Source organism: Protopterus annectens, chromosome 4.part0 (assembly GCF_019279795.1).
Source record: "Protopterus annectens isolate FY-2018-M chromosome 4.part0, PAN1.0, whole genome shotgun sequence".
NCBI lineage: Eukaryota > Metazoa > Chordata > Ceratodontiformes > Protopteridae > Protopterus > Protopterus annectens.
The window spans coordinates 713,635,999-713,708,087 of record NC_056733.1 but is presented as its reverse complement, the minus strand read 5'-3'; the positions used below and the strand labels follow the sequence as shown (position 1 = coordinate 713,708,087).

Genomic DNA, 72,089 nt, shown 5'->3' with positions numbered 1-72,089 from the left:
AACAGGGACAGTCTTCAGTGAACTCATATCAGGAATGTCTGGCTTCATCTCAGGAACAGGGATATTTACCAGAAAATCCCCTGGAAGTGGAACGCTGGATAACTCAGTCTGAGATAAAGAGTCTTGCTTACAGGCTAAATGCTGTGGTACAGGTTTGGATGCTGGCATCAAATGTTTCTGATTACACCTAAACTCTGCTCCTTTTGATTCCACAGCATACGATAGCAGCTCTGGGTAAACCCCTTTCATGATTCCAATCGGATCATAACCTTTGCATGTTTGCATTCTCACTGTCTCTTCCTCAAGTAATGGATTGAGTGGTTTGCTGGACTTATCATAATAAGACTTTTGGCAATGGTGCTTCTTTAACAGATGGGCTTTCACTGGTCTGTTATTCTTAGCAAGTGGAACCGATGAACTACTGCTGACTGGTAATGTAGTTCTGGTTTGTCTAGATAGAAGTCTCTGGGCAGGTGAACCAAGATGTTTATCATGAGGAACATTTCTGAGATTCAAGAGATTCAGGACAACATCACTATTATCTCATTTTGACTTCTCTAATAACTATTTCTCACTCTGAACTGCATGTTCTGCCAAACCATTTGACTGCAGGTACTCAGGATTGGTCTATATTATATGCTTGAAGGTTTAAAACTTCTACTCTCATATGATCAACACCATATGAGTGAAGATGTTCTTCATTCCACATTGCTGCAGTCCTAACCATTGGGGTAGTCCGCTGTCCCAGTCGGCCCGAATACCAAAGTATATGGCTGACGTCGGTCAAGGCGCATTAGTCTGACGTCAGGACGTCAGGGTACTAATGCGCATGACCGACGTCATATCCTCAGTCTTTTTTGCCGCATGGTCCGATGCAGAAGCAGTTTTGCGAGTGCAGGTTGGAGTTCTGAAATTTTCTGAAGTCAGAGTTTCAGACCGAATCAAAGTTGGCTAAGTACCCCGTTGGGGAATATTTTGTTTTTTTCTTGCCTCAGTATTTTACCGGATGTCAGAAAAAGTGAATAACTGTATTTCTTGTGGGAAACAGATACCTCATAGGGATTACCATACCTTGTGTATACCTTGTTTAGGGCCTGAGCACGACGTTGTTGGATGCCGCTCTTGTGCTAGATTTAACAAACGCACTATTAAGAGAAGGTTAGACTGTGCCAGGTTAGTTTTTGGGAAGCGTTGTAATTATAAAATGCCGTCGGATGCTCCGGCCGCTTCCAAAAGCGCAAGGACAAAGCAGCAAAGCCGAGTGGAAGAACCGACAGTCCCGGACGCCGGTTCTTTAGAAAACTCAGTGGAGCCGGAGGTTTTGCCAGGAGTTTCTTTGGAGTCTCAGGGAGAGACTTTACTGTTACAGGATGTGTCCTCTCAGGAGGTAGGCCAGGCTGAAGGGGCTTCTCAGGTGGCTGTTCTTCCCTCTCTTCCTAAGGTGGTTAGAGCCTCCCCTTCGGTTTCTAAGGCTTCTTTGAGGGGCAGGCCAGGTTTAACTTCAGTGGGGGTTTCTCCTAGCTCTTCAGGATCTTTGCCTAAGAAACATATGCTTAAAATGGCAGAGGATTTGATTACTATGATTAGAGGTTCTATGCCCCCTCCTGATAAGAGGCCTAGGGTGGAACCTGAGTTTGAGAGTTTTGAGCAGTGTTCGGAGGCTTCTGAGTCTTGACTGAAGACTTGCAGGAGTTTCCTCCTTATTCTGATTCTGATGTGGATGATTCTACTCCTTCAGCTTCTCCTCCTGAGGATTTTTCAATTTCAGAGACTCTGCATTCCATGAGGGAGCATTTTAAATGGGAAGGTCAAGATTTCTCTAATTCCAGGAAGAGGCTTAGGGAATTCTTGTTTTTACCCCAGCATAGGCCTTTAGCTATACCTCCTGTTCTGAATGTGGTGGAAGATGTTTTGCAGAGGCTTCCTGAACCCTGATTCTTTGCCTCCTGCCCCAGTTAAACCGGATAGGTACTATAGGGTGCCTGAAGCTCATAAGTATCTTCTTAAGAGTCCTAGGGCAGACCCGAAACTGTCTCTCAGGGGCCTAAAGGTGTTAAGGCTTCTGTTGTTAAAAATCCTGTTCCTCCTGATAAAGAGGCAAGGGCTTTGGATAGATGGGGAAAGAAAGTGTATACTTCTTCCACTTTAGCCATGAGGGCATTGAATTGCCAGTTTCACATGTTAAAATATCAAAATTATCTCCTTTCACAATTGCAGTCTAAGGTGGATGCTCTGGCGGAAGGTATTGAGTGTAAAGAGTTGCAGGATTTAGTTCATGTGTCTGAACAGGTGGGTAAGCATTCCTTGCAATGTGGTTTTGATGCTGTGCAGGCCTCCTCGAGGGTGGCTGCCACTGGTTCTGTTCTTCGCAGAGCACGCCTGGTTGAGGGATCAGAATTTAGCTGAGCATGTTAAGACAAGGATTTTGGATGCTCCTTTACAGTCTGATGTGTTGTTTGGTTCGCCTGTGGAAGCAGTTTTAAAGAAAATGGAGGACAAGGCTAAGTCTATGCAAACTGTTAAAGATTTTTTGCAGGTGCAGCCTCCGAAGTTTAGTAGAAATTGGCCTACTAAGGGATGGACATATCCTGCTTATGATTCCCAGTCTAGGGGTAGGTCTAGACGTGGTAGGGGCAGAGCTCAAGGTTCTTTTAGGCCTAGGACAAGGAGTTCACCTGCTCAGACTTCTGGTGAGGGCAGGGGTCAGTCCTTTCGTACACAGACCCAATGACCTACCTTTTCAGCTGCCAGTGCATTCTCGTCTGGCAGCACCTTTGGGAGGAAGGCTGGCTCTTTTCAAAGAAAATTGGAATTTAATTACCCAAGACAGATGGGTTTTGGATATCATTCACCACGGTTACAGGTTTTATTTCCATACCTTGCCTCCTTTCAAAGGCATGCCAAGACATTCCTCCTCTACAAAGAAAAGAGGCTCACAAGCAAATTTCTCTGTTACTCCAAATAGGGGCCATTCAGCCAGTTCCTGTGCCAGAAAGGGGCCTAGGATTTTATTCTCGCCTGTTCCTAGTACCAAAGAAGGGGAACACGTGGAGACCAATTTTGGATTTATCTATCCTCAACACTTATCTGGACATTCCCAAGTTCAAAATGTTGACGTTACAACAGCTTTTACCTCTGCTGGGCAAAGATCACTGGATGGTAACTTTAGATCTCAAGGAAGCTTACCTTCATGTGCCTATCAGACTAAGTTGCAGGACGTATTTGCGTTTTCGAGCTGGAAATTCCCATTATCAGTTCTCTGCATTGCCCTTTGGCTTATCTACTGCGCCCAGAGTATTCACAAAGGTTCTGGCTCCAGTGATAGCTTACTTCAGGCTACAAGGAATTCAAATCTATCCTTACTTGGACGACTGCCTGATTCTGGCTCAAGAAAAGGAAGACCTTTTACAGCATTTGGAATATGTGATAGCAGTGCTAAGATGCCTAGGGTATTCTGTGAACGAAATAAAGTCCAGTCTAGTACCCTCTCAAGACATGTGCTTTCTGGGTGTGAGACTGAATACAGCAGCCAGATGGCCTTTTTAACCCCGGACAAACAAAAGAATCTTTCCATTTACTTCCATCAACTATCTCTTCAGTCCGGGCTGACTGCAAGGACAGTCCTTCAAGCCTTAGGGTTCATGGCATCTTGTATTCTGGTGCTTCCCAATGCCAAACTGCATATGAGGAAGCTGCTATGGTATCTCAAAATGTATGGACACAGCACTGCCAGGATTTGGACACTGTCATTCAAATAATACCTTGCATTCAACAGGAATTTTTGTGGTGGGCTCAGGAATGTCACCTAAACAAGGGACTCTCTGTGACCCGGCCAGAGGCGAGTCAGATTCTAACGACAGATGCCTCAGACATTGCTTGGGAGCTCATCTAAATGGAAAGTGGATACAAGACAAGTGGCCTGCCAGACTACAGCATCTACATATCAACATGAAGGAGATGTTAGCAGTCCAGTTTGCATTAATGGCTTTCAAGGAGTTACTTCTGCCAGGGCAGGTGTTGATTCTAACAGACAACACAACTGTCATGTGGTACATCAACAAACAAGGGGGAACACATTCTTACCCGTTGTGCAGGCAAGCAATGATTTTATGGGAGACTGCGCTCAGCTTGCAACTAACTCTTCAGGCAAGGTTTCTGCGGAGCACAGAACTCCTTAGCAGATGTGTTAAGCAGACAAATCATGGATCCCCACAGTGGAAACTGGATCTTCATGTATTTCAGAAATTGACAGTGTCATGGGGAACTCCAGACATAGATCTGTTCGCTTCTCCACTAAACCACCAGCTGCCAAAGTTTTGCACAAAGAGGTTTCATCACACAGCTTGGAAAGTGGATGCTCTTTCTTTCAGTTGGAAAAATCTTCATGTGTATGCCTTTCCACCTCTGCCTCTTCTCCCAAAGGTGCTCCTAAAGGTCAGACAAGACAAGCCAAGGATGATTTTAATAGCTCCAGATTGGCCTCGGCAACACTGGTACCCATTACTGAGGAGTCTGGTAAGGAAGCCTCCATGGCCTTTACCTTTGATTCCACACCTGTTGTCTCAGAGAGACGGTCACCTGCTCAATGTCAAGCTTCACTCTCTTCATCTAACAGCCTGGCATATTCTGTTTTGAAACACAGCAGGTCTCAACTTCCTCAACAAGTTTTAAATGTGATTATGGAAGCCAGAAGACCTAGTACAAGGAAAGTGTATGCAGAAAAATGGAAGAGATTTTTATTTTGGAGTGCAGCAAAGAATTTGGAGATTTCTGAGCCTAATTTGAGTGTGGCTCTTCAATATCTTACTGAGTTATTGGACAAAGGTTTGTCTTTCTCTTCCATTAAGATTCATGCTGCAGCAATTTCAGCTCACTATGATTGTGACCCACCATTGTTTTCGCATCCTTTGTTCAAGCAATTTCTTAGAGGGGCAAAGAATATAAGACCCCCACGTAGAGCTCCTACTCCTGCTTGGGATCTCAATTTTGTGTTGGAGAAACTTACTCTACAACCTTTTGAGCCTGCGGCTACTGCTGAATTGAAATACTTGTCATGGAAGACTGCTTTTTTGTTGGCCATTACTTCTGCAAGAAGGGTTTCTGAATTGCAGGCCCTTATGGCGGTAGAGCCTTTTTTTGATCTTCCATAAGGATAGGGTATCATTACGTACTAATCCTTCTTTTATGCCTAAGGTGGTTTCTAGTGTGGCTTTAAACCAAACTATTCATTTGCCTACTTTCTATGCAGATCCCCAAAATAAGGGGAAAAGATTTTGCACACTTTAGATGTACACAGGCAGTTGCGTTATTATTTAAGCAGGACTAAGGATTTTAGGCAGTCTCAGCAGTTGTTTGTTTCTTTTGCTTTGAGTTCTCAGGGCAAGCCTGTGTCAAAACAAACTATTTCTAAGTGGATTGGGTTTTGCATTGCATTTTGTTATTCCCATCATGGCAAGGAGATTCCAGCTGGGATTAGGCCTCATTCCACTAGGGCTACTGCCACTTCAACAGCATTTCTAAGGGGTGGCAACTAAGGATATTTTGGAGGCAGCTACTTGGAGTTCAGTGCATACTTTCTCTAAGCATTACCACCTTCCTCTCTACTCTAAATCTAGGGCTGGTTTTGCCACAGCTATTTTGCAAGGCATGTTGGCAGCTCCTGCTTCCTTATGATTTGCCAGCCTCCCTTACCTCTGCTTTGGGATTCTACCCAATGGTTAGGACTGCAGCAATGTGGAATGAAGAACATAGTACAGTTTTGTACCTACCATAAATGTAGATGTTCGAGGATCCACATTGCTGCAGTCCAATTTTCCCTCCCTCCTTCCCCTCTGTGTTTAGGGGTGGTTGTGTGGGTGAGGTTATACTCTTGTAATTTTGTATATATTGTACATATTTTTGATGCAGGAGTGTTTGGTGTTTTTGGTTTTGGCCTTGTCTTTTTAGGGTCTTCTGACATCTGGGGCAAGAAAAGACTGAGGATATGACGTCGGTCATGCGCATTAGTACCCTGACGTCCTGACGTCAGACTAATGCGCCTTGACTGACGTCAGCCATATACTTTGGTATTCGGGCCGACTGGGACAGCGGACTACCCCAATGGTTAGGACTGCAGCAATGTGGATCCTCGAACATCTACATTTATGGTAGGTACAAAACTGTACTTTTTAAAACTTTGAACAAATAATAAAAAATTAAAAAAAAAACTTACTTGAATGCTCCGAGTAGGGGGGGCAAGCACGCCCTGCACCCCACACCCCCCCGCTACTTAAATATACCAACTCTGAGATCGCACTACATTGAAGTAAAGGGAAATATTCCCTATGGCAATCTCCGTTGAAACTTGTGAGCTTTCAAAAGTTTGCTCATATGGTGTCGACCATATGAGACTCGAACTTTTGAATGTTCGCGATTTCTAATGAAACCCCTCAGGACTACTTGTGACAAAGTACCACTCTTCTGCAAATCCTTCGAATTGCTGGCTAGTAAACTGTGTACCATTGTCAGAAATAACTTTGTGCAGACTACCATGGATTGCAAAATGACACTTCATCTTAGTAATAACAGTTCTGGATGCCAGATTAAGAAGTAGGTCAATCTTAAACCAATTAGAATAAGAGTGTACTAAAACCAAGTAATTCTGACCATTCCATTCAAAGATGTTAGTGGCTACTGTTGACAAAGGTAGTTCAGGAATCTGGTTTAGCTGAAGTGGTTCCTTCTGTTGATGTGGCTTTGTACTATTACATATAAGATGAATGTACTCTCTCAATGTTTTGTGACATAGAAGACCAAAATACTAGTCATCTCACCCTTCTTTTGGTAGAATCAGTTCCTGGGTGTCCACGATGCAAGATAGAAATATACTCTTGTTACAAAGAATTTGGAACAATTACTTTTGGACCTTTCATGGTTAGCGTTGCCATCTCACAGCAAGAGGTTCTCTGGTTTGATTCTCGACTGGGGTGCCATCTGTGCTGAGTCTGCATATCCTCCCTGTGGTCATGTGGGTTTCCTCCGGGTGCTCCAGTTTCCTCCCACATCCCAAAGACATGCAGTAGGTGGACTGAACACTCTAAATTGGCCCTAGGTGTGTGTGTGTGTGTGTGTGTGTGTGTGTGTGTGTGTGTGTGTGTGTGTGTGTGTGTGTGTGTGTGTGTGTGTGTGTGTGCCTTCTTTGGAAGGTTGGGTGCTGGGCTGGGAACTCGACACTGTAAAACTCCACTGCCAGTCATGAACAGACAGATTATCCACTTTGGCGACCCCTAACTGGGAAAATCTGAAAGAAGAAGAAGAAGACTTTTGGACCTTTCATGACAATACTGTTGTCAAACAAAATCTCATCTCTGTAAGGAATATATGGTTGCACTTCTTGAGGTAAACTAGATTGCTTTGACGGCCATCCTCGATTGATAAAGTGGTCGAGCTTCTTTAGAACAGGATCAGAGGCTGTGTGATTTTTAAGCTCATCAAGATGTGAAACATTTCTCACTTTCATGACTTCAAAATCAAGTTTCTCATTCTCACGCTGTCCAGTGGTATTTATGGGTGATCTGGATAATGTATCAGCAAGATAAAGAAGTTTGCCTTTTGTGTAGACGAGATTGAAATTATACTTCTGCAATCTCAACATCATACATTGCAATCTGGTTGGAGCTGTGTGCATAGGCTTTCTCAAAATAGTGACTAGAGGTTGGTGATTAGTTTCGATCTGAATAGGTCGACCATAAATATAATCATGGAACTTTGAACATGCAAACACAATTGCCAAGAGCACATTCTCTGTCTGATTATACTGCATTTTGGTTTGGGTTAGCGTTCTGGACACATAGGCAACAGGTTGACCCTCTTGAACAATGACTGCACCAAGACCAAATTTTGAAGCATCACAAGAAAGAGTAACTGGGTGGTAAACATCATAGTATCTTAGAGTTGGTGGACTAGCAATTCTCTGCTTCAGGACATCAAATAATCCCTGGTGCTGTTCCATCTATGGCCAGAATACATCTTTACATGTCAGCTCTCAAAGTGGTGTTGCAAGTTGGCTCAAATCTGGAATGAACATGCCTAGATAGTTAACCATGCCAAGAAAACATTGAAGGGCTTCAACATCATCTGGAGCTGGCATCTCAAGAATAGCTGCTTGCTTTGAAGGGTCTGGTCATAAGCTTGAATTGGTAAAGAAATGGCCAACATAAGTAACTTCTCGTAAGCATTCAGCTTCAGATTCACTTGATGTGCTTTTTTCAGAACTTTCTTGGGGTTTCTGTCATACTCGGCTTCACCATTACCTACTATAAGATCATGGCATAATGGTTAAGGTGTTTACCTTGGAGACGCAAGGTGCAGGGTTTGATTCTCACATAGGGTAATTGGATAGGCTTAAAATGGCCCAAAAGGGCAGTTAGCCTAGAACTAATCTAATCTAATCTATCTACTATAATAGCACAGGGATATCCAGAAAAAAATTTGTTCCACTGCACGCTGAAAGACTTCACTGGCAGAATTTATCCCAAATGGCATTCTCAAAAATCTGTACCTGACAAAAGGAGTACTGAGCATAATTAGAAATGAGGATTTCTTGTCAAATAAAATTTGTCAAAATTAACTCTTTGCATATAAGACAGAAAAAACAGTGGCATTTGGCATAAGATCTGCAATTTCTTCGACTGTACGCATTGGATGATGAGGTCTTTTCAGTGATTTGTTGAAATCTCATGGATCAATACATATTCTGATATCATCCAAGCTTTTCTTATGAGCTACCACCATGGAAGATTCCCATTTAGTTGGTTCTTCAACTGGACAAATCATACCTTGTTGCACCATTTTGTCTAGCTCAGCTTTGACTCTGTTCTGCATAGCAAATGGAACTTTCTGGGCTGGCCTGACAACTGGGTTGACATCTGGGTCTAACTTCATGGAGTACACAACTGGAGGCTGCCTAGTTTGTCTTCGAAAAGATCAGCATAGATAGACAAAATATACTGGGCAAAATTAGAACAGTGGTCTTTCAAACTAACATGATGGACTTCTTTATTAAATGAAACAGTCCCGTTTTCAAACTATCTCTGAGCCCTAATAATGACTGTATGTGCCTTTTGACCACATAAAATAAGTTGCAGCTTCTCCCAGCAGAGCAACATAAAAGTACTACTAGCCTTCCTTTTGAATCTCTTCACCACCATAAACAACAAGCTTCACACACTTTGCCAAATCAAGCTTCTCAGAAGCATGTACTCTAGCAAATGTTTCTGCACACATAACATTGCACGTTGAACCTGTGTCAACTTTGAGTTCTATGGGTCTTCCATTTTTCTGAACAGTACAAAATACTTCATTCTTTCCCCATAAATCTACAGCATTAACTGTTTCATGAAGCATAGACACACCATCAACATAAATAGTAGGGTCACAGCTTTCTAATTGATCAACTTGCTTCTTGGAATGTTACCTTTTAATAAAATAATGCGTCACTTTTGATCTAAAAAAACTTTTGAAATGATTCTACTTATTGCATTTGTGACATTGCTGACCAAAAGCTAAATATTTTTTTCTTTTTAGGCTTATGATTTCCACCACAATTATGCCAGTTAGCAATAAAACTGAGTGGGGGCCCATTCTTTGAGTTTGCTGACTCACTCTTATGCTTCACCGAGACTGTGCATACTCTGGAATTTGTTAGAAAGCTACAGGGTTTCCCCAGTAACTGTTGCAGGATTTACAGTTGCTGCCATGTGCTTAGGTCTGTTTCTTTTAACTACAAGCTGCATACTATCAACATTGGGCTTAGAAGTTACTGGAAGCATGGGCACTTAACCCTAACTTATTAAACAATAAAGAGATTCTACATGAAGATGAAGGTACCCTCAACCAAGCCTTGACCTCTGTCGAACACAACCAATTACCCTTTGACATTTATTGGGCCTCTATTAAATCCAGTATCAGAGGTGCTTTCATCAGTAAAGCATCTTAGTATAAAAAAGGTACTTCTCCCTAGAATCATCTTTCAAAAATAAAATTAATAAGCTTGAGACCCAGTTTCAATCAACTTTCAATCCTATATCTGAAAAACAATTAATCCATCTACAGAAAAAGTTTGGACCTGAACAATAAAAGCTTATCTTTCCATGAAATAAGGACTCTAACAAACTACTTGGAGTGGTCCCACCTGCCCTCAAAATTCCTTGCTAGATTAGTCAACTAAAACAAACTCTTGCCAAGTATGACATAAATAACCTACCAAGATAAGAGCTACCACAAAAAACAAAGTATAATTGACATTTTTGAACAAATATATAGAGGTTCATACAGTTTGCCTGACCTTCATTCAAATAAATCATATATAGAAACTTTCTTTGAGCCAAGTAGCTGTCCCTAAACTTAGCCCTGAACAACAAACCACCCTATCATCTTTCATTACCCAACAAGAAATTGTCATGGCTATCAACAAGCTTAAGCCCAAATAAAGCCCCAGGCCCAGATGGCTTTACCGCAGAATTCTACAAAGCTTTTAGTCAAAAAATATCTATTTTCCTTCTCCACCTATTTACCTACATTACTCATAATGGAATAAAAGATTTACACTTAAATGCCTCCAAAATTATTTTTATCCCCAACTCCAACTCGGATCTTAAAAACCCTGGGAATTATAGGCCCATTGCTCTTATTAACCTTGACATGAAGATCTACGTTTCTATCCTAGCTAACAGAATTAAACCTATTTTCTCTACCATTACCCCCACTGAACAATCAGGGTTCACTCAGAATAGACAAACCTTTAACCACACTCTTCTCCTTGATGCCCTCTTACCCCTTTTTACCACTAGTAATAACCCTATATATATTCTAGATATCGATGCCTCTGAAGCCTTTGACAGATTGAATGTAGAATTCATCCTGTATACTCTCCCTAGGTCCAAATTTCCTCCAGCTTTCATATAATTCATTAAAACTCTATACTCCAATGCCCACACTATCTTATAAATAAACAACAAATTTTCTTCTCAAACTGACATTAAATATAGAGCTAGACAATGGTATCTAATGTTGCCCCACCTATTTAACCTCTATATTGAACCTCTTTTTCTGTTAATCACCCCAAAATCCTTTCATCATATTCCCACCCTCTTCAATACATTAAAAAATTCCATTCTTAGCCTTTGCTGAAGACCTTAACCTCCATTACTCCCAATTCTGACCTTCCAAAAATACTAGACTCAATAGATAAATACTTGAAATTCTTCAGGTATAAACCAAAGTTAGAGAAATCAACCATTTTTCTTCTGAACCCTTTATGCCGACTACCTAGTTGCTCTCCCCAATCAAAATTAATGATTCTCTATAGTATCTCTGTATTTCCTTTCACCAAGACCCAACCAAAGCTATTTAAATAATATCTTCAAACTACAATCTAACATCCAACAAGATTTGAACAGATTGGCAAAATTACACATCCCACTTCTCGCTAAAGCTGCTATAATCAAAATGAACATTCTCCCTCATCTTCTTTATGTTTCAACACATCTAACATAATTCACAACAATTTTTTTAAAACTCTCCACACATCTTTCTCCAAATTCCTATGGTCCCCCAAATCAATATGAATTAGCTATAATAGACTAACTCTACCAAAAGACAAGTGTGGTTTAAGTCTACCTGACTTCAGACTTTATTACGATATTATCAATGGTAACAAGATAGTAACAATATCTGATCATACTCCCAATTCATCTACCTGGTCTCCTACATGGATAAAATTATACTATAACTATATCAAAATATTCAGCTTTAACCCCAAAGCTCTCCCCTTTCTGAATACAGAAAACTTTAAAAACTTCAAATTACTATCAACCATTAAGCATAAAATAACTATACTTCAGAAGATTTTCAAACCTCTAAAACTGTCAGTTGCTTTTAATACCCTGCAGCCATTCCACCTCAACCCCAACCTTAGACTAAACAACAAAATTATCAACCTGGATAAATACCCCCTTATCAGAGAGTTAACTATAGCAGATCTCTTTCCTCTCAGAAATAGCTCATTATCCGAAATAAGACTACACATGTCTCTACCCAAAGGTTATACAATCATCTTGAGACAAATCCTTGAACTCTGTCATAATACCTTGGAAGATGCCACTCTAAATCTAAATGATATTAAAGCCTGCAAATCCATATGGAACCTCCTCTTACTTTAAGAAGAAAATGATTTCTAATTCATACAAACTTATTCTTTCTATCCAAACCCAAAATGATCAAATGTTTTCAAACTACTCGAAAGACCAAGATCCCTCCATTACCTCTAACCAAATCTCCCAAGCTATTCAACTCTCCTTGAAACTTAATCCCCTTAAAAAACTTAACTATACACAACTTATTATCTTAAACAATGCATAACTCACCCCGCCATACTTTTTAAAATATATCCCTCCTCATCTCCCCTCTGTCCCCATTGTACCAATTACAATGCAGACTTGCTCCATATTTTTTGGAGCTGCAAATGCTCTTATAGACTCTGGTGCTCCCTTAGGGTACAATTTGAAAAAAGGGATATGTAAAAATGCCTTTGTCCTGGAAATTTGCAATATTACATATCCCCTCTACAGGATTATCCAAACTTCAGACTCATATTTTAATAACACTCTTTTCCCTTGTCAAACGTTATATCACCCTTAACTGGAAGGATACATCTCTACTCACATGAGATGGATTTAAACAACTTGCTGCCAAACACTTACTTGCCCACAAATATCTGAAATACACCCATAGACTTAGTACACACTATACTGAATATTGGGATACTTTATTTGATATCCTTCTAGCTTAATCAATGTTAACTTATCTATTTTGTTGGACATAAGGAGGATCTGTAAATAGTTATTTGTTGTATATAAGTCTATATTACTTTCATTGTTTTGGTTGTGCATTGTCTGTTACCATTTTGTATTGCACTATTAAAAATTGTTCATAAAATCATTTAAAAAAATATGTAAGACATAACTGCAGTTTGTCTTTGGACCCAACCAAATTGCCTTTTTTGGGAGAAATAGGTGGTGAATTGCGTTTAATAAATAATTACAAGAAATTAGAATTATAATACGTTTCTTTACTTCAGAAAAATGTATATTAATTCACATTCCTAATTCTGTCAAAAACTTAAGTTAACAGTATAAAAAAAAGTTACTGGAAGCATGTGTCTCATTTGTAAGAATATTTGTGTGCTTTTCTGTAAGCTCAAATATCTGACAAATCTCAACGGCCTTATTCAAAGTTAAATTACTATCACAAAGCAAAATCTTTCTCACAGTATCATATTTAATACCACACACAAGAATGTATTTTATCAACTCATCCCTTAAGTCAACAGATATGTACATTTTAGCCTTGTTTCTCAAATCAGTCATATATGCTGCAAACGTTTTACCAGTGCTTTGATCCCTTGTGTAAAATAAATGCCTTCCCATTGTGATATTAGTTTGGGGATTACACATTTCTCTAAATTTACATTTTAAGCACTCTAGGTCTTCCCTTGATTAAGGCAGTACACTATATGACAGTTTTCCCCCTCTTCTGCAAATACAGCAGGTGCATACACAAATGAACACTCTCTTTCTGTGGCTCCTGACCCAGCTAAATTAAGCAGAATAAATGCCTTTGTATAGTCATCTTTATCAGACAATGCAGTTTACATGAAAATATCAAACTCCTTATCAAACACTCTCCAGTTCTCTGCAATATTCTTGTCAAACACAAGTGGAGCTGTTTTTTTGAAATCCATCTGCCATGCCAACAAATTATGCCCAAACACACTGTAATAATATGGCCCTTGTAATTATATATGAACAGGCTGCTATGTCTGCCTGTAATAACATTCAAATGCACAATAAATGTTGAAATACTATACTTTGTAAAATATGCTCTGAAATGGCTGTATTTTTGAAATAACTGTACTTTAATTCTGCACAAACATGCAAACACTTCAAACTTCAAACAACTTGAATAGCTTTGATTAATGTGAAAAAGTAGTGCTTAGTGAAAAAATGTGGTTGTTTCCCTTATTTTATATATTTTATGTGATCCAGACTTCATTTCAAACATTTCCCATAGTTATTTAGAATATTTCTATTAATATGTCACCTAGAGCATTCTGAATGCCTTGTTTCTTATTTTGCAAATAAGAAATTACTTGAGCACATTTTAACACCTGAAATTTGTTTCTGACCTGTTTTGTGAGTTATACATGCAGTAGGGATGAATCACTCCTGTATATTCCTCCAGTCTTAACCGAGTACCTCTTGGTCTCATATCTGAAGAATCTGCATCCCATTCTGGCACCATGTTGCTTGTCTCTCTCTAGTATAGATGATGAAAAGGCACACATCAGGATGGGCAGCAGCATTGCAAAATATAAACAAACTGATTAACTGACAGACTACACAGACATACATGCTTGCATCTCAACAGTTTGCTACAAAATGGCAGCCAGGCTCATACATGCTCAGTATTTATACACTTGGGCAGTGGCGGCTGGTGACTTCAAATCAATGGTGGGCTGCAGGAGACAGCTGAATGGATGGGGCCAATGGGAAGGGGTGTGACTAACGAGAAAGTGGTGGAGCTATGCTCAAAACCACAAAAAACGGACTTTAATTAAATATGCTGCACTGGGTGCCAAACCGTCATTATGATAGTCCAATCAAGACAAAATGAAGTGTAGAAGAAAAGAAATAAAATTTCAATGCATTGACTACATGACAGCTTACTTAGTATCTAAATGGAAACAAAAAGGTTGTGAGGCATGAAAAAATAAATTGCTTTTTAAATACATTACTGGAATGCCAGTCAACATCAAGTATAAAAAAGCAAGCAGCCCTATACTCAAACTACTTCTCATTGCACTGCAGTTCTAATTATAATTTATATTCAGATTTATAAAAGTACTAAGTAACATGTTGAAAGTAGCAATCTCTGTGATATCCCCACTTGTAAAAATGTTTCTTACCCAGAAAAGACCTGCTGCCTGAGCCTGACAACAACTATCTACTTGTTTCATGGGGCCAACATGATCAAAATAAAAAAAATGAACAGCAAACAAGAAACAAGCTCAAGACAAATTGCTTAAAGCATTACTGCACATGTTATAGACCACACATGATAGATTGGCATTCTGTTTAGTTTATGGGTAAATCCTGTAAGGATGACTGCAAGTCTCCAACAAATGTAATGAGCTTCTGAAAATACTGTAATCCTGTCCTTTATTACAAATACTATCATATGCATTTCAATACCTAAGGCTTATACGCTATCTAGTTATGTAAATATTCTCTGCATGGCAACAACAAAAAGACTTTCCATGTTGATAATTCTTTAACAGTATGCTCATTAAAGCTTATTTGCATTTTACAGTCTCAGACAAGCTTACCAGAAAACCACAAATATTATAACAGACTTCGATGTTATAATATAGACCGCACTACATGGAGGAGTGGGGTGCAACAAGTATGTCACACTTTGAAATGTCTCTGGCTGACAGTGATGGCCCTGACACATTTGCCATACCTCTCAGTCTCAGAGCAAGAAATCTGGACAAAGCCATAAACAGAAGTGGGACAAAGGCACAGAAATAAGGACAATTTTTAAATCCTGGTCTTATAAACTTAGAAAGATAATAGAATAGTAGGTCTTAGATTAGTATGAACTTTCTGAAGGGTATGAAATCTGAAACTCAAATGTCTGTCATTATTTTCTAACTTCAACCTTTAATGGTTTTCTGCCAGTTTGCCAGAAAAAACACAATTTTATGAAAAATGGACCAAAAATGTGATGTAAAAATATAAAATAGCCACACAATACAGCTGGGAACCTGTCAAAGAAGTGGCACTTTTTTTAATAATAGTACCGTTAACTTGAGCAGCTGACAAAATAAGAGAATCTACATGCATTTCTGAAATTAAAAGTAATCTATAACTCTGATCATTACAATTATTTATTAATTGTAAACTCTCCACATTTTCTTCCAAATTTGCCATTTTGTGGAGGGATTACTAGGGGGAAAGCAACATTTTGAGCCAAAATTGGGGACAGCTGAGACGTTTGGACATACGAACATAAATATGCCATACAGAGAGGTGATGACAAAAATGCCATGAGTAAGCATTATAAGGTAACAAACTGTAAAAGGGAGTATAAATATTTAGTATTAGAGGCCCTCCCTAATGATACCAAAGATATGAATATTGAAGAAGAGGTAGGGTGGCTTGAGTACTCGTGGCAAGTTAGACTTAATGCCTGCTTCCCACCAGGACTAAATGACAGAGAGGAATTTGTCATGTATTTGAAAAGAAAAAGGTTAAAACATTAATAACAGGTCCTTATTTAGTTTAAAGTTTATTATTCTGTAGCATTTTTAGAAGATTTTAGATTGTGTTGGGGATACCATATTTGTTGTTTTTTAAAAGTCCAAAAATGTATTTAACAAATTGAATGTGATTTTTAAAAAACAAAGTGCACAGTGCAATACCAATCATGTGATTAAGAACATCATGTGATGTGGATGATTTTAAAAATGGAGTATTGTGGATGCAAACCTCAGTCTGAAGAAATCTTTGTAATGTTAAGACGAAAGTGATAACTGCAGGTTATTTTATTGCTTGGTTAATGTGTGGCAGCCCAAGAAAACACTGCAATTTTTATTTTAATTTTTATCAGTTTATTTGTGGATAGTTGCTTTTCGTGGATTTGGTGAAGTTTGAATATACCTAATTCTACAAAACAATTTATTTGAGTGTACCTCTCAACCTCTTAATGCAGGAAATCTGGACAAGGCCAAATATATTGGGGGAACATACAGACAGTACTAAAAATTGCTCTTCTATAAACTTACACAGTTGACAGAGTAACAGGTCTTGCTTTAGCATGCATTTTTCGGAAGAGTATGAAGTCTGAAACTCAATGTCTGTCATTATTTAGTGACTTCATTCCTAAATGATTTGCCAGAAAACCACAAATATTATGAGGAACAAACCAAATATAAGAAGCAAAAATCTATTCATTCTGCAAAAATCTGGGCAGTTAAGTGGTATAGTTCAAGCGGGGCTGTCTGAGTTTGCCGCCCTTCCCCCCTCACAAAATCATGTTGAATGGGGCCTCCCCCGCTGCTATTCCAATGTCCCATTACTTGGCTATTTCACCCCATTTACCATAAACACTGTAATGTGCATACTGCTTTACTTCTACGATGGTTTGGATTTCATTTAAATGTTTTATTTTACATTTTACAGCACAAATACTAATAGACATCTGCTAAACAAAGCAATTCAGTCTCACAATGAAAATAGACTTAGCATTAAAACTTCTCTGCCATTGAAACTCACATTCATTGAAACACCATTGAAACCCACATTCAGAGAAAATACATCTGGCCAGTGGCAGATAAAGATTAACTTTGGGCTGTTTTCAAATCATAGCCCCCTTGCACAGGAAACACACATGTTCTTTGATGCACCTTCCTGATTGTATTAAATTATATTCCTTGTATAATACAGTACAGTTGTTAGAGGGCATTTTAAATTTATTGTTTTGAACATTTTTCCAGTAAACAATGAAACAAAATGCATGCAACAATAATGGCAAAACTGCCCAATTCAGAACATTTTCATCATAAAAGTCTACTCAAACTTCTACAATCCATCAGTATCAGTAAATATGCACAATCTCTGCAGAAGTAAAAGTCATCTAAATAATTCCATATTAAGGAGATCTGTAACTAATGAAGAGATTGTTGCTAGGAAACAACTTTATATTTCATTGTTTCATCTACAAATAAAGAGTATGTTGCCCTTGAGGAATAAATTGCCTATGTTACATTAAAAAATGATAAGGTAGTAATATTGCAATAGGGAATGGATGGTAAACTGATAACAGGTTCATCGTTACTAGGTATCTCTTCCAAAGAGGACATTCTCAGGACTGCAGCATCCACTCCCTTTAAAAGTACAACACAGTACTGTATCGCAATGCATCTATATACTGTGGGAGCAGAACCCACAGCCTTCTGTATCAAAAGCAATTATACAACCTGTTGTGCTATTAACAATGCAAGCAGACAGCTTAAGCAGCACTAAAAGTCTCCTCAAGCTGTCAGCTCCTTGTAAAATCCACTCGACACCCAACTGTATTTCTCAACTTTGAAGCACAAGAAATCTGGAAAAAGCCAACATTTATTGGGGTGACAAAAGGCCAAAAACTAGGGACACATTTTAAACATTGCTTGTATAATCTTGGAAAGTTGCTAGAATAAAATGCTGTGTTATCACCATGCATGTCACTGCCAAGCCGTGAACTCAGGACCCTGTGCACTACAGTCAGAGCAACATACCACTATGCCAGATCAGCTGTTTTTTGAAAGACAGGTAGACTGAAACATAAATTTCTATCATTTAATGAATTCAGTTCTCACCATAGCTCTCAACCTCTTAGCACAAAAAGCCTGGACAAAGCCAATAATGGGGGAATACAGCCCCAAAGTTAGGGACACATTTCAAATATTGATCTTATAAACAGCAAATTGCTAGAATAAAAGGTTTTGTGTTACCATGTACTTTCTGAAGAATATGAAGTCTCAAATTCAAAAGTCTGCCATTATTTAGTGAATTCAAAATCCAGGAAACCACAGATTTTATGAGGAACAGAACACAACAAAACAAAAATTTCACAAGAGGTGGTAGGTAGGGAATTCAAGATCTTGCTACCTGCTCCCAAAGACCAGGGTTGGAGTCTAGCCACCAGAGATATTTCCTGAGTTATTTCTAGCCACCAGCTATAATTTAACTGGGGCATTTTACAAACACACACACACGCACACACAAGCACACACACACACACACACACACACACACACACACACACACATATATACACACACCCCACTGGACTGCTTGAAATCCTGTCAAAAGTCATCCATCAGCATTAGAAAGCCTGCGAGAGCTGACCATCATCACTAGAAAGCCCGCAAGAGGAGCAAGCCCCTACCCAGCCTGCAGACGTTGCAGTCCAATCCATTTCCAGTCTGCATAGACTTCTGGGATCTTTGCTGTTGCGGGCTGTCTTCCTAATCCGGACTGTCTCACCAGCAGTCCGGATTCTGTGCGCATGCTCCGGACTGGTTCAGTAGCAGTCCAGACTCAGGAAATGCTGCAAGTGCACATGCACAAGTTCTGGGGCTTACATTTGTTGTTTTATTTATTTTTTCTTTTGTTTTTCTTTTTTTCTTTCTTTTGTACTGCTGGGGGGCTGCAGTCCTGCAGCCCAATAGCATGAGCCACCCCATGCACTTGGGCAAGCTCATAGAAAGCTTCTAAAGATGTACACACATATTGATCTACACAAACATTAAAAACAAAATCTTTAATAAACTGTGTAATTCAAAAGTTCAAAGCAAATCAAAGATAAGCGATGAAACAAGCACTGAATAGCTGAAAACTAATATTAAAAATGGCAAGGTAGAATCAGTGAAACTCATAGCCAAGGTCAATCTACATTTTTTTTAATAAAATACACACAGGTAAGAGATTTCATCTTGTTACTTACAAGACTTCATCAGGCAATTACATTAATAACATAACAATTTAAATACTAAAAGCATAATCAAATAGGAAACCACAATGCCCAATAAGCATTAAGTTTTTTTACCCAGCCCTCCAAGCAAACCAATAAAAAAACAGATATCGGACACACAGGTCACATTCAAGACAAAGTCAACTGATTCAAAATGAGTAAAACTTTTGAAAATATCTTCAATAAAAACTTCAAATCATTCAATGTTTCATCCATTCAAAGCCTTCAATCTTAAAACACTGGTAGTGGAGCAATACTCATTTAAACCAGGATAGTCAGTTTATCCCTTTCCTGTCTTTAAAGAATGGCTTGGTAAGACGACAAGTTTTGGTCCCACTCAGGACTTACCTGGTAACTCCTTTCATGGTCTATTGGATGAAATGGATTATAAACTGTTCAAGTTAAAAAAAATTACAGTTTGAGAACTCCTATTTAACTGAATTATTAAAACTAGATGGGTGCCAAAAGGGCTTAGGGTCTGGAAGTACCCGACTGGGTTAGTACCGGACTCAGCCCTTCATAATGATCTGGTGGTTATGTTTAACTGGCACAATTGTAAATATATGGAGATGCTCATTAAACACAATAAGACACTAATTGATAAACGTATTGAAGAGGCCAGTGTGTTGGATCTTGTAAGTAACATTTTAATGTTGACTGATAGTGTGCATGAACCGGCTTCCTTAATGAAGTAAACATGCATACCAGAAGAACAAAAATCAAATTAATGATTTATTTATAGAGGGAAGAATTTCTATTGAAGAATTAAATTATTTGAATGTAACCTCCCCTCTTATTCCCACTTTATTTGGTATCCCGAAATAGATAGTAAAGGGTCTATTATGCAAGCATGTGGAACGTTTTTGGACTATAAACTGAAACATAATTAAAAATGTGAAACACGGGTCTACAAGGATTCATGAGCCTTTCAAAAAAAGTTAATGAAATTGAATTTGTCAGTAGTGATTTGTTAATTACTATTGACATCAGAGATGTCATGACCATGAAAGGAGTTACCAGGTAAGTCCTGAGTGGGACCAAAACTTGTCGTCTTACCAAGCCATTCTTTAAAGACAGGATCTGTATACTGTGATCCCACATGATGTCAGTCTAACATGGTTCAGAGAATTTCTGGAATGCAAAAAGATTTGACACTGTCCTTATTAGTGTTTTGGAAGAGCTACTTGAGGTAGTCCTTTTAAACAACTTTATCTTGTTTGATGGAAAATACTATCAACAAACAATAAAGGTTGCTATGGGGGCTAATTGTGGATCCATCTATGGGAACATTGTCATAGCATGGTGGGAAAAATCTTTTGTCCTGGGGTGCCCCTTTATACAATCTATACGGTACTAAATTAGGTACCTTGATGATTTATTTTTGGTGTGGACCTCCTCTGATGACCAATTCCATGACTTTCTGGATTTTGCTAACAATAGTACAGATTTTTTTTTTAAATGTACTTATCAAATGAATGACACTATGATCTCTTATTTGGATGTTCTGCTCAAAAAGGATTTGACCAATGGTTGCTGCTTCTCTAAAATCTATCAGAAACCCATCTACTCAAACTCTTTTCTATATTTTATAGTGCTCATTCTCTGACACAAAAAGTCTGTAGTCAAAGAACAGTTTATTAGAGCTGCAAGGATGGTCACTTGTGAACATGACCTTTTGGAAGAATGTATTAAATTGGAGTCAATGTTTTTAAGAAGGGGATACCCAAGTAATATGGTAGGCGAGTTGAAAAATGAGGTTATCATAAAAAGAGAAAGGAAAGTGTATGTTTCATTATTGACTAAGGACTTTTTGGAGAGTCATTCAGTGCTGGTCAATCCTCATGTTGATGACCCAGGATCATATTCGTGCTCCTTCATCACCAATTACAACCAGGACTGTACTGTTGTAAGGTGGGTATTAAACAAAAACTGGTTGTTGCTCACGAAGAGAGTAGAGGTTTACAACTTTTTTCCCCAGAAAAAAAAAACATTGTTTTGTAAGGAAAGGAATCTTAAGAACATTTTGGAATCTGGTTCTGACATTAAGGTGGGGAGAAATGTTTACAACCAGATGAATAAATGTGGATCATGTAAGTTCTGTAAGTGGATACACACAAGGAGCCACTTCAGTATAAGGGACAAGGTTTAAAGGGAAATTTAATTGTTGAAGCAAGGGTATTATGTATGCTGCTTTGTGTTAACACTGTGTGTGCTTCTACATAGGAAAGACAGAACAGATGTTAAAAGATAGACTGTATGAACACTTTTATGAAATCCATAGAAAAAACTCACCAATCCTTTGGCAAGACATTCAAATGATTTCCATGAGCATTATTTTAAATTTGTTATCATGAAGCAAGCCACCCAAAACTCTAGAGGAGGACCTTGGCATCTTTTGCTCAAGAAAAGGGAGTTATATTGGTAATTAATTTTAAAAAGTGCACTATTGGCCAGGTTTAAATGAAACTACATCCACCTAAAGTCTTTTAAAATTGAAAGCCTTATGTAGGTAGGCTTTTATATGGTACTATTTTCTACCTGTTTTAGGGGGTATTGTTAGGTCATGTGACCAATTGAAGTGGGATACTTAAACCATAGATTTCAGTCATACTGATATCTGAGGAAGTCTTGATATAGTTCCAGGAATAAAGTGCTTATATTTGATTTGCATTGAGCTTTTTAGATACTCGGTTTATTAAATACTTCATTTTTAATGTTTGGATTACTTTATTGATCAGCTGAAGCTTGCTGTTCCCTGCAGGCATGCAGTGTTTCTTTATATTTACCAGTTTGCTGGTTTGCCTTCACCTTGGTTAGGTTCTGGCTTGATCTTACCACTCCTCACTTCATGTCCCAGGTAGGAGACCTTTGCCATACCCACCTGACACTTAGTGGGCTTAATTATCAACCCTGCCCTTTGCCATCTGCCAAGGACCTCCCTGACATGCTGAAAATGCTCTTGCTATGAATGGCTGTATATAGCAATATCCTCCAGGTAAGCAGGGGCATAATCTCCTGCACCGGCTAGGATATGATCTGTCAGCCTCTGTAAGGTCACTGGGGCATTTTTCATCTCAAAAGGCATCTTTATGAACTCGTATAATCCAAAAGGTGTCACAAACGCTGACCTCTCTTTAGTGGTGGGAGTGAAGGGCACCTTCCAATAGCCCTTGGTCAGATCAGAAGTGGCCATACCTCTCAACCTCTTAGAGAAAAAAATCTGGACAAGGCCTAAAATGATGGAGAGACAAATAGAGACAGCTTTTAAATATTGCCCTTACAAACTTAGAAAGTTGATAGAATAATAGATTTTGCATTAGAATTAATTTTCTGAAGGATGTGGAGTCTTAAACTCAAATGTTTTTCATTATTTAATGACTTCAGTCCTCAGCTATCTGCAGAAAGGGACGGATTTTGGGGGAACACACCAAAAATATGAGGCAAAAATTTGGACATTCTGTGAAAACCTGTACAGTTGAGAGGTAGTGGTCTGATACTTAGCCCTACCCAGCTGCTCTAAGGCTTCACCTGTACTAGGCACAGGATAAGCATCTCACTCTGTGTAACTATTTAGTTTCCTGTAGTCCACACAGAACATGGTGCTGCCATCTATCTTTGTTACCAGCACCAATGGGGAGGCCCAGGGACTGCTGGACCCCTGTATTACCCTGAGTTAATACATTTCCTGTATCTCCTTCCTCAGAGTCTGTTTGACTCTCTCATGTACCATGTAAGGAGCCTGCTTGATAGGCCTTTGGGGTCCTATATCGATATGGTGCTGTACCAGGTGGGTGCCTCCAGGTTTCCCAGTGAACATGTCCCCAAACTCCTGTAACAACTGCTCAGAATTCTTGAACCTTGATATGGGATAGCTGCTTGGACAATGCTACCCCTTCCACTGAGGTGTCAGTCCGAGCCTTACTGAAGAGATTTGTCAAAAGATTCCCCTCAGACATCTCCTGTCATCCACTGCAAATACTCAGAACCAGGGCCTCCCTATCATGGTAAGGTTTCATTATGTTTACATGGTACAATCTGTACCCCTGCCTCCTGCCTAGCAGTTCTACCATGTAATTAACATCACTGACCTTCCTTGCCATCTTATAGGGTCCCTCCCAAGTTGCTTGCAGCTTGTTGTGTCTGACAGGAATGACACCATTACCTTGCTGCCCTACAGCATACTCTCTAGCTTGAGCATTTCTGTCATACCAGACCTTTTTCTGCTGTTGGGGTCCTGCCAGCTTCTCTTGGGCCAAGCCTAAGAGCTCCCTGAGCCTTGTCCCAAAGTTTAGGACATTTGCCACAACAGACTCCTTCTGAGATTCACACACACCCTCCCATCCATCACAAATCAAATCTAAAGGCCCCCTCACCCTATGCCCATACAGCAACTCAAAGGTTGAAAAACCTGTGGATTCCTGGGGTACCTCTCTGTAAGCAAACAGCAGAAGGGGCAAATATTGGTCCCACTTTCTCTTAAACTGGTCTGCAAATGCCAGTAACATGGTATTTAGTGTGGAGTTTAACCTCTTCATAAGACCATTAGTCTGGATATGGTAGGGGGTGGCCTTTAATTGCTTCATCCTGCAGTGCTTCCACAGACAAGCTAGCAGGTCTGACATGAAATTGGCACCTGTGTCAGTAAGTATTTCTCTTGGGAAAATTACCCAGCTGAAAATATCTAACAAAGCATTTGCCACCTTCTCTGCCTCAGTGGTGGGCAGAACCACTGCCTCATAGTATCTAGTAACATAATCTACTAACACCAGGAATCGTTTTCTTCCCTGTGGAACTTGGGGTACTCAGAGGCCCAAAATATCCATAGCTAACCTCTGAAATGGCTTCTCAGTCACAGGCAAAGGCATCAAAGGAGCTTTGACCTTGTCTCTTGCCTTGCCTACTTTTTGGCACTACTCACAGGTCCTGCAGTACCGTGTTACATCCCTTACAATCCCAGGCCAATAAAAATTCTACATAATATGTCTCTTGGTATGCTTTATGGCCATATGACATGCAAAAGGAATGTCATGGGCTATGGCTAGAAGTGGCAGATAGTAGGCTTCAGGCACTACCAACTGCTGTATTACCTCACCCTCTAACCCTCCCTCAGGGGTCCACTGTCTGTACAGTAACCCTTTGTTCCAGTATACCAATTCCCCCTTTACTTGAGAATCATATGCCTCTCAACTACCACCATCAAGTCTTGTAGTGTAAGGTCTGAGAACTGAGCCTGTCTCAGCTCTACTTTTCTGACTCTTCCCATCTCCCTTTCAAGAGGTAGTCTGGTATCCTCTGACAGCGGTGCTTCACTGTCAGCCTGGGTACTATCACTCACCTCTGCCCTTGCAGCCACTCTATCCAAGGGAACATTAGTACCCACCAGAAGCTTTGTCTCACTTTTAGGCTCAATGCTACAAGGTAGCTCCCTCCCTGAAATAGCCACACCATACACCCTGGTTTCAGGTGTGGTGTCTCTTTGTGTCTCCCCCAGGCTACCAGACCCAGATGCCTGTCTCCAAGCCTAAGTGCATGTAACTGCATGCACACAAAGTACTGCATTATCAAAATCAATCCCTATCAAAACATATGTAGGGATATCCTTAAACACACTTAATTGCTTGCTTACTTTTCCACCCTCATGGAGAAGGTGAACCCTGGCCGAAGGCATTTGGAATAGCATCCCTCCTCAAGCTCTGACTGGAGTGAACTGCCCAAGTAAGTACTGCTCCTCTTTAACCACTGCAGGCTTCAAAATGGGTATGTTAGAGGCTGTGCCTCTCTTAGCAGTGGCCTGTTTTCCATACACTAAGATAGGATATAACCTCTTGTGATAGTTTGGTACCCCTGTTGTCTCCAGACAATTTACCACTGACATACTGTTATTCCCACTTGCTTGCCCCCCACCTTTTGTTCCCCACCTTGCCTCAGTGGACATAAATATGATACCTGGCCCCACTGGTTACATTTAAAACATTTAACCCTTGATCCTGGAAGTGTACCTGAACTACTGGCTTCCCCTGTTACTCATGGATTCTGTTTGGATGGTTTAGTCTGCTTACCATGGTTTCCCTTATACCAATGTGCAGCAATGGGTATTGCCTTCCTGTGCAGTAATACCCTGCTTCCTAAGTAGAGATCGCCATTTTTCCCCAGCTGATCTTCAGAGTTAAATTCTCGGTCTGCCAACCAGATTCTCACATCCTCAGGCAAAGTGCTAAGTGCTTGTTCCCTCACCAAAAGGTCGGCCAGGCCTTTGAAAGTGGTAACCTAACACCCACTCATCCACTTATGAAAATAAGTGCTTATTTCAGCAATATAATCACACACTTTCATCTGCCTTAAGTCTTTGCTCACAAAACTTTTTTTCTGTAAGCTCCGGGTATTAACTAAAAGCATTTAAGGAAACAACATCGGACTTTATCATAATTTAAACAATCAATATCAGACAATTTAGAAACAGCAGTTACAGCTTTACCATGGAGTAAGGGGGTGAGGAAACATACCCAGAGCCCTTGGTCAGCTTTATACTGTTTACATACTCTTTCAAATATATGAATAAAACTATTAAAATTATCACTCTCTGTAAACTATGGAAGAAATTTACTGACCTTTATTTCTTCTGGGGTTTGGTTATTCCCTTCCCCATGACCTCCATGACCCTGGCGAAGAGTTAGCATCTCCCTCTCATGTTAACATTGCTTCTCATTTTTTTTTCCATGTCTGAATGCATCAGTCTCTCTGCTGATTCCAATTCCATCTATTTCTCCTTTTCTTCAGCCTCCAAATGCCGCAGTCTCACTGTTGATTCTAATTCCAAAGGTCTGACCTCCAGTTCAAGTCTCTTTAATTCCAGACAGATTTTTTAAGTCCTCTAAAGAAAAGGTGAACTGTCCTTTTTCTGTGGGCTGCAAATTCCCATTAACAGACTGGTTATCTTCCTGGTTGCTGGTCTGAGTTGTGACTAAGGCTAAAATCATTTCCTCTTTAGTCAGGTTGGCATGCACCAGTCCTTAGGCTTCATACACCTTGGCTAACTAGTTAATCCTTTGTTGATATCTTTGCCTGCTTTCCCTGACTAAACTAAGCTAACAAAAATGTTAAATAGAATTGTTGTGAAATGAAACTCTGAATGGTTATCTTGTGCCTGCTTGACAGTACAACCACCTTTAGTAACAACTGCTTACAGGCTACAGAAGTTCAATTAATATTCACACCACTGCTCACCAATATGTGACATCCCCACTCTGGGCCAGTAATCAAGGAGCCTAAATCCTCACCACTGACACTGGAGAGAGATGTTTGTTTGGAACAAAAATGGATGCACTCAGTATTTCCAGATGCAGCTCTCTGCATCAAGCCCAATTTCCCTTAAGAGCACACAGGGAACACAATCAGCCTGGGGTCTGAGTTTCTCTCTCTGTCTTTCTCCAGATCTCCTTTAAGGCTCCCCACTAGCACAGCTGTAGGATTAAGTTCTCAGCTGAGTGTCCAAGCCAAGTCCTCTAGCACCCTGTCTGTGAAACTTGTGCTTTGTGTCCCTGCTCCAGGTAGCTAACACACTCACACACACACACACACACACACACACACACACACACACACACACACACACACACACACACACACATGCGTGCATGCACGCGCACACACACACACACACACACACACACACACACACACACACACACTCTTTAAGATTAAATTTTCACACACACTCACCTGTGAAAGGTTGGCACAGATTACCTGCTTTACCAACTTTGCCTAGACTATAAGGTAGATTCACTTCCACAAGTAAGTTACAATAAGGCTCTTAGAGGTTATCCAATTATACTGAGTGAAAGTCATCATCATCTTCTTTCGGCTGTTCCCGTTAGGGGTCGCCACAGCAGATCACCTGTTTCCATTTCTTCCTGTCCTCTGCATCTTGCTCTCACACCAACCACCTGCATGTCCTCTCTTACCACATCCATAAACCTCTTAGGCCTTCCTCTTTTCCTGTTACCTGGTAGCTTCATCCTTAGCATCTTTTTCCCAATATACTCAGCATCCCTCCTCAGCACATGTCCAAATCAACGTAATCGTGCCTCTCTGGCTTTGTCTCCAAACCTTCCAACCTGGGCTGACCCTCTAATATACTTATTCCTAATCCTGTCCACCCTCGCCACACCCAGTGCAAATCTTAACATCTTTAATTCTGCCACATCCAGCTCAAACTCCTGCCTTTTTGTCAATGACACTGTCTCCAACCCATATAACATAGCTGGTCTCACTACCCTCTTGTAGACCTTCCCTTTCACTCTTACAGGTACTCGTCTGTCACAAATCACTTCTGACACTCTTCTTCACCCACTCCATCCTGCCTGTACTCTCTTCTTCACCTCTTTTCCACACTCACCGTTACTCTGAACTATTGACCCCAAGTATTTAAACTCATCCACCTTCGCCACCTCTACTCCTTGCATCCTCACCATTCCTCTATCCTCCCTCTCATTCACACACATAAATTCTGTCTTAGTCCTGCTGACCTTCATTCCTCTTCTCTCTACAGCATATCTCCATCTCTCCAGGGTCTCCTCCACCTGTTCCCTACTCTCACTACAGATCACAATGTCATCTGCAAACATCATAGTCCACGGGGATTCCTGTCTGATCTCGTCTGTCAACCTGTCCATCACCATTGCAAACAAGAAAGGGCTCAGAGCTGATCCTTGATGTAACCCCACCTTCACCTTAAATGCATCCGTCACTCCCACCGCAGACCTCACCGCTGTTACACTACCCTCGTACATATCCTGTACCACTCTTACATACTTTTCTGATACTCCTGACTTCCTCATACAATACCACAACTCCTCTCTAGGCACCCTGTCATATGCTTTCTCTAAGTCTACAAAAACGCAATGCAACTCCTTCTGACATTCTCTATACTTCTCCATCAACACTCTCAGAGCAAAGATCGCATCTGTAGTGCTCTTTCCTGGCATGAAACCATACTGCTGATCACTAATCATCACGTCCCTTCTTAATCTTGCTTCAACTACTCTTTCCCCTAGAAAAAAAGAGACGGAGACAGCTTTGGAATCCAGAACAGGCCTTTACTTGGTGCAAACACAAGCGCTTTCACAATTAAGCTTCTTCAGGTGTATACAAGCACTAAAAATACCACACCTTTATACTCATTTTACATCACCCAATTGATAGTCATGTGACTGGTCCCATCTATCATAATATATTTTATTTCATTCATAATAACTAAAACATATATAAAAAATATATATAAATATATAATATATATATATAAATAAAAAACATCAAAAAATATACATATATTGTGTTATTAAAATATTATAAAACAAATATACTGTGTTGTGGACAGCAGGAGATGAATATATTACCTACGAAGTGGTCTCATCTTTAATTTAGGTTTCAGTGGGATATACTCATTCAGGCCATGCCCTTCAGTGGCTCTAAGCTTTGTGATCCAGATTGCTTACAGATTCTCTATCTTATTGCGTATATCCCCTCGTCTCATGCTCTCATATAACAAAGCTATAACTCTGAATTTGAAAATGTGAGTGCTATCAAATTCCATCACATGTTTGGCTAATACATTGTTCTTATTCCCTTTCCTGATGTTATAGGTATGTTCCCTGATCCGATCTTTAAGATGTCTGTCTGTCTTCCCCACATAAAATTTTCTGCAGATCCTACAGTCTGCCAAGTAAACCACATGTTGACTGGTGCAGTTGGCTCCTGTATTAAAATAAAAGTCCTGCTTCAAATCAGGATGATAGAAACAAGGACTTTCATCTATATACGTGCACCAACTACAACTACCACATGGTCTGGTGCTCCCATTACTAATATCTGTGTGTCTCTCTTTGGGGTAGCATAACCTCCTCTTTAGGGATCTGTCATTCCTGTAACTAAATTTAGGGACATTATCAACCAAACTGGCTATATCTTTGTCTGTTAGTAAAATCTGCCAGTTCTTCTTCACTATGTCAGTGTACCTATCTATATCAGTGGAATATTTCAAGGATAGTCTGGTTTTACTATTGTCGAGGGCTGTCTGTCTCTTGCCTATAGATCTAGTTCTACGTGAAAAATATGGTTTGGCTTGATCATCTCTCATGGCCATAACCCGAGGTATATGTGTCTGTATATGTGTCGGCCATGTCTTCCACCTCTTCTCCTCCTTCAGCCAGCAGTAGCCCAATTTCCGCCAGCACCCTGTAGGCTAACAGTACTGGTGGCAGTAGTTGTTAACCCAGGCCTCGACCGATCCGGTATAAAAAGTTTTCTTGGTGACTGCATGAAATGTTTTGGTGAAGTTTTACGCCGGATGCCCTTCCTGACGCAACCCTCCCCATTTATCCAGGCTTGGGACTGGCACAAAGAAATGCACTGGCTTGTGCATCCCCAGTGGCTGGGTTATACTGAGTGAAAGTAATATTACTAAAAATGGTAATGTTGACCAAACAGCCAGGCTTTTAGGAGTGGGCACAGTTATCACCAAATAAATATATGAAAATACTCTCAAAGCTTAAATATTTTCTAAAAGGACCAGCCACAATGAAAAAGTTTAAATATATTTAATAATAAATAACTGAAAACTGGTAAAAACACCACACAGTCTGATATAAAGTTAAAACGAAGGAATCAAGTCAAAGATCTACTCCAAAATATATTTATTGAGCACCTTCATTTTGAATAGAAACTTCTTCAGAGTAACTATTAAAACTTTTCACAATAAATTGTCCATATTAAAAACTCCATCGTCTTAAAGGTGTATATACATTATAAAATTTAAGTCACATAAATTAAACATAAAAGACACATCTGTGCAACTGTACATCATGTTGAATAATGAAACCCTCTCATTACTATCTGTATGACATGCAAAATGTTAGTAACATGAACAATAATGTGAAAAATAATTATTGTTGTTACGTAACAAATTCCACTTTTAATCTTAAAAATAGAGCTAAACGAGATGGCACTATTAAGTCCTGGACAATTAGCAGCATTAGCCCGAAGTTGCCATCTTAATTCTTTCAATTCTAAATAATCATTAAGTGGTCCCCCTCTTTCTCCTAGGGACACGATCAATAATTATGAATCTAAAACTATGTCCTTCATGTAGTACAATATGTACTGCTAAAACATTCTTAGTTTCTTTTTTTGAAATATCACAATGATGCTGGTATATCCGACTTCTAAGAGTATTAATAGTTTTCCCTATGTAGAAACTTGTACAGCCTGTACATAGGGCTAGGTATACCACAACTTTGCTACTACAAGTAAATTTTATATGTAAAACACGTTTCCCATAATTACGAATGTAAATCTGATTAGTTTCTACTATATATTTACATTGTAAACAATATCCGCATTTTGTCATCCCACCTTTTTGTCCTGTGGGTCTAACCCTTTCTAACATGGTTTTAAAGCTAACATCCTTCTTATATACAATTCTTGGAGATGTCCCTACAAGGTTAAGAAATTCTTGATCTATACCAAAAACACACCAGTTATGATTAATAATGTCTCTAATATCAAAAACTGCTTATTATAAGTAAGTACTGCAGATTTTTTAAATTCAGACCCCTCAGCCTGGTTGTTACTGGTTTGTACAAAATAATGCATCCTTAGAAGGGGGACAAAAATGGCCATTATTTATTTTATTTATAACTTCCTGCAATATTTCAGATACAAATATTTTTGGGTAGCCTCTCTTGAATAATTTATCTTTTAAAATCTCTATTTGCTTCAAAGAACTCATCTGAGTCCGAAATCATTCTGGCTAACAGTACCCCCTGCCCCTTGACAAGAGACTTCTTTTGGTGGAGGGGGTGCCAACTGTTGAAATGTAGAAGTGTATTCAAATATGTGGATTTTCTATATATTGTTAATTTAAAATGACCATTGTCTCTATCTTTACCTATAGTAATATCCAAATAGTTAACTACATCCTCACTTTTTGTAACGGTAAATTCCAGAAAGTGAGTGCTTTCTTTCATATATAGAAAAAAAACTCTCCAATTCTTCTTTGTTCCTTTTTCCAAAAAAAAATAATATCAACGAGGTAACGGCCATAATATGACCAAAAATCAGCATATGGACCATATATAATATATTCAATTTCCCAATATGCAAGTACAATATTGGCAAATATGGGGGCACATGCTGCCCCCATAGCTACCCCCCTACATTGGTTGAATATTTGCTGTTCAAATGTCATGATATTACTGCCTAACACCAATGTCATTAAGGTTATAATGGTAAGTATACGATCGTGTCCTATATGTGTATGTTGACAAAGATATGAATAGAAACATTCAATACCTAATTCATGTGGTATTACAGAGAATAAACCTCTGACATCGATGGTTACAAAGATTAAATCATTTCGGTATATTTCATTGGAAATTTTACTCAGAAAATCCCAAAAATCCTTAAGTATTCATGGATGTTCCCTCAAAACATCTTTCAGTTGTAAATCTATAAACGTAGCTATTGGAAAAGTCTTGGATGCTCTGACATCAACTATAGGTCTTAATGGAGGATCACTAAGATTTTTATGTATCTTAGCAGCTCCAAATATGGTTGGTATTCTTGGATTTTTGACACTTAAAAAATGATACTCACTAATATTGATCTGATCATCCAACATTAGTTGTTCTAATAATATGTCCACCTTTCTGTAAGTTATATTCTTCTCATTCAAACTTACCTCACAATAGGTGTCTGTATATAGTAAAGTGAACATGTTGTTGTTATAATCATTTAAATTCATAACCACCAGGCCTCCGCCTTTACGTGGTTTCATAATTCTCAGTTCACTGTTATTACAAATGTCATATAATAAATTTGTTTCTTCTCCAGTCATATTCATCACAGTATTCATTCTGTTGTTTGTTTTCCATAGCTTAGTTCTAACATCATTCTCGCACATTTTTTCAAATATTTGTACTACAGGATGATGTGTAGGATTAAAAACACTTGTCTTGTAACAGATATTGGCATTTGGTATTTGTGTATTTTTTCCTTTAAAGAAAAAATCCAAGTTGAGTTTTCTAGTATATAACTTAAGATTTATCAACACTTCATCTAATAATGCATCTCCAGTTGGAAAAAAATGACAGTCCTTTTTTGAATAAGTCAGCAACATGAAAATCCAAGCAAACATTACTGTAGATATAAATTTTAAAATCATTGCAACTGTTACATATAATCGTATAAGGAACAGTAGGTACATTTAATTCCTCCTGTTGTATGTTCCCCCCTCCCTCTCCCTTTCCCCCTCATTGCTGTTGAATTTCTGTAGTTGTTGTAATATTCCTCCCCTCTCTTGATCCTCAGTATCTCAGAACTCCTCAGAAGGGGTATTCTAAAGGGTCAGGGGTATTACCCAGTTCACCATTATCGTGATAATTGTTATTGTCCACATGCATTTCATGATAGTACCCATGTTCTACACATTGTTGTTCTAAACAGGGTAGAGGATAGGCTTTACCTAGTTTATATTCACATTGGTCCCTCATTAATTTTTTATTTTTCCTCGATTTTAAATCTATTAAAACATTGTCAATATGTTCGAAAATACAAAAATATTCATGCTGTTTATGCTCCAATAGCAAGTCCAAGTGCATATTCTGATCTAAAATCTTAATTTTATCTAAAAGTTCTCTCATTTTCCTGTTATCTCACATTAAACATTGCAGAAGTACATGCCTATTAAACATTTCAACCAGTTCTGTATGTAATCTAGAGTCTCTTACCAATCCTGATTGAAACTTCCACATTCTAAGTCCCTTGCGTATGCATTCACATTTAATGCATTCCCTTAAATACTTGTTCTCTAGTTATAGCTTACGGTAATCCAATGTAAGTTCTTCAAATTGTTTTAGTTGTTCATTCAATGAACCAAAACCCCTGTTAGGGGTGTTCGTTGTTGAAGAACGCCATTCCTTCTTCCCTTCCAGCCATTGTGAAAACATATTGCTTCCATTGTAAGAGGTTCCACCCCTCGTAACTGCTGAATATGAAACAGTATGCAAACGATGAGTATCCAGTTGGCTGGAAACTGATGAGTGTTGCCTTTGGGCAGGAGTAATACCACTAGACTCTCCTTCTTCTTGTACCAAGGAACCCCCTGCCCTAATTAGGCCCACCCTGTTAGAATCTGTCTTTAAACCGGATTGCTGGGTTAGTTGTTCCACTAGGATAGTTAAATTCCCGACTGTATGATTAAGATCATTAAATGACATAGTTAAAGTCTGTAAAGTGGGTAGATCAGCATCCTCAGCCCCTTCCACACTAAACAACCGAAAACTGGTAAAAACACCACACAGACTGATATAAAGTTAAAAAGAAGGAACCAAGTCAAAAATCCACTCCAGAATATATTTATTGAGCGCTTTTGTTTCGAATCGAAACTTCTTCAGAAGAACTATTAAAATCCAGCACATCTATTTATATACTCTTCACAATAAATTGTCCATATTAAAAACTCTACCTTCTTAAAGGTGTATATACATTATAAAACTTAAGTCACATAAACTAAATATAAAAGGCACATCTATGCAACTGTACATCATACTAACACATGTTGAGTAATCAAACACTCTCATTACTATCTGTATGATATTAGTAATATAGTAATGACAGTGTTTCATTATTCAACATGTATTGTATGATGTACAGTTGCATAGATGTGTCTTTTATATTTAGTTTATGTGACTTAAATTTTATAATGTATATACATCTTTAAGAAGGTGGAGTTTTTAATATGGACAATTTATTGTGAAGGGTATATAAATAGATGTGCTGGGTTTTAATAGTTTTTCTGAAGAAGTTTATATCCAAAATGAAAGCGCTCAATTAATATATTCTGGAGTGGATCTTTGACTTGGTTCCTCCGTTTTAACTTTATATTTAATAATAAATAATAAAAGAACAAGAAAATAAACACCAGCTTTTCAGTCACAGCAAATATCAAAATAACACACATGAATAAATTCACACAGATACAGAAAAACAAGTACTTAAATAATCTCACCATATATTCCTGACTATTCTCTGGTCCATTTACTAGAGCAAGGCAAGATGAAGTAGATGAGGATCTTTCTATTTTACTAAGCCGAGACGATTCATCACTGTGACAAAGCAGAAATTCCCCGAGGCTCCAAGAGCAGAATAAGTTTTTTTCTTACATTTATTTCATTGAATTGCACTTCTTAACACTTATAGCTGTGCTATACAGCTAACGTACTACATTTTGCACTGTTATAAAGCTTTTTTTACTGTTTCACTGCATTTTTGCATTGTTTTATACTGTTTTAACTGTATTTTCATTGCTAAATAGTGTTTCATTACTGTAATTGCATTTTTATTTAATTACTTAACTGTAAACTGCTTTTTCATATTGAGAGTTGTATTTTCTGTTTGTGGGTGCTTTATCTGTGCTTTTATGTGCATTTTTGTGAGGTGTCTGTGTTCTAGACAAGTAGCATAGTCTGGATAGAGGCCTGCTGTTATCCAGGCCTGGTTGTGTTGTTTGTTGAGGTTCCTGTGCTTCTGACAGCCGTCTGCCTCACTGTTAGTGAGAGTAACAGGGTTGCCTGAACTTCTGTACATGAGTGATTGGTTGAAAGAGCAGGGGCTAGCTGGACTGGGTAGTAATTCAAGCTTCCAGATTCTTCCATCTTTTCTGGTATTTATATCCTGTGTTTGCAGTGTGTTGCACCCGTTTGCTCATTGTGCATTGCCACTGCACTGCTTTAAAACATTGCAGTGTCCCAGTTGCATTTTTTTCCTTACTAGCACTCCTGTGTAACTGATGCCCTCCCTTGCAACTACTGTGATTTTATCCAGCCCTACTCACACCTATAGGTACTCTATTCTGATAGTACCCACTCTACCATCCTTTACCTCTGTTCCACAGATTCTGACAACCATGCATGGATTATGTCCTGTGGATTCTCCTACTAGTCTTGCTGATATGGGCATCCTGAGACAATGTAGTATCTGCCTCATGTACATGTACAACCTTCTTCTTCTACCACCTAGGAACACAATATGTGAGAGATGCAATTACATTAAGAACCTAGAATCCTTGCTGTCTCAATTACAAGCCAGTACATGTGGCACTGAGAAAGTTGTCTGCACAAACACCTCACGCACGACACCTCTAACATCACCCACACCTGTACAGTACATTCCTACATATGTGGAGGTTCTTAACAAAAATATACCTAAACAAACTTGACCTCTGAGGCGAAAGCAAACATGCACATCACAACCCACCACACCAAGCACCACACATAGTACACACACCTGTGTCTCACAGCCTCTAAGGCTCAGCCAGAAACCCAAAAATACTAGTTATAGGAGACTTTATTATGAGACATACAGATACATCCCTCACCAGGCTAGACAAGGGGAAAGTCAAAGTAAGTTGCTTGTCAGGTGCTAGAATCCACCATATCCCTCACACACTAAAGTATTTCAACAACAGGTACTGTTATGACTCTGCCATAGTCCATGTTGCTGTGAATGACTTGAGACATACCTCTCTGGACTATATGAAGAAAGAGAGCCATGCTTGAGCTCACTGAATATGTGTCCCAGGCAGGTATGTCCCTAGCCTTAATTTTTTATTTATTTTATTTTACATTTGTTAACCGGGAGAGTCCGACTGGATACATGTCCATTTTCAGCGGAGGCCCGGGGAGAAAAGCTCCAGGTACATAACAGACATATGAACATTGTTAATGCAAAAAAGGAAGATAGTTGAGTTCTAAATACAATATAAAGATACATCACATCTTGGGAAAAAAATAACAGCAGCATATAAAAAAAAAACATAGGTCAGTTACAAAGGCGAGGCGGCTTGTTAAAAAGCGGTTAAGGATAGTGAGGTAAGAGAAGGGTAAATGATAGTGGTTAATCAGGTTTGGAACAGGGACATCCTACCATCACCCAGAATGATGCCTCAGTACAAACAGAAAATGATTGACTTTAACAACTGGCTTAGTTTTTTGTGTCATTCCAAGGGGATCCAGTACGTGACAGCTTAGGAGAACATGATTAATAGACCACAATGTTTTGCCAGAGATGGCCTTCATCTGTCCCTCCTGGGTGTCAGGCTTCTGGCAAAGGCTCTTGCCTGCCCCATAGTGCCTTGTTTTAGGCAAAGTCATGAGGACAAAACTACCAACATGAAATATTCTTCTAATCGAAATTTAAAGGTCATGCTGCTAAACGCTAGGAGTCTTAACATGAAACTGCACTCATTGCAAGCATTCCTCACCATGGGAGGATGTTGACATTTATGCAGTCACTGAAACCTGGTTCAGAGCTGTGGACAACACCCCAGCCTTACCAGGTTACTTGTCCTACCATACTTTCAGACCCCAAACAGAAGGCTACAAACCCAAAGGAGTTGGAGTTTCAATATTTATCAAAGACATGCACACCTCCAGGCTGGTCAAACAGTATGACACACAGGAGATACTCCAGGTGCAGCTAACTACTGACAAAACACCTATTCAAATCATAGCTAGCTGCAGACTCCCAGCCATGACTCAGGAGACCCACTCGACCTATCTGGACTTATTTGAATCCATCCAGATTTAACCCTCTACCCTGATCCTGGGTCACTTTAACTAACCAAGCATAGAGTGAAAGAGCTATTCTAGCTCCAACATGAAAGCTCAGAGATTCCTCGACTTTGTCACTACCAAGGCACTGGATCAGCTGGTCAACACTTCCACAAGAGGTGATAATATCCTGGACCTGATACTAACCAACATGAGTAGCCACTATAGCACCCCTACAGTGTTATCCTCCTTGGAAAGATCCGACCATAAAGCAATCACTTTCGAAGTCACCATCTCCCCTGACCCCACCCCTTGCCAGAGTCGAACAAAAAACTTTTCCAAAACTGACAACAAACTCCTGAGAGCAGGCATAAGCAGCTTTTCAGCCACCATCCCTTCAGCTGAATCAAGTACTAATGTCCAAGCCTACACCAAAAAACTATACCAGCACCTGCATAGCTGCATGGACTCAGCAATACCTGACAGGGCCAAATTATCTTCCTCAAGGAAGGGTAAACCTGTCTGGTGGACAGCAGCAATAAACAAACTCTATAATAAAAGGGAAAAAAATTGCTGTCCAGGACCAAGAAGGAGCAGGTGCCAAGTTGGAAGCAATCTCTTCTTTGTCTGAACACACAAATAAGGTCACTGGTGAAATCCTCTAAGGCTAACTTCGAGTACAAATTGGCCACATCCACTAAGGGCAATCACAAGGCCTTCTTTGCATACGCCCACAATCTCAAAGGTAACTCCCAAATCTGCTCTGAATTGGCGGTCAAGAATACCACATTACAAACACCATAGCCAATCTGCTGGTAGATAAGTTCAGTGAAAACTTCACCCCCCCTGTCCCTCCTTCAGTAAACCAGGACATCCCAAGCACCTGCCCCCTCTCCCCATCACCAGGGAGCAGGTTATTAATTCCCTCTCAATGGCAAAAAAGTACAGCCTCCATGAGACCCGATAACATCACTGGCTGTGTCCTACATGAACTCAGGCAAGAGCTCTCAGTACCACTTGGCACCCTATTCATCCAAAGACTGTGCACCAGCTTTGCCCCAGCAGAATGGAGGACAGCCACTGTCATCCCTCTGCACAAAGGTGGAGTATCCACTGACCCAGGCAATTATAGGCCCATCAGCCTAACTAGCCTGCTCTGTAAGGCCATGGAATGCATTATCACTAACCTTATAAACAAGGACATTGGCAACCTCCAAATGCTTGATCCCACCAGTTTGGTTTTGTCAAAGGGAGATCATGCCTGTTAAACTTGGTCACCTTCTTTGAAACAGTTACCAAAGCCATGGATGAGAGCAAAACAGTGTACACCACCTACTTTGACCAAGCCAAAGTCTTTGACACTATTCTCCACTCGGACATAATAGATAAACTCTCCCAGCTAGGCATCAACCCATAGGTTAGCAGATGGGTAGCTAACTGGCTCACTGATAGAACCCACTCAGTCAAAATAGGAGAAACGACCTCTAGTAGTAGACCCATAACAAGCGACATACCCCAAGGATCAGTCTTGGAGCCTCTACTGTTTGGGATATACTTTTCTGAGGTGCAAGCCAAACCAGTGGTCTGAGGCTGACCAAGTTTGCAGATGACTGCAAGCTGGGCGTTGTTATAAATTCCCCTAGTGATGTAAACATCCTCCAAGAAGGCCTTAACCAAACTAATGACTGGTGCCAGAAGCATGATCTCAAACTGAATGCCAAGAAATGCATCAATATCCCCTTTGGGGAAAATAGTCTCCCCACTAATTATCACATTAATAGCAATGTACTAAGCACACAATCAGTCGTGAGGAACTTGGGCACCCAAGTTGATAGCAACCTGACTTTTGACCATCATGTTGCCTCCATTGTACAGAAGGCTTTCTACATGGCCCACCTCAAAAGTAAGGGTATTTCATCCAGGAACAAGAAGGTCATAACATCTCTGTACTCATCCCTTAACAGACCCATTATCGAGTACAATGTCCCCTTCAGCATGTACCTTGCCAAGCACATGCAGTAGTTGAAGAGACCACCGAGGTTCCTGTCCAGGAAAATCCAGGGTCTCAAACACCTATCCTATACAGATAGACTAAAATTCCTGCCCCTCTACTCAGTCTCATACAGACTGCTCAGAGGTGACCTATGTCTCGCATACAAAGCCATCTCAGATTCAGCCTTGATGGAGTTGCTGCATATCCATAAGTCAAACTCCACTCACACAACCCACTCGCAACTCTCAACCTGGTCTGTGACATTAATAGAACTTGTTGCCAGGATAGATTTGTGTCCCAACAACTACCCCATCTGTGGAATAGACTTCCTCTCCATGTCAAGCAGAGTACCTTCCTAGCCCTCTTTAAGAGGAACTTGGACGACTGTATGAGAAACAGAAAATATACCCCAGGGATCCCACTTATGTCCCTGCTGGACAGGGAAAATAGGTGCTGACTTTGTGGGAACATGGGTGAAATTCTTGGCTGAGCTTATAAGGGCCTCCAGGCCAATAGTCTAGTATTGTCCTATGAACCTATGAACATAGGTTACAAGAACAGACTGCCTCTGAGACTTCAGTCTCCTCTAATATTAAAATGTTATTTCTGTGTAGAATGGCATGACATACATCTGGTCATCTGACTTCTGGTTCCCATACAACCCCCCTCCTCCCCCACCCCTAGAAGCTCTCAGGATTTATCACATAGGTATTAATAATACACACACTGAGCCTTGCTAAGATCTGCTGCAGCTTCTGGAAGTCATAAAACAATTTCAAACCTTAACCCTTTCAGAGTAGTAGTTAGTTCATCCCCAATGACAATGTAGGAAGCTTCCTAGTACAGACCTTTTGTCTTTGGCTGCATTCAAAACTGTGAGATAACATCTTTATGGCCTAGGCCTAGTAATTTAATTTTCTTACTATTTCTCAAAGTCAGGTGAATTGAGATTAACATCCTCTCTTCCAGTGTCCTCTGTTACGATGTATACATTTAAACAGTTATAATAATGCATGTACATTTCTTTTCTTTCCAGCTGGGACACTGTTACATTTTTTAACACAAGCAACTTTAAGAATACATTTTCCATGTGATCATCTCTTCAAATCTGTTTGATATTCAAATAACATATAATTCTTTACTAAATTCCAGCTTGCTGTGGTGGGTGTCATATGCTACAATTGACTGTCCTACTTCTCCTGGCATAGATGGCAGAACCTCCTATCATCACAAGGTTCATTGGAAGCAACTGGAGTACCTGAGAGAGTGTTAGGTTACCCAAAGGCCTATTTTGTGAAACATTTATGCTTCAGTAATAACAGGTAACACTTGCAATACTGATAAAGTACATTTTTACAGCAAGACAGCATCTGCCATTAATGGCAGTCAATAATGAAAGCAGTATATTTGTGTGAACAAAGATCAGTGATTCTGCATAGTACCAACAGCACCGGAGGAAAAGGGGTTCAACATATTAAGTCTGTGTGCAGTGAAACTGTACTCATGTTTGTTGGTTCAATCACCATGAGCACCACCACAAAAAGACAAGAATTTGATTAGGAACTTTTAAAATGTTATAGTACTGAAAGTAAGTTGTAATATGAATAGTGAACAGATTAAAATAAATATGATGCACTGTGGTGGAACTGTTTAATATGTCATTGATTGTAGTTGATGATTAACAAATGAAAGATGAGAATGCCATGAAACCATTGTGATGTGTCTTTTCCTTCACCCTCTTTGACCATTATTTGGTATAGATTGTTAATTGATTAAAATGTCAACCATTGCAATAATGTTAACTGGCAGTGAGTGCAAAAAGACAATAATGTCATTTTACACCGAAAATAGTAATACTGTGCAAAGGCAAAGAATGCTTTATCAGAATGTCATCATCTGCGTAGGTGGAGAAGTGGCTATTCAAGTCAACTGCTATGCACAGTTATAATAGTTGCAGATTGTGGTTCAATTCACACTAACCCATAAGTGCATAATTATCATGTGTCACTGACCCAAATATATATTACATCATAGTACTTACAGCAGTACAGTGCTAAAGAACAGCAGTAGTTTAGATCTAATAATAAACTTGTTTCGTATGTTGGGCTTCTTAATATATATCACTGTAAAGTATGTGTAGGAAAAACTACTCGGGAATGCGATTTTCATTGCTTTGTTTATGTTTGACCCCCACCCTATTTCTTTATTTACTCCATTATATGCAGCAGCACAGAAAACATCAATGATCCCTCTGCCATGGTCTGCCCCCCCCCCCCATAGGTAGCAGTGACAGCATCACCAACATGGGCACCCAGTCTGCAAGAGTTACTTCCATTCCTCCTGCCATACCTGCATCACCTGTATCAGGTAGCTCTGTCCCAGGCACTGGTGCATTGGTATCCAGTGGGTGAAGTGCCAGTGGAGGTGGTGATTATTTCGTCCATCAGGAAACGGCAGACCTTTTGGGGGAGAGTCTTGTTTGGATGTATGACTCCTGCTTAGAACGAATTGGAAATATTTTCCAGTGTCTGGTTGAGATTATTCCCTGCCCAGCACTGCCTGCAGTCACTGTGGCAGGACCCAGTGGTGACAGCTCTTAGAGTGAGGAGTGATTTCTCACTGTGTCTAAACTGGCAAGCTGTGCCTCTTGATGCACTCTCTCCTGTCCCCCCATACATGATGTTGCCCTTATTCTTGTGTTTACTACCCACCGTGTCAGTCAGGCCTGTCATGGTTTGTAACCTAACCTCCCAGTCTTACCTACCTCCAACATCTCTGACTTCCTTTCCCAATTTTCCTCTCTCACAGAAACAAGAAAAAAGGGCACATGTTCTACCAAAAATAACATCCTTTACGTAATTCTCCACTTCATCTATGCATGTATTACACAGCAGATTTGGTCCAATAAGTCAGATGACATAATGTTTTATTTTTATACAATATTTATGATTTCCTCATCCCAAAAGTTGTAAATGATATATTGCTTTGAAAAGTTGATAGATATTGTCCTAGCCTACCTCTGTCATGATCATTCCTGAATGTCTCATCTAATATTCTCTCCTCTGCCTGGTTCTCTTATTCATCTCTGTCCTTCCATAGGATCATAGGATCATACGATCATAGGAGGTTACTAGGCTATTGGCACTGATGCGCTTATAAGCCTAGCCAAAAGTTTAGCCCACATTTAGACAAATCAGCACTGATGCCTCTGTCCAGCAGGGACATAAGTGGAATTCTAGGGGCATATTTTCTGTTTCCCATCCAGTTATCCAGGTTGCGCTTAAAAAGGGGCAAAGAGGTTCTCTGCTTGATGTGGAGAGGGAGTCTGTTCCTGATGGGGGAGTCTCTGGGATGCAAATCTGTCCCTCCAACAAGTCTTGTTAATATCGCAGACAAGGTTGAGCCCGCACATGTGGGTTACTTGAGTGGAACTTGACTTGCGGATATGCAACAGTCCCATCAAGGTGGGGTCCATGATCACCTTGTATGTCAGACAGAGGTCACCTCTGAGGAACCTGTTTGAAACCGAGTAGAGGGATAGGGCTTTTAGCCTATCTGTGTATGGTAGATGTTTGAGGCCCTGGATTCTCCTACCTCTGTGGTCTCTCCAGCTGCTGCATGTGCTTTGCGAGGTACATGCTGAAAGGAGCACTGTACTCAATAATGAGCCTTGTAAGGGAAGAATACAGGGATGTTATGACCTCCTTGTCCCTGGATGAGATGCTCTTACTTATGAGGTGGGCCATGTAGAAGGCTTTCCATACAATGGAAGCAACATGGCGGTCAAAAGTTAGGTTGCTATCGACCTGGGTGCCCAAATCCCTCATGACTGATTGAGTGCTTAGGACATTGTTATTAATGTGATAATTTGTGGGGACGTCACTCTCCTCAAAGGGGATAATGATGCATTTTTTGGTATTCAGCTTGAGGCCATGTTTCTGGCACCAGTCATTTCTCTGAGTGAGACTCTCTTGGAGGATGTCCACATCACTAGGGGAATTGATGACAGCACCCAGCTTGCACTCATCTGCAAACTTGGTCAGCCATAGCCCACTGGTTTTGGCTTGCACCTCAGAAAAGTATATCCCAAATAACAGAGGCCCCAAGACCAAACTCTGGGATACGCTGTTTGTTACAGGTCTACTGCTTGAGGTGGCTTCCCCTATTTTGACTGTGTGGGTTCTATCAGTGAGCCAGTTTGCTACGCATCTGATAACATATGGATTGATGATTAGTTTAGAGAGTTTATCTATTATGCCCGAGTGGGGAATAGTGTCAAAGAACTTGGCTAGGTCAAGGTAAGTGGTGTGCACCGTCTTCCCTCATCCATGGCTTTTGTGACTGTCTCAAAGAAGTCGACCAAATTTAGCAAGCATAATCTCCCCTTGACAAAGCCAAACTGTGTCAGATCAAGTGTCTGAAGGTTGCCAATGTCCTTGTCAATGAGGTCCATGATAATCCATTCCATGGCTTGCAGATCAGGCTATTTAGGCTGATGGGTCTATAATTTCCTGGATTAGTGGATGCTCCACCTTTGTGGAAATGGATAACAGTTGCTGTCCTCCACTCAGCTGGGATGAAGCCAGTACAAAGGCTTTGGTTGAATAGGGTGCCTAATGGTGCTGCAAGTTCCTGCCTGAGTTCACGTAGGATGCAGCCTGGGATGTTATCGGGTCCCATGGAGGCTGTATTTTTTGCCTTTGAGAGAGCAGTGATGACCTATTCCCTAGATATAAGGGGAAGGGGCAGGTACTGGGGATGTCCTGATTTACTGATGGGGGGCAGAAGGGTAAAGTTTTTGCTGAATTTGTCAGCCAACGAGTTTGCTATATCAACGGCATTTGTATATGTGGTGTCCTTGACCACCAGTTCTGGAAAGATCTGGGTGCTTCCTTTGAGGTTGCAGACATATGTGAAGAAGGCCTTATGATGTGGCTAATTTGGACTTGAAGTTTGCTTTAGAGGATTTCACTAGTGCTCTTATTTGCTTGTTCAGGCTAAGGAGACATTGCTTCCAATTGGGCACCTGCTCCTTCTTGGTCTTGGACAGCAATTTTTTTTTCTTTTGTTTTAGAGTTTATTGCAGATGTCCAGCAGACAGGTTTACTCTTCCTTGCACAGAATGATTTAGTCCTGTTGCCTATGATTCCATACATATATATAAATGCTCATATAGTGCTTTGGTGTAGTTTTGGATATTGGTGCCAATTCCTACAGAGGGGGGGGGGGGCTGTGAAGCTGTTTATACCATCCCTTAGGAGGTTGTAATATGCTTTGGGGAAGTCTTTATGTCTGATCCTAGCTGGGGGGGGGGGGGTTGGGGGAGATGGTGACTTCAAAAGTGACTGCTTTGTGAGCTTACCGGGGAGGATAATACTATAGGGATGCTGCAGTGGTTACACATGTTGGTTAATACCAAGTCCAAGATATTATCACCCCTTGTGGGGGTATCAACTAGCTGTTCTGAGTAGTTCTTCCAGTCTATGTTTGGGAAGTTAAAGTGACCCAAGATCAGGGTAAAGGGTTGAATCTTGATAGATTTGAACAGGTCCAAAAAGGTGGATTGGGCATCTTGAGTCAGATTTGGGGGCCAGCAGCTAGCTATGATTTGAATAGGGGTCTTGTCAATGGTTAACTGCATCTGGAGTGTCTCCTGTGCATCATACTGTTTGACCAGCCTGGAGGTGTGTATATGTTTAATGTGTACTGAAGCTCCATCTCCTTTGGCTTTACTGCCCGCAGTTTGGGGTCTGAATGTATGATAGGATGAGTAACCAGCTAAGGCTGGGATGCTATCCGCAGCTTTGAAACAGATTTCTGTGACTGCACAGATGTCAACATTTTCCAGGGTTAGGAATGTTTGCAATGAGTGCAGTTTCATGTTTAGACTCCTAGCATTTAGCAGCATGACCTTTAATTTGTGTTTTGTTGAAAGTTTTATGTTGGTAGTTTTAACCTCATCACTTTTCTTTAAAAAGGTACTATAGGGGAGGCAAGATTCTTTGCCAGAAGCCTGAAGCCTTGGTGAGACAGATGCAGGCCATCTCTGGCAAAGCATTGTGGTCTGTCGATCATATCTTTCCAGGCTGTCAGGTACTGGATCCCCCTGGAATGGCACCAGAAACTAAGATGATTCTTAAAGTCAGTCATTTTCTGTTTGTATTGAGGCATCATTTTGTGTGACAGCAGAATGCTGCTTAAGGATAGGGACATACCTGCTTGGGACACATAATCAGTGAGCTCAATCATGTCTCTCTTCATATAGTCTAGAGAGGTACATCTCAAGTTATTCACACCAACATGGACTATGACAAAATCATATCAGTACCTGTTATTGAGAAACATGAGTGTGTGTGTGATATAGTGGATTATGGCACCTGACAGACAACTAACTGTGACTTTCTCCTTATCCATCTTGGTGAGAGGCACATCTGTGTGTCTCACAATGGCGTCTCCTATGACTAATATGTTGGGTTTATGGTGAACCCTTAGTGGTTGTGAATCACAGGTGTGTGGACTATGTGTGGTATATGGTGTGGGGGGCTGTGGAGATCACGTGTGTTTTTGCCTCAGAGGTCTCCTTTGCTTGGGTATGTTTATGTGGAGGACCTCCACATATGTAGGTGTATGTTGTGTAGGTGTGGGTGGTGTTGGAGGTATAGTGATTGTGTTGACAACCTTTTCAGTGCCAGATATACTAGCTTGAGGGGGAGAGAGCTTGGACTCTAGGTTGCTAATGTAATTGCATCTCTCACAAATTGTGCTCTGAGGTGGTAGTGGTAGATGGTTGTCCATGTACATTAGGCAGTTGCTACACTGTCACAGGATGCCCATATTAACCAGACTGGCAGGAGAAACTGCAGGAAATTGTTCATCCATATTTGTCAGAATCTGAGGGAGAAAGGCCAAGGAGAGCTAAGGGGTGGACCTAAAGCACCAGTGCTTAAACAAAAATTAAGAGCTTAGAATAACACTTAAGAATAATGCTTAACAATTTAGACAATAAACAATCAGTAATAAATGCAACAGAAAAAAAAGATCCAGTTGAACACTTTAGAGAACCAGCAAGTAGCAGGGAAAAGCAAAGCAAGATGAAGTAACAAAGTAGTAGGAAGAAACACAAATTAGAAAAATATAAGCAACTGAATAAAGTGTATTTTTTATATAAAGTAAGAAGGGAGACAGCATGAACAGAAGATCATTCAAGGTTAAGGGACTAAGGGGGTTTGGTCTTTCCAAATGATCTCTGTATTAGGTAGAATGAGCTAAACAGATGGGACTGGGAGGAGCGTCCCAGATCAAATTTACAGTAGGGGCGGGCAACTGCAAGAGCCACCAACTTTAAGAACATAGCTAACATAAGATTGTGTGAGAAAAAAAGTTTCAGCACAGATCAGAAAACAATGCCAGCAAATATATAAATAATTCAGTCAAGCAAAAATAAAAACGGTGTACAACTCTGAACAAAGTGCCAAAAAATATACTTATCAGCTCTATATTTCTATATTGTTTGAGAAGCACTCTCAGTCAGAAAGAAGGAGTTTCTAGGAGTGATATGCAGGAATTTACAACATGGAAATATTTTATATTAGCAAGCCTTGAGACAATTAGATAGAACAAAAGCTGTTAGACCAGTTTTACCAACTTTAAGAACACAAAAGCAATAAAGTGGGAGAAAAAAATTTCAGCACAGCTCAGAAAACAGTGCCAGCAATTATATAAATAATTAAATCAAGCAAAAATAAAGACAGTGCAGAAATCTGAACAAAGTGCCCAAGCTATTCCAAAAATAGAATGCATCACATATATGACCATTAATGACTTATGAACAGAAATAGCTACTTCTGTACTCACCCACTGCCCAATACTTGGCATTGAGTAGCAGAGCCTGCTAGTTATTGTCCTATGGCAAAGATACTGTAAGTTTTTAATTAATCTTTTTTTCTTTCTACAATATTGAAATTTCCAAATCCTCCTTAAAACTTGTTTAACTAGAATATGACCAAAATAGTACTTCCAAATCTCCAATACACTTCTGTCAAGCCTCTGTCAATGGGAACCTACACTCAAAAAAAATTGTAACCTTTGCTAAGTATATAAATATTTATGCAGATATTTCAATACAAATATTCTAAGACATTATGACTGTGTCATATCTAGATAATAAGCATTTCATCATTTTCACATTCTTATATATTTCAGCTTTAATTAATGTACTCATCCTCAATAAGTCTCCCAAAATTTCCTGATTCAAATCATTCAGTCAGCAAGGTGTACACAAACACGGAACAATTCAATCTAAAACTACATCCAAAATATTTATAGAAAAATGAATTTAACAGTTACAGCTAAAAGAACAATTTATTAAAAAATGGAAGTATGTTGATGATCAAAGGTGCTTCTTCAGACTGAAGAAGTGTTTTTGAGCATGAAAGCACTTACATTTTGTTAATAATTTATCCCTTTTTAGCTGTGACTGTTACATTCATTTTTTATGTAGTTCAAATCATTCAGTGCTTTACCTGTCCTCCTAACTATTCCTTTTATCAGTGAGACGTCACCCACCCTTTGCTTGCAATAAGAAAGACACAACCTTGGGGAGGTGCTCATTACCTCCATCAAAGTAATATACCTTCTTGTAACAAGCAAACCTTTATATTCCTGTTGAAAACATTTTGTAAACCATACTTTTTTTTCTTGGCTTCCAAGTACACCATTTGTCATAGACCCTTACTGTTCTAATAAATCAGTCTTGCTGGGATTTGCTAACACCTACACTAAGTGCACATTAAGTGCACAGCATTCCAAATGGACAACACAAGCATAACTCACACCTTCTTCCTTCTAATTTTAGTTTTCCTGCTTATTTTCTTGCAGTTTTAAATTCTGAGGTGGATTCATAAAGGTTATCACAAAGTGCACACTACAGGTTGTTGTTGTGTCTTTCGGCTTATCCTGGTTAGGGGTCGCCATAGCGGAACTCCGGTCCGCTAATGTTTGGTAGTGGATGTTTATGTGCCGAGTTACCAGCCCTGATGCACAACCTTCAACAAAGGCATGCTCATTCACGCATATCTCCACGCAGAAGACGATCTAGCTGAGAATCAAACAGGACAACGTCTTGCTGTGAGGTGACAACACTACCGCAGCAAAATCTTTCTGAGTTGCTAGAAAGTAGAAAAAATGCGGTTGGGATGTTCTTGAATACAGATTGTGTACACTTAGTATACACTTAGTGTAGGTGTTATTGAATCTGTCCCGCTGTTTTTTATCCTTCCAATATCTTAAGCCCAGATATGGGACACCCAGTTCACTATCCCCAGTATGCAATAACAGGGCTAATCCAAAGATTATCTCCTTCATTGATACAATAATTAGAATTACCATAGCTTGTTTTATGTCATAAGAATCTTATAAGGTAACCATTTGAAATGTCGGAACTTGCCAGAGTAAATACTAGAACATGGTGCAATTACTAAAACGATTAAATAAACAAATAAGCAATAAACATATAAAGAAGGTTTGACTAGTAAAGCAATGTTCAAAGGTTAATAAATAAGCATAAGAACCTCAGTCCCAATATTACTGCTGTGCAGTGGTTTATTGGACAGACAAAAGGCAGTGAAATCAATATAATCCAGATCAAGGATGTAGAGGTTGCATTACCCATTGTGCACTAGGCTCTAGCATTGCTTACCCAGTAGGATTTACACTGCATATTGGTGTCTTGTGCAGCTGTGGTGACCCCTAACCGGGAAAAGCCGAAAGAACGGCGGACATCTTAGTATATATCTGTGGAATCAGGTCATTTGGTTGCTTGTGGAAGGAGTACTAGGAAAAGTGTTCAGAGCAAATATCAGCTAACTGGTAAGAAATGCTTTAAATGACTGCAGACTTACTTGTGTGGGTTGGTTCCTAGAGATGGGCTTCTGGGCGGGAGGCCGGAAGTAAGGAGATTGGATGGGTAATAGGAAATTCACCCTGGGGATCACTTCTGTGGTTCTGCTTGACAGGGGCACAGGAAAATAATTTTCTTGGGTGGCGAAAGCCAGGGTACATTTTTGGCTAGGCTTGTATAGGCCCTAGGGCCAATAGCCTAGTACCTACCTACTTCAAAAACAAAAACAAACATTGGTGTCTTGTGCAGCAACATTCACAACACAGCAAATCACTGTTTTCTTAAAGTATGTCAGGCACTGTCCCTGCACATGCTGGTCAGTCAAAACCCAGCCTATTCCCACACAAAATCTAAAAGATGGCCAGTCAAAATTGGGCACTGCCAGCATTCAGTGGAACCCAAGAGCAGGTGGCTTCCATGGAAAGGCATCTTCTGTCATCAAAGGCAGATACACTGAAGGCCCACTTCTAGGAAGCCACTGAAGTCTTGTAGTACATTAAATCAGCCATAACCCAGATGGAAAATGTCTCCGTAGGATTCATTTTAAAGGGTAGGGTATTGTCATCAATCAGTGCAGCAGCCTTATTATCCCTATGTTAGCAGGATAAAGCATGATTTACCTGGCCTGCCACCTGTACTTGTACATAAATATGACATAAAATTTAAATATAAAATGCAAAAAAACCTGCATTTATACCAACTGGCCTTATGTAAGATCATTTCTGGCTGTTTACATTACTTCTTTTTACTGCAGATTTATGGCATATTATACACATCATACATTCATTTTGTATGGATTTGATTGCAGAAAGAGGCATATTGTCACCTATATTATCTATGTTCACTAATAATCATTTTATTTGCCATTGTATCTTTCTATATAGCATTAAAATGTGTTACGTCAATAAATTGTACACAATATATAGTTTTATTTTATTATGCATATGTATTGTCATTAATCTGTATTACCTGTTATAAACTATGGCATTGTATTAGCTTTCATATCATTCTGATTCTGTATTTATTAATGTAAGTAACTATCATCTTGTTAGCACAATAAATCCTGTGTGGTCTGAGTGTGAAGGTTGAGAAGAGTGACTGTAACTAACTCAATTATTAACAAGGATATATAAATAAAATTAAAGTAACTATAGAATAAAATGTAAATATTGGGACTGACAATGAAGTTGAAAATATTTACAAGAAAAGTATAACAAACTATGGAGCCGCGTTTCATACTTTGCCAGTGAAACTTGTTGTGAACACTTGAACAGACAAATTTTATGCTACAAGTACTATATTTCATGAGCAATTCAATACATGTTTTAAAAAGAAATAAACATAATTTGACAGGTAAAATGGGACATGTTTAATTATAGGTATGAATGCAAGTTAATTTATATTTATGAACACAGCAGTCTGGTAATCATCATAAGAAATAAAATAATGCTTCAACCAGAAGTAATAAATGTAATTTGGCAACAGCTATTATATGGAAAGTTCAATTGTAATTGTAAATCTGGTGCAATTTGGCAATAAAAAATACTGTCAGAAGTGGGATTTGAACCCACGCCTCCATTCGGAGACCAGAATACCCATTTTAGTGGAAGGAATTTTACTCCTTGAGTCTGGCGCCTTAGACCACTCGGCCATCCTGACAGCTGTCTGAAATTGATTCTGCCACAGTACATGTCTGTACTATACGGAACACAATACAGGAAAAATACTAACAAAAAGTGTTACACAAGGAAATACAGTCTTTTTAAAAGGGTGTTGCTCAGAAGTGTATAAGGCAAGTATTAAAAGTAGTTCAGCCATTTCTCTTGCTTCTGGTAACTGCATATTATTGACTTTACTTTTACATTTCTCTCTTTCCCTTCAAAGCAGTAAGAACATAGACAAAACAAGTTGCTGTTGAAGCATGTAGCCTCTTAAATACATACTGTCACCACTGTGATTCAAGGGGTTGTTTCTATGCAGTTATGTCTGCATGAACACTCTCTCTCCCATTACAAATTGGAAGATCTGGTTTCATCCAGCCCTATATTCAAATGAGCTAGAAAGGGCAAAAGTTCCCCTGAGTGTGCCTCTGGAAAAAAAAAAACAGTTATCTCAGAGACGTGTTTTTTTGTTTGTTTTGTTCAGTGCAGAAATGGGATGTCATTAACTTTGATTCCTGTTAGCATTAAAAGTACTGCTGAAATGTCCCCTTCAGTTAATATATGTGCTGTCTAAAGTATGCATTCAGAGGAACTGTGGGAATCAGAAGTTTTTGTCACGCAGACTATAGAAAGCTGTTATAAACATAGTTATTCAGTGATTATTTTATTCATTCTAATCATACTTCTAAGCCTTTCTGGAATAAATCAGGTGAAAAATAGGCAAATGTGAGATACATGATTACATCTGATATAAAGAACAAAAAGCAGAGAAAGTATATGGACTGCATGGAATCATTTTTAGTGGCTTTATGTTTTTAATGTTTTTGACCTGTATAGAATATGACTTTTGTATTGTTGAGCTTAGTGTTGTTTTAGAATCTAAACGGAGAAATTTGCTCTATAAGGTGTAGGATTTGACAGTAACTATCATCTTGTTAGCACAATAAATCCTGTGTGGTCTGAGTGTGAAGGTTGAGAAGAGTGACTGTAACTAACTCAATTATTAACAAGCATATATAAATAAAATTAAAGTAACTATAGAATAAAATGTAAATATTGGGACTGACAATGAAGTTGAAAATATTTACAAGAAAAGTATAACAAACTATGGAGCCGCGTTTCATACTTTGCCAGTGAAACTTGTCGTGAACACTTGAACAGACAAATTTTATGCTACAAGTACTATATTTCATGAGCAATTCAATACATGTTTTAAAAAGAAATAAACATAATTTGACAGGTAAAATGGGACATGTTTAATTATAGGTATGAATACAAGTTAATTTATATTTATGAACACAGCAGTCTGGTAATCATCATAAGAAATAAAATAATGCTTCAACCAGAAGTAATAAATGTAATTTGGCAACAGCTATTATATGGAAAGTTCAATTGTAATTGTAAATCTGGTGCAATTTGGCAATAAAAAATACTGTCAGAAGTGGGATTTGAACCCACGCCTCCATTCGGAGACCAGAATACCCATTTTAGTGGAAGGAATTTTACTCCTTGAGTCTGGCGCCTTAGACCACTCGGCCATCCTGACAGCTGTCTGAAATTGATTCTGCCACAGTACATGTCTGTACTATACGGAACACAATACAGGAAAAATACTAACAAAAAGTGTTACACAAGGAAATACAGTCTTTTAAAAGGGTGTTGCTCAGAAGTGTATAAGGCAAGTATTAAAAGTAGTTCAGCCATTTCTCTTGCTTCTGGTAACTGCATATTATTGACTTTACTTTTACATTTCTCTCTTTCCCTTCAAAGCAGTAAGAACATAGACAAAACAAGTTGCTGTTGAAGCATGTAGCCTCTTAAATACATACTGTCACCACTGTGATTCAAGGGGTTGTTTCTATGCAGTTATGTCTGCATGAACACTCTCTCTCCCATTACAAATTGGAAGATCTGGTTTCATCCAGCCCTATATTCAAATGAGCTAGAAAGGGCAAAAGTTCCCCTGAGTGTGCCTCTGGAAAAAAAAAAACAGTTATCTCAGAGACGTGTTTTTTTGTTTGTTTTGTTCAGTGCAGAAATGGGATGTCATTAACTTTGATTCCTGTTAGCATTAAAAGTACTGCTGAAATGTCCCCTTCAGTTAATATATGTGCTGTCTAAAGTATGCATTCAGAGGAACTGTGGGAATCAGAAGTTTTTGTCACGCAGACTATAGAAAGCTGTTATAAACATAGTTATTCAGTGATTATTTTATTCATTCTAATCATACTTCTAAGCCTTTCTGGAATAAATCAGGTGAAAAATAGGCAAATGTGAGATACATGATTACATCTGATATAAAGAACAAAAAGCAGAGAAAGTATATGGACTGCATGGAATCATTTTTAGTGGCTTTATGTTTTAATGTTTTTGACCTGTATAGAATATGACTTTTGTATTGTTGAGCTTAGTGTTGTTTTAGAATCTAAACGGAGAAATTTGCTCTATAAGGTGTAGGATTTGACAGTAACTATCATCTTGTTAGCACAATAAATCCTGTGTGGTCTGAGTGTGAAGGTTGAGAAGAGTGACTGTAACTAACTCAATTATTAACAAGCATATATAAATAAAATTAAAGTAACTATAGAATAAAATGTAAATATTGGGACTGACAATGAAGTTGAAAATATTTACAAGAAAAGTATAACAAACTATGGAGCCGCGTTTCATACTTTGCCAGTGAAACTTGTCGTGAACACTTGAACAGACAAATTTTATGCTACAAGTACTATATTTCATGAGCAATTCAATACATGTTTTAAAAAGAAATAAACATAATTTGACAGGTAAAATGGGACATGTTTAATTATAGGTATGAATACAAGTTAATTTATATTTATGAACACAGCAGTCTGGTAATCATCATAAGAAATAAAATAATGCTTCAACCAGAAGTAATAAATGTAATTTGGCAACAGCTATTATATGGAAAGTTCAATTGTAATTGTAAATCTGGTGCAATTTGGCAATAAAAAATACTGTCAGAAGTGGGATTTGAACCCACGCCTCCATTCGGAGACCAGAATACCCATCTTAGTGGAAGGAATTTTACTCCTTGAGTCTGGCGCCTTAGACCACTCGGCCATCCTGACAGCTGTCTGAAATTGATTCTGCCACAGTACATGTCTGTACTATACGGAACACAATACAGGAAAAATACTAACAAAAAGTGTTACACAAGGAAATACAGTCTTTTTAAAAGGGTGTTGCTCAGAAGTGTATAAGGCAAGTATTAAAAGTAGTTCAGCCATTTCTCTTGCTTCTGGTAACTGCATATTATTGACTTTACTTTTACATTTCTCTCTTTCCCTTCAAAGCAGTAAGAACATAGACAAAACAAGTTGCTGTTGAAGCATGTAGCCTCTTAAATACATACTGTCACCACTGTGATTCAAGGGGTTGTTTCTATGCAGTTATGTCTGCATGAACACTCTCTCTCCCATTACAAATTGGAAGATCTGGTTTCATCCAGCCCTATATTCAAATGAGCTAGAAAGGGCAAAAGTTCCCCTGAGTGTGCCTCTGGAAAAAAAAAAACAGTTATCTCAGAGACGTGTTTTTTTGTTTGTTTGTTTTGTTCAGTGCAGAAATGGGATGTCATTAACTTTGATTCCTGTTAGCATTAAAAGTACTGCTGAAATGTCCCCTTCAGTTAATATATGTGCTGTCTAAAGTATGCATTCAGAGGAACTGTGGGAATCAGAAGTTTTTGTCACGCAGACTATAGAAAGCTGTTATAAACATAGTTATTCAGTGATTATTTTATTCATTCTAATCATACTTCTAAGCCTTTCTGGAATAAATCAGGTGAAAAATAGGCAAATGTGAGATACATGATTACATCTGATATAAAGAACAAAAAGCAGAGAAAGTATATGGACTGCATGGAATCATTTTTAGTGGCTTTATGTTTTTAATGTTTTTGACCTGTATAGAATATGACTTTTGTATTGTTGAGCTTAGTGTTGTTTTAGAATCTAAACGGAGAAATTTGCTCTATAAGGTGTAGGATTTGACAGTAACTATCATCTTGTTAGCACAATAAATCCTGTGTGGTCTGAGTGTGAAGGTTGAGAAGAGTGACTGTAACTAACTCAATTATTAACAAGCATATATAAATAAAATTAAAGTAACTATAGAATAAAATGTAAATATTGGGACTGACAATGAAGTTGAAAATATTTACAAGAAAAGTATAACAAACTATGGAGCCGCGTTTCATACTTTGCCAGTGAAACTTGTCGTGAACACTTGAACAGACAAATTTTATGCTACAAGTACTATATTTCATGAGCAATTCAATACATGTTTTAAAAAGAAATAAACATAATTTGACAGGTAAAATGGGACATGTTTAATTATAGGTATGAATACAAGTTAATTTATATTTATGAACACAGCAGTCTGGTAATCATCATAAGAAATAAAATAATGCTTCAACCAGAAGTAATAAATGTAATTTGGCAACAGCTATTATATGGAAAGTTCAATTGTAATTGTAAATCTGGTGCAATTTGGCAATAAAAAATACTGTCAGAAGTGGGATTTGAACCCACGCCTCCATTCGGAGACCAGAATACCCATTTTAGTGGAAGGAATTTTACTCCTTGAGTCTGGCGCCTTAGACCACTCGGCCATCCTGACAGCTGTCTGAAATTGATTCTGCCACAGTACATGTCTGTACTATACGGAACACAATACAGGAAAAATACTAACAAAAAGTGTTACACAAGGAAATACAGTCTTTTTAAAAGGGTGTTGCTCAGAAGTGTATAAGGCAAGTATTAAAAGTAGTTCAGCCATTTCTCTTGCTTCTGGTAACTGCATATTATTGACTTTACTTTTACATTTCTCTCTTTCCCTTCAAAGCAGTAAGAACATAGACAAAACAAGTTGCTGTTGAAGCATGTAGCCTCTTAAATACATAGTCACCACTGTGATTCAAGGGGCTGTTTCTATGCAGTTATGTCTGCATGAACACTCTCTCTCCCATTACAAACTGGAAGATCTGGTTTCATCCAGCCCTATATTCAAATGAGCTAGAAAGGGCAAAAGTTCCCCTGAGTGTGCCTCTGAAAAAAAAAAAACAGTTATCTCAGAGACGTGTTTTTTTTTTTTTGTTTTGTTTAGTGCAGAAATGGGATGTCATTAACTTTGATTCCTGTTAGCATTAAAAGTACTGCTGAAATGTCCCCTTCAGTTAATATATGTGTTGTCTAAAGTATGCATTCAGAGGAACTGTGGGAATTAGAAGTTTTTGTCACGCAGACTATAGAAAGCTGTTATAAACATAGTTATTCAGTGATTATTTTATTCATTCTAATCATACTTCTAAGTCTTTCTGGAATAAATCAGGTGAAAAATAGGCAAATGTGAGATACATGATTACATCTGATATAAAGAACAAAAAGCAGAGAAAGTATATGGACTGCATGGAATCATTTTTAGTGGCTTTATGTTTTTAATGTTTTTGACCTGTATAGAATATGACTTTTGTATTGTTGAGCTTAGTGTTGTTTTAGAATCTAAACGGAGAAATTTGCTCTATAAGGTGTAGGATTTGACAGATACAATTTTCAGCTGTGCATTAACTGTGTTCTTAGCCTGCACATTTTACCCCCTGAAAGAAATAACTAGTTTAAAATCATATTCTCCTTAAGACAGGACATAACAGCAAGATTATCAGAACATATTAAAACTATTTATAGAGTCTCCAGTCAATCTCCAATCACATGTTTTTGAGAACCTGTCGAAAATACAGGAACATATGGGTAATACAATATATAGGCTCATAAGAGATTACTAGGCTTATGGCTTAAGAACCCTTACAAGCCTAACCAATGTAACCCAATTTTCCCCTATATATGGTCACTATGGGCAAGTAGATGGCATAGATTTGTGTCAATGCCTTGAGTATCTTACAGATTGCCCCTCTCCATAAGGAACAAAGGTGCTACTCCAGGTGTAAATTTGCAATTTCCTAGCCATTGATCCAGACTGCATTTGAAGAGGGCCAGGGAAGGGCTCTGCTTAAAATGAATCAAAAGTCTCTTTCAAACAAAGGGCAATCTCTGAGGCACATATCTTTCCAGCATGTTTTGTTTTGAGTTACAGACCAGATTTAGATCCCTTGTGCTGTTTGTCTTGTACATGTGTAACAGCTCCAGCAAGGCTGGAATTCTGAGTGCCTTGTAGGTTAGGCATAGGTCACCCCTTAATAGTCAGAATAAGACAAGAGTGAATGGACAGGGCTTTTAGTCTATTCACATAGGGCATGTTGTTAATGCCCTGCATTTTCTTTGTGAAAAACCTCTGAAATCACTCAAGCTGTAAAAAGTGCCTAGTTAAGTCCATGCCAAATGGTGCCTTGTACTTCATTATTGGTCTAATAAGGGCCGAGTACAGTGGGACTATCGCAAGTCATTCAATATATGAATATTTACATATAACAGTATATACAAAGTAAACAAGTTTATTAGTCAAGGCTTTTTAGCAGATAGCTAAGTACTGCTTTTGTACAAATATATTTGGAAACTGTAAATATAATGTCAGTAGTAAAAAAGTAATTTCTCTGTTATTATTTATTTCTTTAAATATTTGTTTGTTTGCTTACTAGGGGCTAATATGTGGCATACTGCTAGTTATGAAAACCTTTGTGTTTTAGTTTATTTAGGATGCTGTCTGAGACACAAATTCCCATTTTCAAGCACAACTTTCTAACTCTGTTATGTTGTTCTTTCTTTAAAATGTGATTTTCTTTACTGTTTTGCCTATGTGGTCAGTAAACGTTTATCCTTGTAGAACTACGGGTGCCACATTCCATTTCCTAGATCCAAACTAGAGAATACAAAAAGCATCTAGCTTCACATTTTTTGGATGGTTTTGTATCTGGCAATTACTTTAGGACTTAAAACTCCATGTTCTTCTGCTAATGATTCAGTTTTGTGAATGACGAACATCAAGCAGTTGTTGTAGTTTGTACTGAAAGAGCTACTAAGGTATTTTTATTTATTTATTTATTTACATTTGTTGACCGGGAGTGTCCAACTGGACGTAGGTCCATTTTCAGCGGAGGCCCGGGGAGAAAAGCTCCACAGTTAAAATAAACAGTAGTTACATTGGATTACATAGCGATTAACAATTTAACATAGCAATTACTTACAACATATTTACAGATGAAGAACATAGTACATCAGTAGACAACTAGAATCGTTATCTGTGAAGTACATAACAGACATTAACAAATGTTACAATAAGAAGTTCCTGCTGTATAATAATTACTAGGTTTATGAGCATCTGAGCTAGCTATAATCAAGGTGGTTAGTGGAGTAGAAAGAAAGGTAGTGGTTGGATGGGGTGGGTGATATTAGAGTGGGAGTTGCAAGGGCATAGCCAGCAAGTTTTAGGTGCGCTTTTAGTAAAGTTTTGAAGTGGGTGAATTATGGTACGGAGGTAATTGTTGGTGGGAGGGAGTTCCATAATTTGGCTATAGTGCAAGAGAATAGTGCTTCACCAGCAGAGTTATTGGCTTTAGTGATCTGCAAGTGATTTTTGTTGCTGGATCTTAGTGGTCTGGTGGTGCGATAGGGTTGGAGTAGTTTCTGGAGGGATGGGACATTTAGTGGATGGTTTATTAGTTTGTGGGCGAGTGAGAGTTGATACCATTGAAGGAGGTGAGGGAGTTCAAGCCAGTCCAGTTCAGCAAGTGAGACAGTGGTGACTACGGTAGGATGTCCCTGTGGCAAATTTGGCGATTTTGTTGTAGCAGGTCTCTAGCTTGCCTTAGGTTGGTATATACTGGAGAGGCATAAAGTAGGGTGGAGATAAGGTGGGAATTTGCTATTGAAATCTTTGCTGCTTTGGTGAGAAGTTGCTTATTTCTGTATAATGACCCTAGTTTTTTGTGGACTTTTTTATGGTCATGGATATGTGAATGTCAAATTTTAGTTTATTGTCTATTTCCACTCCTAACAATTTGGTGTGTTCAGTTGTGTATATAGTGGTGTTGTCTTTAGCAGTAGAAGCCTTAATGCCCTTGGGCCCCTGTGAAATAGTCTATGGATCTGCAATAGGATTTTTGAAAAGGAACTTGTGGGACTCAGGGACCCTGTAGTATCTGTCAGGTTTTCTGGGAGCAGGAGGCAAGGAATCAGGCGCCAAACTAGATTCCGAAAAAGCATCAACAATGTCTAGTACAGGAGGAATAGCTAAAGGCCTATGCTGAGGTAGGAAAAGGAAATCCCTAAGCCTCTTTTCTGAATCATAAAAATCCTGGCTTTCCCAGTGGAAATGCTACCTTAGAGTATGTAAGGTTTCCCCAAAAGAAAAATCCTCAGGAGGGGAAGCAGAGGGAATGGAGTCCTCTGCATCAAAATCTTCATAAGTAGATAAGGGCAAATCCAGATCATCAGAAGAATCAGAAAAAACAGAATCCTGATCAGAAGATTCACACTCAACGTCAGTCCTAGGCCTCTTAGAAGGGGGGGGGGGTTGTTGGCTACCCCTGATTAGAGTTATTGGATCTTCAGCCATTCGTATCATTTGCTTTTAGGCATAGAGGCCTGAGCATGTGGCCTGGGTGTCAGTTTTTTAGACATGAATCAAGATTTTGGCCTAAGTAAAGAAGGAGGCATCTGTTTAATATGCAAGTTCGCAGGCCTGAATACACCCTCAGAAGCCGGTGTCTGCACAGCGGCTCTGGACCCATCCATGGTAGAGACATCCGCGGGTTCCATAGTTGAAGCATCAAGCGGCACACCGGACTCCAAATGGGTCTCAGTAGAGGCTTGCAAATCAGAAGTAGTGGGTATCAGGGGCTGCGAAAGAGCCTCACTGAGTACCGGCAAACTGGAGACTGGCTTAGGGGAAGCGTCGTCGGCAGTTTTGGACCTCGGCGGCCTATCTCTGTGTTTTTTCGGAATCCCAGTAGTCGGATGGCTAACTGACATTTCTGGATAATTAAAACAAGAACCGAAATATTTAGAAGCGAAAATATACCAATAGTGCGCTGATTAAATAAAGCACAAAACCGACAGCAAGGTACATTGTGGTCAGGGCCTAGGCAAGGAATACAGTACTAATGAAAATCTTTATGAGGTATTTGCTTTCCACAAGTAATGCAATTATTAACTTTTACTGACATCGGAAAGGAGCAAGAAAAAGTTTCCCCAATGGGGTACTTAGCTTTAGTTGAAAACTTCAGTTCTGAAACTCGAAAATGAAAATTTCAGGAGTCGGCCGACCGCCACTTGCGAACTGCTTCTGCTTCGGGCACCGCACAGCAAGAAAGACTGATGTAATGGTGTCAGCTACATGTTTCATACCCCTGAAGACCTGACGTCATGGAAGAAGGGACAGCAACCAACGCAGAGCCCAAGACCCTGCCAATCAGGCCGACTGAGGGCCACCTGCAAGCAGATAACCCAAATGCAATGACTGCAACAGTGAAACACAGAACATCCACAGCTCTAGCAGTGGAGGAGAATGTGATCTAATAGTCACAGGTTCCAAAGCTGGAGTAAGATTTTAAGGTTTCTGCAACTTTGGTGCCAGGCAGGAGGGGCCCAAGTGACTTGGAGAATGCTTCTTAGGCTCATTATACTTCTCTTAATCTTTGTATTTAGATTTTTTGAAGACATCTCGACCTTACTCTTATTTGCTACTCTCTTAGAAGCACGGAAAGAAGAATATGGAAGGGGAATTTCTCATACTGTGGCAAAGAAAAGCTCCGTAAGTACCAATTTATTTTGTTTTTCAGTAAGTGATATAGTACCAAAAGCAGCAAATGGAACAAACCTCATCCAATTGGGAGGCCCTAATAAGTAAACACTTTTAGCATGGTCATCCAAATTAGGAATTTTGAGGGGGTACTTAGCAGAATGTGTGAGCTGCCAAGCAAGTTAAACTATGATTCTGAAATTAAACCAGATATTATAGCAGGGTTAGGCAAAAAGGGCACATGCTCTACCAAAAAGAATGTACTTTACATAATTATCCACTTCCTCTATGTGTGCATTACACACCAGATTTTGTCCAATACATCAGATGACATAGTGATGTATTTTCATAAAATATTTAAGCAATAACCGACGACGTGGTGTGGTATATTGAAGATTTACCTCGCCCTCATGATTAAACAAAGGTAACCAATGGTAAATCTTCAATATAACACAACCACGGAGTCGGTTATTGCTATTATAAAATGACATTATTTAAGAAAAAAATACATACTTTTCTTAAATATTGTCTTTGTATAACGGCAGATTACTGTTCTTCTGCCGGTTGTGGTATACTGCTTCTTCATTTTGATGTACAGCGCATGTGTATGGGACTTGCATTCCCATGCATGCCCAGTACATCAATGCTTTGAAAGGGAAGCAATGGAGAAAAGAAAGTCTCTGTTGCTCAGTTTTCTCTCTTTTTTTTTAATTGTTAAAAAAAAAAAAAAAAAAAAAAAAAAGGTTTTGGGGCACTTTATACCAACGGAAAAAAGTCTGGGCAACTGGATCTTTTTCCGCTGGTATACTGTGGGATATGCAACAGGCTCGCTGGTTGGGCTGGGCCCATCAGCATGCACGTTTTTGAATATTAATAGGGAGTCATTGTATAATTATGATTTTGTCATCCCAAAACTTGTAAATTATTATATATATATATATCTATATATATATATATATATATATATATATATATATATATATATATAATATATATATATATATATATGTATATATATATATATATATATAGGTTTACTATTGTTTATTCGAACAGAAAAACATTTTCCGTTCACATAAATGAATGGTAATACCAAAAGTAAAAAAAATCTACCATTCACAATGTCGAAGCAAATGCTCGACGCATTTGACTCGACATTGCTGTCGAAACCACCACGTGATAGCCATATAGGAGCTGATGTAAATCAAACTCCTATACAGCTATCACATTTTTTCAGGGGGGCAAGCTCCCCTGCACACCCCACACCCCCTACTTATATATTCTAACTCCGAGATTGCACTACAGTGGGGATGTGGATGAATTTCCACTCCCTACTGTACCGCGATCTCCGTGCAGATAGTCAATGTCCACTTATGCGAATGCACAACAACTGCTTGTGCGTTCGACATGTCATTTGCACAAACAATAGTATATATATATATATATATATATATATATATATATATATCTATATATATATATATATATATATATATATATATATATATATATATATATACCATTACTGGTTTGAAAAGATGTTGAGAGATTTAGTCTTATTCTACTTCTGTCATGATCATTCCTGAATTACTCAGCTAGTGTTCTACCCTCTGCCTGCTTCTCATTTTTATGCCTGTTCTTTCATCCCATTTCCCACTTTGAATGTGATTCAAAAAAAGAAGAACACAACACACACATGTATGACCATTAATGACTTATGAATAGAAATAGCTACTTCGGATGTCATCCACTGCACAATGTTTGGCACTGAGCATCAGGGCCTACTGCTAGTTGTTTTCCTGTGGCAGAATTGAAAGTGATTTAAACACTAACAGGTTTAAGCATTCATCTGATGAAGTCTTGCTGGGATGAAAACGCAGTGAATCAGTTAAGCGTTTATGTGTTTTTAAGTTTATGAATAAACGTGCAATTCTGCCTGATTCTGGTTTGCCTGGTTCTTCAGAAGTGGCTTTAGTTGGTTCCTGGTTTCTACACTTTGAGTAGGTCGGCACTGGATTGTCCTCAGTTTACTTTCTGCAAAATGAAAAACAAATCCTGTTCTAAGACTTTATCACCAGTTGTGCAACTGAGCTTGGCATTGGTGCACATTAGTAAGCAATTCTGATAGAATGAACATAATGTAAGTTGATTCTGTTATTTGTAAATACTCTCAATGCACAAAATATAATTGATATGAAGATTCCACTGCAGTGCATTTAGTGGTGTTGTATATCACTGAGAGTGGGATGCTGCCCCATATTTATATAATTGATATGAAGATTCCACTGCAGTGCAGTTAATGCAGTGTTTTATATTACTGAGAGTGGGATGCTGCCTCATATTTATATAATTGATATGAAGATTCCACTGCAGTGCAGTTAGTGCAGTGTTTTATATTACTGAGAGTGGGATGCTGCCTCATATTTATATAATTGATATGAAGATTCCACTGCAGTGCATTTAGTGGTGTTGTATATCACTGAGAGTGGGATGCTGCCTCATATTTATATAATTGATATGAAGATTCCACTGCAGTGCAGTTAGTGCAGTGTTGTATATCACTGAGAGTGGGATGCTGCCCCATATTTATATAATTGATATGAAGATTCCACTGCAGTGCAGTTAGTGCAGTGTTGTATATCACTGAGAGTGGGATGCTGCCTCATATTTATATAATTGATATGAAGATTCCACTGCAGTGCAGTTAGTGCAGTGTTTTATATTACTGAGAGTGGGATGCTGCCTCATATTTATATAATTGATATGTAGATTCCACTGCAGTGCATTTAGTGGTGTTGTATATCACTGAGAGTGGGATGCTGCCTCATATTTATATAATTGATATGAAGATTCCACTGCAGTGCAGTTAGTGCAGTGTTGTATATCACTGAGAGTGGGATGCTGCCTCATATTTATATAATTGATATGAAGATTCCACTGCAGTGCAGTTAGTGCAGTGTTTTATATTACTGAGAGTGGGATGCTGCCTCATATTTATATAATTGATATGTAGATTCCACTGCAGTGCATTTAGTGGTGTTGTATATCACTGAGAGTGGGATGCTGCCCCATATTTATATAATTGATATGAAGATTCCACTGCAGTGCAGTTAGTGCAGTGTTTTATATTACTGAGAGTGGGATGCTGCCTCATATTTATATAATTGATATGTAGATTCCACTGCAGTGCATTTAGTGGTGTTGTATATCACTGAGAGTGGGATGCTGCCTCATATTTATATAATTGATATGAAGATTCCACTGCAGTGCAGTTAGTGCAGTGTTGTATATCACTGAGAGTGGGATGCTGCCTCATATTTATATAATTGATATGAAGATTCCACTGCAGTGCAGTTAGTGCAGTGTTGTATATCACTGAGAGTGGGATGCTGCCTCATATTTATATAATTGATATGAAGATTCCACTGCAGTGCAGTTAGTGCAGTGTTGTATATCACTGAGAGTGGGATGCTGCCTCATATTTATATAATTGATATGAAGATTCCACTGCAGTGCAGTTAGTGCAGTGTTGTATATCACTGAGAGTGGGATGCTGCCTCATATTTTTTTTCTCATTCTGAAACTGAGTACCATTCAACATGGAACTTAAAATCATATTTGCAAACTGATATCAATGATTGCAGTATTAACATTATTTGCCTTTATGTCTTGATATCATTCTGCAAATGGTATACATTTAACTGCTTTTTCTCACTGATTAACACATATGCACGGACTTACTGCAATACTGAATAATGCACTGATACGGAGGACATCAGTCAAAGATGCATGGGTTACACTCCATTGTGTTAGCTATGTCCCTGTCACTCACCACCAGTCTGCACAATCCTTGTGTCATCACATTTTGACATTCCCTTCATCTGTCATTTGTCAGCATATGACTGCAATTTCCTCTGTCTTCACTCGACACAGCTTTGATTTGGAGCATTGCTCTTACCCCTTCATGATTTCTATTTCCGTACTGTGTACCTTGCATTACTCTTAGATCCATATGTATTATTCCTACCACGATATTTCATTTGAGCCAACACATTCATCACATCACACGTGGACAACACAGTATTTAATGCTAAAGCAAGTTACTCCTTTTAAATTTACTGTTTCATGACACTTGGCATTGAGAAGCATTGCTGTTCGTAGTTAGAAAATGGCAACTAACAGTTCAAATCCAAAAACTGAAGAAAAATACATCCGCTGTACTAATCATACTTTGACCATCACAGCAGTGAGCCTAGTTGGAATGTGCGAGAGAAAGCTACACTAATATAAGCATGGATAGACTGTTAACATTGTCAATAAAGCATGTAGAGAGTTATCATCTGTTGAGTACTTCTGTCTCTTTAGCATTGTTCATGTACTCCATTCAAATGCATGCTGTCTGACAACTGCCGTATAACATTTTTTGCAGCTTAGTGAAGAGATGTGATGTGAGAAATTCCATTTAGTTGTAGCACTTCCACAGGTGAAGGTTTTAATCCCATAAGTGTTGTACACCCTTTTAACCATAGCCATAGTTATTCACACATGCTGTAGATAGTATCCCTTCAAATGTGTGCTTTCACGCAACTTCTTCTCTGGTGACAGTAGTTAGTGCACAACTCATGAGACTATAAGGTAGGCAGTTTGGAATTCAAATCGAATGTGGTGTATGTTCCATCAGTGTGTAAAAAGCAATTGGTGACATGCACAAATGGCTTAGTTAACATATGTGATGTGGGATATTCTACATTTGACAGGTAGAGAGTTTTGATCCCCAAACTGCTGTATTCCCTATTTGTCATGCTCTGCTCTTAGGTACACAGCTTCATAAGTAATTACTTGGCTAGCTGCCCTTGCAGCTCATCCTATGCTTAGCCAATTTCTCTGTTTGTGTTTGAAATAACCTATCCCATTTGGTTATAGATTGAATGTACCCATCCTATGGTCGATAATTATATATTATCCCTAATAAGAATAACTGGGATCATACTCTAGATAATTTAAGGGGATCCATACATGGGATAAAGCATTTAGGAGCTTCTTCTGTCCATTAGTAGTACAGAGGGCAGTCCTGGGGTACATTTTTTATTTCCCATCCCTAGATCTATGTTGTGCTTCAGTATGGAAAGGGCTGAGCTTTGTTTTATAATTTACTTTTTGTATGTCTCATTGTGTAATGGTTGGCAGAGACAGAGAGAGAGAGAAGCTTGCCTATTTAAACTTACAGAATGGTACATATCAGTTTGCATCCTATGGCAAAAACTGAAGAAAATGCCTTTGGCCACATAAATATGATAATTGTCGAGTGAGAGTGCTTAGACTTGAGACATGAAACAAAGCAATACAGATACAAGCATAACAAAACATTTATTATTTGAACCTCTGGCAGCTTCCCTGGTTCAGTATACTCCTGATGTGATGAAATTGGTAGTAAGGTATGTTAAGGCTGGTTATCCACTGACTACTGGGGTCTGCTTCACAATGTTCATTTGTCAGTCTTCCATGATATTGTTACGCTCCCTTTGAACATATGTTTTCTGACAAATGTTTTTTAAGTACTTCTATGGCATCAGTAGCTAATACACAAGTTAAAAACATGGGGTCTATATTATAATCTCAAAGTCTGACAATATCGAATACGATATTGCCAAGACGAGAATAGCGAAAGCGCACTACATCGAACGTTTAAATGGAAAATCTCTGTAGGGGGAGATTTCCATTTACTTCAATGTAGTGCATTTTCGGAGTTGGTATATTTAAGTAGGGGGGTGTGGGGGTGCGGGGGCTTGCCCCCCCCCCGCCTACACACTATTTAGTTTTTTTTTTTTTTTTTTGGTTTCAATGGTTTAAGACTTTGCTGGGGCGGCCATGGTAGTGCAGTGGTTAGCGTTGCCACTTCTCAGCAAGAGGTTCTCCGGTTCGATCCTCGACCGGGGTGCCTTCTGTGCAGAGTCTGCATGTCCTCCCTGTGGTCGCGTGGGTTTTCTCCTGGTGCTCTTGTTTCCACCCACATCCCAAAGACATGCTGTAGGTGGATTGGACACTCTAAACTGGTCCTAGGTGTGAGTGCGTGCCTTCTGTGGAAGGTTGGGCGCCAGGCTGGCAAATCAACACTGTAAAACTCCACTGCCAATCATGAGCGGACAGGTGATCCACTGTGGTGACCCCCAACTAGGAAAAGCTGAAAGAAGAAGAAGCTGGTTTAAGACTTGAATCACTAAAGTTCGATCTTTAGTGATTCGAAGTTTTAATCCTTCGAGATTATAATATGCACCCATAAAATGGATGTTCAGCAGGCAGGGATACAAATACAGTTTGGTGTACATTTTATCTGTGTGTAAACTAATTATTGACTTGCAATACTGACTTATTGAACAGATAACTGATGATGAATTCTACTTGGATGTGACACTTTCACAGGTAGAGGGTTTTTGATCTCCTAAGTCTTTAATGTTTGCTGTAGCATAAACTAGATCCAGGCCTGCTGAATCTAGCTTTGTTTGTATAACTTGAGCACTAATCCAGGCATTCTTTAAAGTATTCAATTGTATTTATTACTGCCTGGTAGTAACTTGATTAAAGTGTAGCTATCATTCTAAGTCTTTTGGATTAAGCACTTGGGCTTCAGGACAGTTATTTTACATTAGGAAGGTTTGTAGCATGCACTGTGGTGGCAGGACAGGTAGCTTTCATCCTTCTAAGTTGGGACCTGCTGATTGAGAGCTCAATGTCTGTTATTCCTAAAGTGTATTAGTTCTGGTTTATGCACTTGGGCTTCAGGCCAGTTATTTTACATTAAGAAGGTTCGTGGTCTGCACTATTGTGGGAGGAGTGGCTGGACTCTGCCCTTCTGAGCTGGCAATTTCTGGTTAAAGGTTTATAGTGCCTGCATATTTGAACTGTTTCTTACTGAAATTGGTACACCTTGTTTGCTGTAGCATAGACTAGATCCATGCCTGCTGAATCTAGCTTTGTTTGTATGCTTGTTTGTTTGCTTGTTATTTCCCTGGAATGCTAATTCCACCTAAAACGAGGCTTCTCAGTGCTTCTGTGGATCCCTAGTGATATCTGCATTGCTTACTGTACTTATTTTCTTGTTTCACTTGAAAGAAAGTTACTGTTTGTCGTTTTTGCATTTAAGTTGCCTGTAACACATTGCACTTAAGTTACCTGGCACTTGCTCACTAAAGCAATTATATAAGTCAGCACTAAAAATTAAAAGCACTACACATTCACTCCCCATTGGCCCTTGTTTTCAATTATAAAGGAATTCCCAATATTATTCTAGCATGTCCAAAGGTCAGTTGTCAATCTCCTCTCCGGTCAAGCTGGTGAACCTGGGAATCTTGAGGCAATGTTACAACTGCCTCATGTACACAGACAACCCTCTCCTCCTCCCAACAAATTCCGACACATGTGAGAGATGCAACCATATAGCCAAACTGGAGGCTAAGCTCTCTCAACTCAGTACTGGCATAACCAGTCAGGAGGAGAAGGAAACCACACTCACTACAATTCCAGTCTCACATAGACCTACCACGACAGCAAACCAAACACATAATCATACAAAAACATACTCGGAGGCTCTAAATAAAGATCTGCCTAAGCAGCAGAGACCTCCAAAGCAGACACCCAAGCAACCGCTACCACAAAACAAAACACGTACAACACATATCTCACAAAGCCAGTGTACTGAACAGTCACAGCCCTTAAGGCTAAACAACACACCTGATACACTTGTAATAGGTAACTCTATTGTCAGCACACTGACGTCCCGCTCACCAGGCTGAGCAAGGAGAGGGTCATGGTGAGCAGCCTGTCGGGCGCTAGGATCCGCCACATAACACAAGCACTCAGGTCACTCCAAGGCAAGTACAAATATGACTCAGTCATTGTCCATGCTGGTGTGAATGACCTGAGATGTACCTCCCTGGACTACATGAAAAGAGACATAGAGGAGCTCTCTGAGCATGTAGCCCAGGCCAGTATGACCCTGACCTTGAGTAGCACCTTACCCTCAACAAGAATGATGCCACAATATGAAGACAAGATGATCAATTTCAACAATTGGCTTAAGTACTGGTGTCATTCAAAGGGGATCCAATCCCTGTCAGCCTGGGATGATATGCTCGACAACCCATGATGCTTCGCTAGGGATGGCTTGCACCTGTCACCGCTGAGCTTTCGGATATTGGCAAAGGCTCTTGCTACCCCCATAGTGCCTTTTTTAGGCAAGGCTCAAAAGACAAACCACCTCCATAGGTATCACAAGGGATAAGAAATTAAGAGTAATGCTACTCAACGCCAGAAGTCTAAACCTCAAGATGCATGCACTTGAAACTCTCCTTAGCATGGAGAACATCGATATCTGTGCAGTAACAGAAACTTGGTTCAGGGCTCCCAAGAGCACCCCAGCACTACCAGGTTATACCTCATACCATGCTTTTCGGCCCCAAAACTTGGACCGAACCACAAAAGGAGGGGGAGTATCGATATTCATCAAAGATACCCACACCTCCAGGTTGGTGGCAAAGCATGAAGCATCAGAGACTATCCATGTGCAACTAACAGTGGGTAAAACTGCCTTCCAGTTTATAGCCTGCTATAGACCACCCTCCCAAACCCAGGAACCCCACTCGGCCTTCCTGAGAACATTGGAAAATAAGAAGGTCTCTCCAAACACCACTATATTGGGCAACTTCAACTACCCAAACATAGACTGGGAGCATTACTCTACCTCCAACACCCTAGCCCAAATGTTCCTAGAATTCATAAACTCAAATGCTATGGAGCAACTTGTTACCACTCCCACAATAGGGGAAAACATACTGGACCTGATCATCACCAATATGGGGACTCTATGCTCCAGACCAAAAGTGTATCCCTCACTGCTAAGATCAGACCATAAACTGATCTCACTGGATATTCACATCCCAACCCCAACCCTGCCCAGAAAACCACAGTGAAAAACTTCTCTAAAGCAAATTTCACACTCCTCAAAATCGAGGTGGAATCCTTCAAAGCCCCCGGGCCTGTGGAAAATACGTCCCAGACCGCAGAATCCTTTATAAATGCATTCTATGAACACCATCAGGAATGCATGAATCATGCAATCCCAAATAAAACCAAGACCCAATCCTCCAAAGGTAGACGTCCTGTCTGGAGGACCCCAGCCATAAACAAACTATACAATAGAAGGAGGAAGCTACTAAATGATAGAGCAAAATCCCAAAAAGGGAAGGCATCTCTGATCAGTATTAGCAAAAAACTAAGGGCACTCATAAAATTGTCTAAGGCCAGCTTCGAGAGAAAAATTGCACAGGACACTAAGGATAATCACAAGGCTTTCTTTAGTTATGTTAGGAACCTGGGTGGGAATTCCCAGATATGCTCAGAATTAGTCCAAAATGACAAAAAATACACCGAACCCACAGACATTGCCAACATCCTTCATCCTAGCTGACAGGTTCAGCGCAAACTTCTCCCCCTCCTCCCCACCAAAAGGGCAAATATCTATCCCAGCAGAGTGCTGCCCCCCTGACATCTCAGATGCTCAGGTAAGAGCCGCCCTCTCCAAAGCAAAAAACACAGCATCAATGGGACCAGACGGTGTCACGGGCTGCGTCCTACATGAACTCCAAGAAGAGCTAAACCCAAACATAAAACTACTGTTCAATCTCAGCCTTACTACAGGATATGTACCCAAAGAGTGGCATACAGCAACAGTGGTCCCTCTCCACAAAGGTGGTGCCTCAACGGACCCTGGAAACTATCGCCCCATAAGTCTGACTAGCTTGGTCTGCAAAGCTATGGAAAGGATCATCATGGACCTCATAAATAAAGATATTGGGGACCTACAGACACTGGAGCCTACCCAGTTTGGCTTTGTTAAGGGCAGATCCTGCCTCTTAAACCTGGTTGACTTCTTTGAAACAGTCACCAAGGCCATTGACAAAGGGAAGGTGGTCCACACAGCCTACCTGGACCTCACAAAAGCCTTCGATCAATACCCCACTCGGGCATTATAGATAAGCTCACTAGCTTAAATATAAACCCCTATGTCACTAGATGGGTTGCAAAGTGGCTCAAGGACAGAACCCACATGTTTAGAATTGCTGGAGCCATGTCATACTCCAAACCAGTTACAAGTGGCGTCCCACAAGGCTCAGTCCTGGGACCTCTCTTGTTTGGTATATATTTCTTGGAGGTACAGGCCAACACAGAAGGACTGTGGCTGACCAAGTTCGTAGACGACTGCAAACTGGGTGACATAATCGACTCTCCAGCCGACACAAGCATCCTCCAAAAGGGCCTCATAGAAACAGACAACTGGTGCCAGAGCCATGGCCTCAAGCTAAATGCCAAAAAGTGTATAGTCATCCCCTTTGGCAAAAACAAAGTACCCACAAATTACCACATAGGTGGTAATCCATTAAGTACAGAAGAAGTAATTAGGGACCTGGGGACCCAAGTTGATAGCAATCTCTCATTTGACAACCACGTGGCCAAAGTCATTAGAAAAACATTTTATATAGCCCACCTAATCATGAAAGGATTCACATCTAGATTAGGGGAGGTCATCGTGCCTCTTTACTCATCCCTCATCAGGCCCATAATCGAGTACAATGCCCCTTTTGGGATGTACCTTACCAAACACCTGCAGCAACTGGAAAGACCCCAAAAGTACCTCACCAAGAGGATCAAAGGGCTCAAACAGATGCCATATGCTGCCCGGTTAAAGAAACCCCAGCTCTACTCAGTGGCATACTGCCTGCTCAGAGGCGACCTGTGCCTGACGTATAAAGCCATGTCCAACCCTGAATTAAGGAACATGCTGCACCTCAAAAAATCCAAATCCCATCGAGCTACACGCTTGAGAGACTTGAACCTCAGCACTGAAATAAATAGGACATGCTGGAGGGACAGATTCATAACCCAGAGGCTCCCTTCACTCTGGAATAAAATCCCAGTCCAGGTTAGGCAGAGACCATCATTGACTCTCTTCAAGAGGAATCTTGATGAGTGGATGGAAGATCGTAGGTTTACCCCGGGTATCACTTCTGTGTCACTGTTAGACAGAGGCACAGTATACTAACCTCGAAAAAGGGCATAGCAAAATTAATTTAAAATGGGTGGCGAAAGCCAAACACACTCTGGCTAGGCTTATAAATGCCCTAGGGCAGATAGCCTAGTATGAACCTATGAACCTATGAACTCACTCTTATCTATGGCCATTTTCATTCACACAAACTGTCGATGATGTTTCTTCAAATGTATGCTTTCTGGCAAGTGTTTTTATAGCTTGTTCTTTGGTGTCAGTAGTTAGTACACGTCAAGAGACTGCTAGTTTGGTAGGCAGGGGTTCCAAGCTATGATGTTCTAACTTACAGTATGGTGATAATTGCCATGATCATGTGTTAAGAATGCCACATTAGTGTAAAATGTGGTAACGTGATATGTTCAGACCACATTCCACACTATAATCATGCAGTGATTCATACAGTGGACAGTGGCTTTTTACTCCTCACCTGTGTTATGTAATTTTTCTATTTTAATTTTATAGTCAGCAGCATTGTTTTTAACTTTCCATGTCTATG

The 72,089-nt window shown here is 39.5% G+C and overlaps 4 non-coding genes across 4 annotated transcripts; all 4 read right to left on the bottom strand.

Annotated features, from left to right (window-relative positions):
- Nucleotides 1-50,660: 50,660 nt before the first annotated feature.
- TRNAL-CAA lies at nt 50,661-50,773 on the bottom strand. The gene is made up of 2 exons: nt 50,736-50,773; nt 50,661-50,706 (listed from the first exon to the last, which is right to left on the bottom strand). It is a non-coding gene; the product is annotated as a tRNA-Leu (tRNA).
- Nucleotides 50,774-52,208: 1,435 nt separating this feature from the next.
- Nucleotides 52,209-52,321, bottom strand: TRNAL-CAA. The gene is made up of 2 exons: nt 52,284-52,321; nt 52,209-52,254 (listed from the first exon to the last, which is right to left on the bottom strand). It is a non-coding gene; the product is annotated as a tRNA-Leu (tRNA).
- Nucleotides 52,322-53,754: 1,433 nt separating this feature from the next.
- Nucleotides 53,755-53,867, bottom strand: TRNAL-CAA. The gene is made up of 2 exons: nt 53,830-53,867; nt 53,755-53,800 (listed from the first exon to the last, which is right to left on the bottom strand). It is a non-coding gene; the product is annotated as a tRNA-Leu (tRNA).
- Nucleotides 53,868-55,306: 1,439 nt separating this feature from the next.
- On the bottom strand, nt 55,307-55,419 carry TRNAL-CAA. Its single transcript has 2 exons — nt 55,382-55,419; nt 55,307-55,352 (listed from the first exon to the last, which is right to left on the bottom strand). It is a non-coding gene; the product is annotated as a tRNA-Leu (tRNA).
- Nucleotides 55,420-72,089: the final 16,670 nt, after the last annotated feature.